This window comes from Corapipo altera, unplaced genomic scaffold, assembly GCF_003945725.1.
Source record: "Corapipo altera isolate COAL_440 unplaced genomic scaffold, ASM394572v1 1, whole genome shotgun sequence".
Classification (NCBI taxonomy): Eukaryota; Metazoa; Chordata; class Aves; order Passeriformes; family Pipridae; genus Corapipo; species Corapipo altera.
Window position 1 is genome coordinate 32,119,599 of NW_020884873.1, and position 72,089 is coordinate 32,191,687.

A 72,089-nucleotide genomic window follows, 5' to 3' on the forward strand; every position below is an offset into this window, starting at 1 on the left:
CACCAAAAAGGATTTGGAGTTTGGGAGAACAAAGAAAGGACTCAACTCCTGGTAGGACAAACATGGTACCAGAATCCAGGGCAGGATACATATGGGATTGATTATACAACAGGACAAACATCTATAATCATTGATGTCAATGAAATACTATATACACAAATACACATAAGACATCTGCACACTTCGCCGCATACTATCTTTTTTCTAAATCTAGCAAGTTTCCCTGCTCCATCATGCACATACACTTTTCCAGGCTGGCTATTACAAGGACAAAAGTCATTTATGCAAGGTAACTCTGCCAGCAAATCCCTCGGGATGGATGAAAAGCAGGAGCTCTCCAGGGCCTACTGCCTGGAGCCCTTTGATCTCAGCTGCACATCTCTGCTTGGCAGCAGGCAGGTATGGCACATGACGGCCCTGTGCCAGCCACATTGTGCATCCATGGCTCCTGGCAGAGAAAGCATGTAATTCCTGTGAAGGAAAACCTCCTCAGGATGCCAGTGGAACAAAACGAAATTACTCCTGGCAGGATGCAGAACAGGGATTTTTCATGCACAGCAGATCTAGGTATCGGTTTGCAGAATGAGAGATTGAAAAACTGACAAGGCAAACACAACTGGTAAGAGTAGGAGGGACAGACAGACACAGAGAGATCTCCCCCCCTCTGAGCCAAAGATAAAGCTTTTGGCAAAAACAAGATTAAGATTTAATTACTAGATAAGAACAATATTAGAATCCCCAAAGGAAAATCCTCTGTTGCTCACAGCAGGAATAAACCACCAAATTAATTTTTGTCAGCGCGTGCATAATCCGGGCCAAGGCAGAAATAACATTTGACTTAAAATTCCTTGTAGAGCACATCTTTGCCTTATCCTGGCAAGGATTAAATATCAATGAATATGCTCAGCTGTGGTATCACAAACCAATAGATTTTCTGGTAAAACAAACACATGGAATAGGTTTTATTGAGCTGATTTCATAAACCAGACCAGGCAGCAAACTCAGAAGAGCTGCCAGTGAACCCAACTTTGCAGCTCCACTCTAAGATGGACAGGGAGACACACTTAATTCCAACTGGGAACATCTGGCTGCCATGATGAGCAAACCCTTCTCCCCACAGCCTCAATTTCTCCTCCAGAAAGACCTAAGTTAGTATGTTTTCGCAGAAGACAAAACAATGGAGTAAGGCAAGTTTGCCAGCTGAACATCTTCTTGGATATCATCACCCAGCAATCACTTCATGCTCTATAAGCCCTGGGGTGCAATCACTGAACTTGGGTGAAGTGGTACCACGAGCTGACTTCAAGCTCTGCACTGCTTGAATCTTCAATACCAAGCTGAATGACTAGTCAGACATCTGCTATAACATGCTTGGGTGGTTTCCAAGAAGCAGATAGTCGAGCACAAACACAGTAGACTAAGCAGCAGGAAGACAATCCCATCTTCCTTTAAAATCATGGCACTTTTCTCAACCTCCACTCTTCTACTGTAAAACCAGAAATTATTGCCAGCTTACAGACTGATTTTGAGAAACACGGAGGCTTTCATACAATACTCATGACTAGTGGAGACTTTTGCTGCAGTGCAGTTAAAATATTATTATGAATATCAACCAGCCTTTTGTCAATGACAGTAAACTTTCTCAACATATGGGGTGGAGGGCTGGTTTTTAATGCCTTTCTTTCCCTTAGCAGGAGAAACTGAAGTCAGTATAAGAGCAGAAAGCTCATCACTTTGGTGAAAACCAATGTGTAAATCCAAAGAAAATAATATCTGGTTATGGGTTTGGAAATTGATTGCAGCAAATTTCCATTATTCACTTAGAGAAGAGAGTGCTTGGGAACTCTGGAAGTCTAGGAAATTAGAGATAGTCAAAGTAACTCCCCTTAAAAATTATTTCTTCAGTAACAGCACAGTAAGTTTTGGTGATCATTTTGGCAGCAAATGCCTCATGAAGTCTTACACCATTATTTATTTCTTTTATTCACAAGCAAGCCTTCAGTCCTTCCCTGCATGCAAGTTTTTAGGGCAAGCCAGCTGGTAAAGAGAATCAAGGGAAATGAAGCATTCACTGAAAGTTTGAGAACTGAGTGTTTCTTGTTGGTCTCAGGAGAGGATCATGAAAAAAACTGTAAGCAGGAGCACGAAGTGTTCAAAGATCTCAGACTTTCATTAATGAGAACTTCCAGTCAGGACCCCACAGCATGTCGAGGATGGAGTAACAAATAATAAGATAATAAGATAATAATAGGAAAGAAGATATGAAAGCTTCCTCCACCAAGATGCTGTCTTTAGCTGATTGTAATGGCAGCTGGTTCAAACCAAAAACTTCCAACACTCTTAAAAGGCAGACAAACTCTAAGTTGAGGGGCATGTGCCTCCCAAATTCAGGCAAGAGGGACACTGTTCCTGTGTTTCACCATCCCCATCATAAAACACCTCTTCATTATATCTGAACTAAAGCTCCCCTCTCTTCGTTTAAAACCATTACCTCTTGTCCCATCACAACAGGCCCTACTAAACAGTTCATCCCCATCTCCCCTATAAGCCCCCATTAAGTATTGAAGAGCCACAAGAAGGCCTCCCCGGAGCCTTCTTTTCATCCCAGTTGAACAGCCTCAACTCTCTCAGCCTTTCCTCATAGGAGAGGTGTTCCATCCCTCTAACCATTTTCATTGCTTTGCTCTGGACCTCCTCTAACAGGTCCATATCTAACAGGTCTTGTGCTGGAAGCACCAGAGTTGGATGCAGCATTTCAGGTGGGGTCTCACCAGAGCAGAGTAGAGGGGCAGAATCACCTCCCTCGACCTGCTGGCCACACTGCTTTTGATGCAGACCAAGGTACAACTGGCTTTCGGGGCTGTGAGTGCACATTGCTGACTCGTGTTCAGCCTCTCATGCACCAGCATCCCCACGTTCTTCTCCACAGGGCTGCTCTCAATCCCTTCATCACTCAGCCTGTATTGGTACCAGGGTAATCATGGCAGTCAAATAAATGCAAGCAGGAAAGAATGAAGAAATTTTACAACACTCTGCACACAGATGTAAGCAGGAAGGGACCAAGAAACTTGAGACACCTCATAGTACAAATCTATAAGTATTTCACCAGCTGATGCAAGTGAAGCTGCACAATTTTGGCTTGTTTAAGAGTAAAACTGGCTGCCACTGCTTCTAGCCTGGGAATACAAATCCACACCTGTTCGATCAGTTGATACAACTGGAAAATACAGATAATACCTGCTCCAGGCTCCAAGCCTCACCTTGCTCACATTCACCATGACCAAGCACAACACAGCTCCAAGAACTGGGCACATAGTCTGGCCAGCACTTGCAGAGGAGCCATGGGACCTGGGCAATCCTCACGGTCCACAGTCCTGTGTCTCAGATACCCCACTCCAGAGACAAAATAGCCATGCTAGACTGAGGGTAGCTCTGGAGCAAAGCACCGTAGCCATTTCCGAGGACCAGGCTCAAAGGACGTGTGTTGGCACACCCCCCCCCCAGGACCACACCAGCTTGCTCAGCAGCAGCTTGTTTAGCTCAAGCCTGCTATCTGCACCCTGTGCATGCAAATATGCCCTTTGCAGCTGTGCAACCCCTCTGGATGTTTCACTGACCTATATTGCCACGTGCACACATCACAGAGCAGCAATGGCGAGTGCAATTTCTTCTGCACATCTCAGCAGTTTTCCGCTGTGCCCACCAATCACCTTGTGCACTGCAGAAAGGACCACTTCCAGCACAACCTCAAGCCTCAGACGAAAACACAGACCTTTGGCTGAGTATTTAGGCATCACCACAGCTCTGACACGCTCACCAATGGGGTGCAAGAGATTGAGCAGTGCAGCTCGAATCACCAGAGGTACAACTATGTCTGAACAGCAGCAGGGCCAGTATGTCAGACACAGCAGGAGTTCACTAAACAGGCCTATTAGCCAGAAAAATAGGGCACACTGCCAATTAAATTATTAACCTCCAGGCACATTTACATGCACCGGACATATTCGGCTTTTCCAGTTTTACTTCTTTTGCTCCACTCAGTGACCCATACATGTCACAGCGCTATACATAGCTAGGAAAACATCTTTATATCATTTTGTAAGTGAAGAATAGCAGACACTAAGTCCTGCAGAAAATCATGACAGAAGTCAAGGGGAGAGCCAGAAGATACATCTCCTGACTCACCATACAATGTTCCATTCATCACATCACGTTTCAGTGTACGAACACATTGCAGACATTGTTGTGCCTGCAACATGTTGATTAAGTTGCGCAAGCGGAAACAAAGGTGGTAAGTATGCAAATTTAAAGCATGTGGGATTTTTACCTAAGTGAACAGTCTCTTTGTTTTCAGTTCAACTTCTTACACAGATGAAGTTATATGCACCTTAAAGTCTTTGTCAGCTGCGCTATAAAAAGTGCCAAGATCTTGCATTTTGAAATCAGTAAGTATAAAAATAAAAAAGAAGAATCATTCAATTTGCATGGTACTATTTCTCTTTCCTCTCTGCTCTGAACTAAATGCATGCTTCCAATCAATGGCACTCTGAGGTCTGTTGCATGGGGTACATTGCCCTGAAGTCCTATCAAAACGCACAGCAGCAGCAGTAGGATCTGCAGCTGGCTGGGTCCCAAAGGCATTGGATCCTCTGACTACATTTACAGTCACAAATTTTTGACGAATTAAAGCTGAAGGAGTGACATTCTTTCATTCCTCAGGTTCAAATAATTCATTTTTTAAGCATGTCAAAACTTCTAAAAATCACTTAAATCATAGTCATGGGTGCTTTTTTCTGAGTCTGAACAGGGAAAGTACTGACATAAGCATGCTGGGGGAAGCTCTGCAGCATAGGAAACTCCTAAGTATAGCTCCCATTGGTTTTCAATGGGAATTATGCTCTTCAGTCTCACAAATGCTTTTGAACATTTACTCTACAACGCACATCTTTCTTTGTAAGCTCCATGCTGAGCAGCTCTGCCTTTTGGCAATGGGAAATGCCTGACTGCTCTCCTGATGCAACGCAAACAGAGAAGTGAAAGAAAGAGACAAAACTGACCTTACTTCAAATCACAGAGCAGGGTTGTCTATAATAATCAGTTCACAATAAGAATACCAAAGAAAGGTTTCCATAAGTTAATATATTTGACAGGGCATTTTGAGAGGCTCAGGGAAGTAGAAACCACTTTTACATAGTCAGAACAAAAGCAGCAGGCAAAACCAGGTGTTAAAAAGCCTCTAACACTGTGGAGTTTCCCTCAGTAGTCTGTTTTGAGTCATATTTTAATTTCACACAGCTGTAAGGTGAACATCATCTTACTCGTAGGCTCTAGCACCATCTAGCTTGCACCTAAGGTAACTAACTAAGGTCCATTACTTCTCAAGTAGGGAAATCCTTAATTGTGTCATTTCCTCTGAGTGTCAGCGTTTTGGTTATTTTAGTTACTTTGACATAATAATCCAAATGAAAATAAAAACAGTGAGAACAAAGCAGCCTTACTTGTTAAAGAGGCCCCTTTATGGAGCAATTCCTGCAGCTGTATCTTTTTCCATCTGTTGGTTTCTCTGTTCCCTCTTTTCCATGCTTGAATCCTACCAAAAATATGTTACGCGCGTTAAACATTTCTGAAGTTTACATTTCAAATTTTGTTTGCTTAAATAAGGTTCCTTAGAGGAACTCATTAAGTAAAACAACAAAGAATGGGTCAAAATAATACACCACTGATTCTTATTCTAAAAGAAAAATCACCAAACAGTGTGGAAAATAGAGTTGCTGCTCCTCACAGTCAAGGCTGATGGTCAGTATTGGGAATGACTTTGCTCACGGGAGATTGAGGTGGCTCCTGGTGTCCCTCATGCCCACAGAAGCCATCTTGATGCACCCTCTGGCTCATAGCTCAGATGCAGGCAAAGCAAGTGAGAAAAAAATCTTCAGCAAAACACTCAGCAATGTGAGAACTCAGTTTAACCTGAGTCACCCAGCAAAGTATACAACATGATTCCATTCAATACCTGAGCTGACAAACTCTCCCGCCCAGATTCCCTAAAGCAAAATTCATAGTTACAGAAACTGTGATAAGAACCTGTGGCAGATGTCAGAAGACCCCTCCTGAGGAGTCAAGAGGGCTGTTCCTCTTCCCCTAATCTTTGGCAGAAATGCCAGGAGAGCTTTTACAAGTTGTGAGGGCTTTCTAGTTATGCCACTGCAGGGCTCATCAGCAATACTGGTAGAGACCTTACCTACATTTTTGGGGTGAGCTTCCAGCTGGCTTGCCCATTTCTCTCTGAAAAGCACCACAGAGCTGAACACTCACTCATATGGCACAGGTCTACACTGCAGCAGAGTGTAACAGAGGATGAAGCTTGCAAACCAACTGTGTGCAATGCCACTGGGGGAGGTCACACTGAACTAGTACTCATGTTGTCCCCATCCTGAAGGAGAGCAGACAGGTCCGAAGGCCATGGTGTCTGCAGTGCTGGCAGCCCTGGGGTACAGCCTTCGCTCCTCCACTGCAAAGGAGTTTGGCGAAAAGGAGCTGGGGCAGGCACTGATCTAGGGATTGTTCCCATTTTTGCTGAGCTGAAGCTCTAGGGAGGAACTCAACTGGTTTGTTTTCCTGACAGCAGCTTCCTGACTAAATCAGCCAGTGACTTACAAAGTGGTGCTGCCAAAAGCACAGTAATACAGGGAGCCTGTCACGATCAGGTGTATCTAGGCACAAAGCAAAACCTATCCTTCTGCCTAAGCTGCAGTATAGCTTTATGTGTTTATGGGAAAAGCCCTTAAGGCTGTCAGTCAGAAGCTTTCAACTTAATTTTGCAAACATGGTAAGTCTTCACGATTTGAGTCTTTTTTATACAAGGTGATGAAAAACACAGGAGCCAGGCTCAGCAGGGACAGTGCCCTTTAGAGCAATTTAGAGATCCTCAGCTCAGCACTAAGCCAGGGCAAACCATTTTCAAAAACCGCATTTTCCTGCCTGCAGGTTACAATATGCTCACAGAGGCAGAAAGCTCATTACTGGCCCTAATCTAAAGGCTGTCCTCCCTGACTTGGTGTCCGCTCGACATGCCCGTGCCACCGTATCCTGCACAGGGGGCTGGGCCCCTCGGAGCGCTCCCACCCCCGGGAGCTCATGGGGCGGGCAGCCAGAGCACGAGCACGGTGACAGACTGGAGGCGTTTGGCAGCACAGAGGGATTTCACAGAGGACGCTCCATCTGTCACTGTGTTCTGCAGCAGAGCTTGACCTCGCTAGCACTAAGGAAGCCCTAGCAGATTAACATTTAATGATGCTTTCAGTTTCAGCCCTTGTAGTTTTTCAGCTCTCAGAGGGCAGACACGAAAAAGAAAAAAAAAATTCATATATTATGTACAGCATAAGGGTCTTCTTGCAACTGTGTCCTTTACTATGTTTGATTCAGATCTTTTTAATTCTTTATGCATTGAAAAAAAAAAAATCTATGTATATTTTAGTCCAGAAACAGAACATCAGTTGCCTCTTCTATACAAAGACCATTTTTGTTTTGATTTGTGTAACCATCATACCTAATTCAGTTTAAGTAAATAAACACAAGGGGATATGGGTTTTGGTAGTTGTCTGAACAGAAGCAAGGAAACTAAACCTTGCCAAGACAGATGGATTAAGCAAGATCCTTCGTGTCACTCTTTGTTGCCTTGAAAAACACATCTAACCACATAACTTAATGCAAAAACAAATCCTTAAGGGACAATAAAGTGAAGCAGAAACACAGAGTTTCCATTCTATTTGTTAAGCACTTCTATCCATCTTTTTTCATGTTCTGCTTGTGAAGCATTCAGCTTGTGCTCCACGCTGAGGAGCATATGTGGACAAAGCACCTGGAGGTCTACTGTACGTTCCCAGAGGAACATCGGTGCTACCTGGAGCACCAGCTGACGTCAGTAAGATTATCTACAAGCACAGAAGACATTGAAGAAACAACATTATGGTATGAACATTCATGAAATATATATATGGTGTCAAGGCTGAGCCTCTGATGATTTAGATCAGTATTTGTAGGAAATAATGACCTGGAAGACAGATTTACATGAGAAAGTAAAGGGACAAATGTGATGGCCCAGGAGGGAGAAACACAAAAGCCAGCAGAGAGATCCCAAGCTGTTGAACATTCCTGGAAGATAAGGATAAGAATTTTAATTTGGGGATAATATTTACCAAAAGACAAGGCAATAGTCAGATCCTTAAAGCAAGTAGATCACAAAGTGATAAGACAACTGCCAAGAGGATAATTTGTGCTGCTTCAGCAATGGTGCTGTTGGGGGAAGCTAGATGGGAATGCATGGGGGAAAGCATCAACTCAATACCAGTACTGGTCATTTCAGCAGCCAGAGCCCAGCTGCTATGTACACAATATTAAGGAAAATACCTGAGATGGTAAAAGTCCAATGAAAGTAAGAGCTGTGCAGTCATGAGGGAAAAAACAAGGCAATTAACCTGCCCCACTCAGTAGCCTTTTGGAGTTTGTTTTTTTAAGTAGTGCCCATGAGCCTTCAGCTGCCAGCCACGCAATGCTCACTAGTACCCTACCAGCAATGAGGTTACCACAGCAAGGTGCTAGTACAGGCTTCTTTGCCTGAAGAAATCAGAGCTTCAAAAACTATTATCATTGCCTAAAAAACTGACAAAAGTAAATTGGGAAGAGGGTAAGTCAGAACTTTTTTTTTGCAGCCAAGATCCTCCAAAGTAAGAAAAAGAAATTGCTTTTTAAGGATTAAAATTGCAAAATCTTAAGGTTGCAGCAAATTCCAAACCAGCCTAGAAACTGAGAATCATGACTTTTGAGGAAAGGGTGTAAGACCCAGCACTTGAGCTACGAGCCCACCAAAGGGGTTCTACTTTAAAATATACAAGGCTCCAAAAATACGCCCACTGAATTTATTAGAAGAACCTTCAGTTCTTCTAAAACCTTAAGAGAGATCACAAAAGAGAAGACGCTGCACACATTTTCTCAGGAGGTACTTTTACTGGTAAACTTTAGAAAATAAGGGAACTTGGTAAAAGTTTAAAGGGTAACATTCAACCAAAATAAAGAATTCCACAAAGCATTGACTTAGCACATGGTAACCCATGCAACTTAGCATAATCCAACCCATCCAGTCTCAAGCTACCCAAAATATTAAGAAAGAAGATTAGGAGAAGAAGTAAAGAAAGAGAGAGAAAAAGAGGAAAATTATAGCTACCACCCCTAGATCCACCGCAGATCCAGCTACTGGAGTCCAGGAAGGCAGCAGGGTTCAAACAGCATGGACACCACATGTTGCTGCTTTTACTTGCTTTGTCCCCCTGTGGCCATCTGCCCTGTTGCCCCCAGGTAGGACTTTTGAATCACTGGCCACTCTGGAACTCTGGGGTGGGGTGAGGGGCAGTGCTCCCAGTGTGCCAGCCATTCTGGAGTTGGGTTAGGGAGAAAAGGGGGTGCGGTATAGGGGAGTGCTCCCTCAGCTGCTTTTGATTGACAGCTGCCCTGGGGTTGCCCATGGAGGCTCCAACAGGCTGGGGTATGGGACAGGGCATTACCTCACCTTCATGAAATTCAACCTGTCTATTCCCCACACACACATACACACTTGAGTTGGTCTGAGTCAGTAATTAATAGAATACTTTAGTGTCTCATAAACGGCCCCCTATAAAGGCTTACAACACCCACAATAAGATAGAGAACAACTCCATTCACAGATAGTCAGGGCTTGTGCTCAACAGCTCAAGTCAGAGCAGATCTGGCTTATAGGAAACTTTCTTCATCTTAGTGTTGTACAAGGCCATGGGTTTAATGCTGCAGGTATTTCACATCTTCGTGGCCATCTCTGTTCTAATGTGCTGTAGTTACTGCTTCATTTTGTTAACAAGAGAGAACTGAAAAAATACATGCTAAAGTGATTGCCTAATCATCACATCAAATTAATTTAAAATAAAATTCACTGTGATCAAATAGTTATTTACAAAAAAGCAACACACAGGGCACATTACTTGTTTGGGGTGAATCTCACCCAGTCTGAACAGATAGCCTTTGTGCAAGGAAGGTTTACAGAGGAAGAAAGATCAAGGCTGTGTCCCAGCAGCCTTTGGACTAATTTTAGGAATCAGAGCATCCTTCCTGCTGCTCCATCACATTCCATTTGAGAATTATTCTTGTCCTATTGCTGTGCATCCTGAGGAACCTCTGACGCCTGAGTCAGTGCTTTCCCTTGCAGAAATATCCTGACCCACTCCATTCTCCCTCTACCATCAAGGTAAAGGCCATGAGAGTCCACATGAAGAGCTTGCACACTTTATGCCTCCAAAACACAGGATTGACAACAGAAGTCCTCTGTCACTCCCATCCCCTAATGACATCTCTTAATCTAGGTTTTCAGTGAGGAAATGTGCCAGCCAAATGCATAATGCATTATTTGTAAGTAATTTAACCCAAAGAGCTTTGTTCCAAACTCATGTAAAGCTCTGCAGATATAACAAAGCACTCAGGACACAACTGATTTTAGGAATCAGCAATATGCTTTAAGCAGAAATCTCAACTTGTAAATACTGCATTCTGGCCCAGCAGATTTCCCTCCTGATAGACCATGACCACTTCATAATTCTAAGGCAAAACCATGAAGATTAATAAAAAGCAGAAAAAGGATTTTAATCAACACAGCCAGCTGGCCTGTGTTTTGGATTATGTTGTGGAAGGCAAAGTGTAACATTGAAATTGAATGAAAAATGCAAAGCACTGATTACCCTGCAGACTATCTACCAGCTAAATTAACATTAAACTCAAATTTGCAAATCCCATGTTTGTATTACTGTGTTAGGCAATTGTGATATATTTAACATCAACTAGAAATTAAAACATCTGCTTTTAAAATAATTAGTTGTGTTTCAAATCCTGTTCATAAAAGTCATTTTCTGTCTGTTACTAAGAAGATGACCTATTTTAGATCTCATCCTTTAAAAGTAAAGTATTGTGATGAGTTCCTTTTCTGGAGGGAGTAAAGCAGGACACAGGACATCTGGAAAGCAGCTAATGAGGGATGAGGAGAGGGAGCCTTCTCAAAACCTGGGAGCAGGAAGATGAAGGCTTTTCCTATATAGGGGCATACAGTCAAAGGATGCACGCAGCCAAAGGATGGGAGTTATGGTCCACAGAGGAACAGCTCTGGGTGCCTGGAAGAAGGTGTCTCCTCCGAGACACAGACCCAGAGAGGTGTTGGAGGCTGCAGCCTGGCTGCTGCTCCTGGTCAGCAGATGTAAGCTGCTGCCAGCTGCTGTGGGGTGAAGGGAGAAGGAGGGAAACAAGCTGGCTGGACCCAGGCCAAGAAGCAACAAAAGGCTTGTGTGCCATTGCCACATCACCCTGCCCCGCCAGCCGCCCAGCCTGCAGAGCACCATAGCAACCAGGGTTAAAATTGGGTCAGGATTGCCAGTGCAAAACTTGTTAGGGTTTGCACTGAAAATGTTCATTCATGTGCTGTTTTGACAGAAAACATGCTATTTGGTGAAGCTGAAGAGGGGAGAGGAGACTGTGTTTATGTAGAAATCAGTGAGTGAAGTGCTGTGAGTGCATTAATTTTTCTTTTTTTAACCTACACTGTACCTGGACAAGATGCACTAGTACTAACTAAAGTGCCATAGCATGTCTTGAACCTTACTGAGGTTCCAGGCAGCACCCACAGTGCCCTGGGAGCATCAGCCAGGCTGCTGATACCTGCTACTGACCACCTGCTGGCACTCCCCAAGGCTTGACAGGAGAGGAAGCAAGTCAGTGGACAAATATATGTAATCTAGGACTGGGACATGCTTATGCCTTGGTCTTTCCTTGGAAAGCACTGTCCTTTCAGCTAAAGAATTTTAAGAGCGGGGGTTATAGCCAGCAACTGCTGCTCCAGGTATTATGTGATGGTTTGCAGATGTTATTTCAGTTCATATTAGAAGAATTTAACAAATACTATGCGTGTATAAGAGCAGGGGAGGGAGCATGGAATGTAACAGTGAAAACCGTTTCTTCCAATTACTTGATTACCACTGTCCAGAAAAAGAAATCATTCACATTTTTTCTGAAGAAATATTTCTGTAGCCTAACAAGGATTTTGAGTTAATACGCCAAGATAAAAGCATTCTAACTGAAAAGCTAAATCTAGACTTATACTGTATACTCCTCACTGGGCCAGCCACCCTGCTCAGTGGGACCCAGCGGCATCGCCCACGCATTTTCAAAGCTGTTTGCCTCGACTTCTCTGTGAGGTCCCTGCTAGTCGCAGTGTGCTGAGGGGTTCAAGAAGGCCAATGGTGTTCTGGCTTGTATCAGAAATAGTGTGGCCAACAGGACCAGGGAAGTGATTGTCCCTCTGGATTTGGCACTGGTGAGGCTGCACCTCGAGTCCTGTGTTCAGTTTTTGGGCCCCTCACCACAAGAAAGACATTGAGGTGCTGGAGCATGTCCACAGAAGGGTAACAGAGCTGGGAAAGGGTCTGGAGCACAGGTCATATGAGGAGTGGCTGAGGGAGCTGGGGGTGTTTAGCCTGGAGAAAAGAAGCTCAGGGGGGACCTTATCACTCTTTACAAGTACCTGAAAGGAGGTTGTAGCCAGGTGGGGATCGTGCTCTTCTCCCAGACAACTACAGCAGGGCAAGAGTTGTACCAGGGAAGGTTCAGGTTGGACACCAGGAAGAATTTCTTCATGGAAAAGATGGGTAAGCATTGGAATGGGCTGCCCAGGGAGGTGGTGGAGTCACCAACCCTGGAAGTATCCAAGACAAGGTGGTGTTCAGTCAAAGGTTGGACTCTATGATCTCAGAGGTCTTTTCCAACCTAAACGATTCTGTGTTTCTGATTTTTCAAAAGTGCTGAGCACACTGTTTTACTAAAACAGGACCTGTTTGATTGGTCCCAAACATATATAATCCTGAAATATCTGAGTATCTCAGTGTGTCTAATACATTTACCCTTATAACACTGACCCATTTCCAGATCCTCTTCTCCTTCATGAAGTATAACAATTAGTGAAGTTTTATTAGTGAGCAATGGAAGCATGAAGGCTTCATCAGTGGCCCCAGGTCTACAGAGGATCAAGAGTGCATGCCAGCCTCCTTGTGTCACAGGTGTTACCCAAAGCTCTGGATCTACAAATTAAAACTTCCCAAACATCCTGTTTCAAAAAGCACCATCTCCCCTAAGAAATCTGAGAGACATTCTTTTGTCTGGAATGAACTAAATCCTGGCTTTAAACAGAACAGAAAATTTACAAGGTGATATGATCAGCCTCCCTGTTCTGCTTATTAATATTTTTTAAGGTGTTGGCCAATTAGAATCAAATTTGATAGAGGCCCAGTCTTATTATGTTTTTACAAGATTCAAGAAAATCTGAAGCCAAGAAGTGGAAAAGTTCCAAAACTGGTGCCCACAGAAAGAAACAGACAGGAACAATATAATATTTCCAAAGGCAGGTAGGAAATCCCTGTGTGAGAGAGCAGCCAGCTATTCCCCATCAGTATGAGAACAGCTCAAATTAGAGCCAGTCCTGCCTTTTGCCTTGTCCAACAGGTAGGGAACATAGGAGGAAGTAAACATCTTTGGAGGAGCAATCCACAAAAGCCAGCAGAGCAGCTGGGACTTTTGTAGTGGCAGACTGTTAGGACACAAATCTGAAGAAAGTTTTTTCTTTGTAGCACAGTTTAGCTGCGACATTAACAGAATTATTCCAGGATGAAGGTAAGATCAGTAAATGATTCCTATAATGAGTTTCCATCAGTTGTGTTCAATGCTTCCAAGTGTACTATAAAAGCATGTCTTCATATAAAGCAACATATCATATAAAGATTTTACAGCACTGCAATTTATAAATTATGATTAATTTTGTGTATCTTGAAACTAATTTCTATACCTACAATGAACTGGCTTATTTTAAACACACTGCAGCACTCAGATCATCAGAAAGAGTAAACCTGACATAAATCAGGTTTTCATTTTGCAGCTGAATTGACTTAGGTTCTATGCAACGGGTTTGTAATTTAAGAAGTCAGTGACTACTGACTGAGCAAATTCTTGGCCTGTGAGCAGAACAGCAACAGCAAATCTTAATGGAAGTCTTTTTCTGATTCTATAAAGCAAGCCAAAATCCTAGAAAAACATAGATAAGCAGGACTTAATCAAAAGCTCACCTCCAGATCTCACTTTAGACCTGTGCTGTGCAGGACTCCAAATTCAGCTTTGGGACTGCTAACTTCTCAGGGTGGGCTCACATCATCTCACCAGACAGCCTCCTCACTACCTACCAGGCTTCTGAACTAGAGTCATTTGAACTGAGCTGCAGTCAGAGACCAAAATGCCTATTTGCTCACAGCTGTCTACAGCTTCAGCTGGGGCTTTGCCTGAAGGCTATCAGCAATTCCAGATGCAGATTCACACCTCAGAACCACTTGTTCTGCTCTTCTGCCTTGTCCTTGGTTTTCATGAGGTGACCATGCAAGATTTTCAGCCTTTAGAGCCTCCTTGCTTAGTGCACTAGCCTTTGAAATGATCTCAGGCTCTTACTTAAAATGGCGCTGCCACCTCTAGATCAAACTTAGTGAAAGCAAGGTGAGATAATTTGTGTTACAGTCAAGTAAAAATATGAATTGCCACATCATGTTCTTGTTATGTGCAGCATGGTTGAGACCCAGATCACATGGTACTAAATTGCCCTGTTCTATCCCTTCCTTTGCCTCTTTAACAAAGAAAATAGTTGCTATCCCACACGCATCTCATCCAAACTCTTAACTGCAGAAAGCTTTCTGATGACAGGAAGCACTTGGAGCTTATATTCTCCTGCTGCAGTGCTCTGTGCCACTGGAAAGAGTATTACAATCCAGAACAGTGATGAAAACGAGGTGGATCTACAAAGGTACAATTTTTGTTAAAAATGCACACACATTTTCGTCTGTAACTGACTCTTCCCACAAGTATGGACCACAAAAAACTAAAGGCACAAACTTCTGATGATTTTGGATCCAGATTTCCAAGTCCAGTTAGTCTCTGGGACATTACAGAACACGTGGTTTACCCCATAAACACCTCCCAGGAAAAAAATAAAACCAAAACACACACACACACACACAAAAATCTCATGCGTTTAAGATCAAACTAGTGAGTCGTTTAAGGAAAAAAAAGCCAGACATTGCAATTAACCCCAACTGAAGCACATACATCTAAAAAAAAATCAGTGAGAAGGATATCCTTAAAGGAAATCCCAAAATAGTGACAAAAGAAATGCCAAATGAAGGCACAGAAACAAATTAAACTCTCTCATCACACTGTCAGACAATAAATATACAAATAAGACACACTGGTGTTTACAAAGACTTTTTTAGACAAGAATTTTTCTTCCTAATGTTTCCCTTTCACTGCTAAATAATTTCATTCAGAAAACAGTTGTTCAAATGTAACTTTTACATTAAAGATCTTTAAAAGCCTATAGTCTCCCTATTACGTTTACTTTCTCTAATCTAAACAAAATGAAGGATTGATCTAAACATACCCCACAACACTATTTATACTGTACTTAATTATTACATCTGATTTCCTTTTGAGCAATGTGAAATTTCATTCAAATAGCTTTTCCTTACAAATGTGTTTCCTAAATATAAACAGAAAGGCTTTTCCCATGCAAACATGTATCCATATGCAACTTAGAAAGCTATGCAAGCCATTATTCTTCTCAAAATTTCTATTGAAATTCACACTAACACAAATCACAAGCACCAAGAAAAAAAATAACCTGAATTTAAGAGTAAATAGTTCATTCCTGCTGTACAGTTTCAGGGGAAAAAAATGTAGCTGAAACAGCTGAAACATACCTTATTCAAACAGCAGTAGCATCATTAAATCACACAACTGTGACAGTAATGATGGGTCTGCTTTCTGAAATGGAAACACAGACCACGGAATTGACCTGTTGTTCCCTAACTTACAACACTTATTTCGAGGGCATTTGCACAGTGCTACATTTCTTTTTCAGAGTTTTGTTTGGTTTTGGTTTTGTTAGTGAAAAAGAAATAGATTTATATACATACAAAAGGGCAGCTACTAAAAGAAGGCATATGCCTGTAGGACAGAAGCAGTCTCCTGACTGCAACCAACATTTTATCATCTTCCCATCTTGTGACAACTGGAGTGTATTCTAGCTGAGCAGAGCTCCTACCCATTTGTTCTTGTGTCTATATGTGTGCTATATGTACAATATCATATAACTTCACTATGATCAATAGGATTATTTTATTTACACATCATGTACTCCATTGCCTCATATCCTTTTAGACACTGTTTCTGGAAATGCAGAGCTGTGGTTGTTGCCAAACGCTTTATTTTTCTACTTTTTTTTTATTATTTAAAAGTGAAACAAACAAGAAAATGCCATACAACTCAGCAAGAGGTTTAAAAAAATATCCAGGGTCATTCACAAGTCTCTTTTTCATATCAAGAATTTCCTCATCTTTTCCCCAAAGAACAGAATGTTTGGAAACATTTTAGTTACACTGCCGATAAAAGTAGAAGTAGTAATCAGTAAAAAACGTTCCAGCAAAATAAGGGTCTGTCGAGCAGCCAGCAAAACCCTGCAGAAGAAAAATGAAGGAGATTCATATAAGATATTCTTTCAGTTGAAATGCTATTTGTCTTTTGCTGTGTTGCCATTTGAAAAGGCTTACCGGTACAGCTACACGGAAATAGTATGCGCTGTCATACAACTTAGCTACAGGGAGAGTCCAAATATGGTGACGCCCCTAGAAGATAAATGAGAGATTAGATAACCTTATTTCCTGAGAAACTGGAGAGAAGGTTAGGCTCTGGAAACATTTAATTGACAAATGCAGTGCCAAGTAATTACGATAACAAGCCTTGGTAGCTATAGTCAAAGTATTTAAAGAGCAAGTGCTGACTTCAAACCCTGCAAATGTGGGTTTGCTCTGATCACCTCTGCACAGGAACTGACAGGCATCTAACTCCCACTGGCACTCAGCTGGCTCTGAATAACTGAACTCCCTAATTTCTTTTCTAAGCAAATCCCAAAATAAATAGGGATTGTTCCTGATTTGCCAGGTGGCCTGAGAGCTTCAAGTTGTAACAGCGACAAATGGCAGTTCTGCTGATTTTGGAATAGCAACTTCAGTAGTCCTCAGAAACAAGAAAGTTCCTCTATAAATTCTAAAGCTATAGGTAGTGTCTTCACTCAGTATTTCAAAAACAAATACAGGCAAGGTTTCATGCTGTCTTTCATTACAGGGTTCTGCCATGTACAAATTAAACAATATATTTTGTATCTGAAATGTTTATGATACACTGAATTAAAAAAAAAATCAATCCTCAGCTCTCCTTAACCTAATGATCCATAGTAACTTCTATTTCGTCAGTTTCTAGTGTCTCAACTCCTTCGTCTTTCTCTCCTCCCTTCACTTTCTGACACATCCTCTCTGCTGGAGATGATATGTTCATATGATAAAACTTACATGAGACTGCTGAGTCCAAATGACTGCTGTCCTGCCTTTTGGTAGGGAATAAGCCTTCCAATCCCTACGAAAATCCTCTTGAAAGAAACCTCTTCAACTAGGCAGCATTTCTAGTCTGAGTCACGTCAAATCTGAATGCTCACTGCTGGAGATTTGTTAGCTTCAGTCTTTTGAAGTGGATTTCAGCTTGACACAGGAAATCTCTTTGACCAGTTTTGTCACTAAGCTTCAAGGACATTTATGCATGGCGAAAATCTCTATGTCTGACTTAATTTCAGTTCTGTTGGAATTACAGCAAACTTGGTCAAAACAGAAAATTTTGGCTTTCTTGGTCAAAACAGAAAAGTTACAAGAGAAGCTTGTAACTTTTTGCAAGGGTATATGAAAAGTTGATCGGAACGTCAGCTGAAGACTGGAGGTATCTCAACTGCTCTAATTTGACAAAGCACCAAAAAAATATTTTAAATCAATTAAGAGTATATTATATATGGCACCATAGATCAGAAAGCTAAAGAAGACCCAGAAATTACTTCCAAATTCAGGGATGTTTCTCTTACAATGTGTTCAGAAATGCTATTAGCCTTGCTTATGCCTTTCCTAGTGTTTTAGCCAGAATAAACATTCCCAAGCAAACATTGACAAATGGAGACCTTGAAAGAGTCTTATATTTCCAGGGAATTGAAGAGAGTTTAAAGCCTTCATTAATTTACTGGAGATGCTCAAAAGTTTGTAAGAGCTGGTCACTAAATATTTTTTTTTTACTGGTAAAAGCTAACATGTTTTAACGGACTTTATTCCCATTGAAGCAATCCAGAGAATGACAAGTAAACTCTTGCTTTTAAAATGAAGAGTTTTCCCTAGAGGGATTTATTAGTAAACTCATGTTCACACAGAAATAGAGGGGAATACTACCATTGTTTCCAGTAAATTGAAGACTTTAAAAGTGGAATTCATTACCCATAAGATAATAACAGAAATCTAAATTAGATGAGAGTTTGGAGGACTCTGTCTCCTAAAGTCCTGAGTGATAAGTTATTCCCATTTTTTAAGTACCTCTGGAGTTATAATGAGTTATAGTGGTGACTTAGGCTGAAGGAGACTCAAAACTCTCCTTCCAGAGAAACGCTGGATAGATTTTAATAAAAGTCAGCAGAAAAGTGACTCCAACAAAAAGATTTCATGTCATTATGGCCATGCCAAAGCCAGCTATGACTGACAGACTCAAAGCACCACTGGATATCTACTACCTTAACCAAGACCAGAATTCTGCAGCCATTAATTTTATAAAAATGATCCCCACGAGCCAGAGTATTGCTGCAGAAATCTTACCTGTGTGGTTTCTAGGAAATCTTTCCTACTGTTTCGGTTTGAAGAATAATAGGAGCAATAATTTCCAAATGTGACTTTGCAGAGAAATATAATTAATGGCTCTGTGGTGCTTCAAGAAACAGAGAAAAATAAGGATTAAAATTATTTTATTAAAAATAAAATCAGTTCCCCCAAACCACAAACCAATATTCAAAATAAATTTATACTCAGTGAAACTCTGATTATGATGTATTAATCCCTACATGGCAGGGCTGTACCATTAGTTTATAATGGCATACATTTAAAAGGCAAATCTTCAGCAGCTGTAGAAAACACGTAGACGCTTCAGGAGTGCTGTTATATTTCCTCTTATCTGAAAAAGGCAGACGTTTGCAAGGATAACATTCAAGATCAAAAGACTGGACAAGCCATTCCTTGGAAAGACAGAAGTCATGAAGTGTCATCAAGGAGATTGTTTGGCGGCTGTTCTGGCTATCACTATTTTCTCAGAGAACTCCAAAAGAAAGGACTTGTTACTTTTGGGAGAACCCAGTGGAGTTGGGCTTTTGAGGAGAAAATGCCTGCTGAGAGGATTAAGTCTGCTCCTTATTCCTGCTGTAAGTCACAATTTTATGTGTTACCACAAGTTCCTGCACAAGAATCCCCTTTTACAGGGCTTGGCACAACAGGCCCAAAAAAGGTACCCTCTGGAGGTAATGACGTATGTGCCTAATAATATTTCTCTACACCAAAAAAAAATCAAATCCCTAGGCCAAAGGCCACAATCCTGCCACTATATGCATACACGTCTGCTCAAATGATTATTAGGAAAAAACTTTAAGACTTCTGGATTTTAATATTTGTAACAATGGGTGAAATTGTCATTGGGCTGAGAATGGTATTGGGCCTATGCTACAGCAAGGGATCTACTCAGACATCTACATTAAGAACTTAGTTGTGCATAGATTTATCCCACTCCTCTGAAAAGGACAAATTTGTGTCACAATAACCATCAGACAAGAATTTCTATCAAATAAGGAACTACTGTTGCTTTTTGTATGTGTTGTCTTTAATTGTACTTACTTTATTTCCAGTGAGATTTCTACATCCATGGGTGTGTATTTGTTAACAGGAATAACAAAGCTGTAATTTCCAGAGCTAGAAAAGGTTGCATTAATACACTTAGGATTTGCATTTAAATTTAAACAGAAAAAAACCCACAAAAAGGTAGCAAAGACTCCTGCATGCTAGAGTAAGCAACTGTGAGCAGGAGCCAGCAAAGTAACCATGCCACATTAATGGTATTTTATTCCACCACAGCATAATAAAACAATTTACTTACCTACACTGCAGATTTTTACTGCAATAGCGATTGTCAATGCTTTGTTGAGTTTCCAAAATCTGTATGGAACTGATTGTTGTATCAATCCCTAAAAATATTAACAATAATGGTTTATTCTTGATTATTTCAAGAAATAATTTCAAGAAATCTTAGATAAGAGCATAATAAAACTGCAGTTAATACGGTAGCATCTACCCTCTTGATTGCCACTACAGGACTTGCTGCAGGTCTAAATTAGTGCTCATTTAAAAGCCTCTGATTGATTACCGTCATTCTGCCATTATAGGGGAGATATGATTCTTGTTCAGTTTGCAAGGACAAATATCCTGGGAACCTAAGATTGTACCATTTTCTTTTGGGCAGACACTGAAGGCAATTTTGATGGCAGCCCAGGTAGAACATAAATGTGTCGATATTCATTTTAATGTACTAGAAACCATGCTCATGCAACTAATCATTACTTTGAAAAACATTATCTTTGTTGAGAGAAACAATATGGAATGGAAAAAAACTTGTTTCTACTCCTATGTGCAAGAAGACTACCCAACTTTAATGAATATTATAATTCCTTCATAAAATGTTGCCTTGAACTTGCAAGAACTTTTGCTTTTTCAAGAACTTTGTAATATGCTACATATAGGTGAAGAGTATAGCCACAATGATACTGTTTTTTGCCAAGGCAGATTAGCCCTGCAGAGAGTTAGGCAGCAAGTACCAATGTTCTTGCTAACACAGGAGCACAGCTTCTGCTTTCACATCTGGCCCAGGAATCGCTGCAGTGAGTTGCATCCTGAAGGGCTTATTTCTTCTGAATACATCTATGGCATCCAATCGGTGAATGTCCACAGTTAAACCTGCAGCATCTCAGATTCCTAAGCCAGCTCATTTCAGTTTGAACTTTGGAGGGTCCTCTGAGTGGAACTAGGCTGACATGCCAGTGGTTTGGGGAAGGCCCAGGTGTGGAGGGAGAGCAGGAGTCATCAGCAGATCACTGCACTCCAGCTATTGCCTATGGCATCAAGCTGCTGGTATTTTAAATCCTAGAATCATAGAAAATCCTGAGCAGGAAGGGACCCACAAGAATCACAGAGTCCAACTCTAAGCCATGTGTCTGAGAGTGCTGTCCAAATTCTTCTTGAACTCTGTTAGCCTTGGTGTCATGACCACTTCTCTGGGGAGCCTGTTCCACTGCCTGACCATCCTCTGGGTGAAGAACCTTTTCCTAGTATCCAGCATAAACCTCTCCTGACACAGCTTCATGCTATTCCCTCAAGTCCTATCTCTGGTCACCAGAGCAAAGAGATCAGTGCCTGCCCCTCCACTTCCCATCGTGAGGAAGCTGTAGACCACTAGGAGGTCTCCCCTCAGTATCCTCTTCTCTAGGCTAAACAAAGTGACCTTGGCCACTCCTTGTAAGGCTTCCCCTCCAGACCCTTCACCAAGTCTTGCAATAGGGTGCAGAAAGCACAAGGAAGACCAGGTTTAGCAGGGCCAAGCCTGTTCTTCACGTCGCACTGCGCACAATAGTTTTGTGTTTCTGTTCCTCTGTTCAACAGCAATCATTCCCTACTTTGCAGGCAAACTTGATGATTATAGGCTGACCTATTCTCTGATTATAAAACATTTGTGTGGTAGTATATACTTAACTTGCAGCATGCAAAAATCCACACATATGCTTAAGTGACAAAGGGAAATTGAACATATTCATCTCAAAGAACTAGCACAGAAGAACATTCCCCTATGACACAACATCTTATTACAACACTTATCATAGTGATGCCTCAGAGGACTTTTTCTGAAGTGTGTACCCATGTAAAAAAAATTAGAAGGGGAATGATTTTTCCCAGATCATCCCACTGGGGCACACCTTTCTTCTGTTCCTCATATGGCCCTGGGTAGCAACCTGCTTTAAGTGCATGCTAGTGTATAGATGTTTTCTCATTCAAATATTGCCTAATCTTTAATCAAATATTTATTAAAAAACCCAATCCTTAAAATGGAGGATACAGATAAAGAGAAAAGACATAAGGCATAATCCTGCTCATACTGAATGAATGCCAGAGCATGCTGTTATAACATGTAATTAGCAGATACTCATTTTTACATAAAAGAATCAATATTTTCAGCCCAGACTGGCACTGACAGCAGTGCAGAGTCACTAAAAGAGGAGCCTGAAATCAAGCCGAAAGTCTTGCGTCTAGGAACTCCATTTCATCTCCTCTGAGGAAGGCAGTGTCAGAATCCTAAGGCAGAGATGGCCCCTTTCAGCAGCTGACACTTTAATCCGTTAAGTGAGATGAGCCAAACTCCAAACACTTCCTTTACACTCTATCATGCATTTCATGCACACAAATATCACACTCATATCCTTAAGCATTTTGCTGTTAAAGGGTTAGCACAGCTGAGCACCTTGTAATTTTTTAGCCCCTGTCAATGTCACTTATCATTTTATTGTGTCTGAAGCCAAGCCAACCCTCTAGAGAGGGCAGTCAGAATGTCTATAAAAACCAAATGAAGACGTAAGAATAAACTGAAAATTACAGTGAATCACAGGTTTCCTGTGGTTCACAGGGAATAGCTTCCCAAGTGCTAATTCTCTATAATGATCAGTTATAAATAAAACTCCTCTAAATTCCAGAAGCAGAATTTCAAGCCTAAAAGTAGCTCTTGAAAGTTATACAAGTAAACATTTTTACTGCATTTACTTTAAATATAAGACTTACAGTCATTTCCAAGATCAGGTCTTCCGTTATGTTTTTTGACTGGATCTCGTTCAGGTAGTATGCCACTTTTGTTTCCTGTGAAAGGATGTATGTACAAACATCTCCAAATTAGCCTTGCACAGTTGTAACAGCAAAGTATGAATACAACACCAGAAGATGTTTTGTTAATTATCTCTTAGATAAAGGTATGCATAACCACAAGAGAAATCTTTAAAATACCAAGCCCCTCTATTCAGAAGATATACACGGTCAAAATAAGTTTGCAGATAACAAGATACAAGCTTTCAAAATCTACGAGATATCTAAAACATTTCCAAAAAATAGCCGAATAGAAAATATTTCATTACACACACAGAACATCACCAAATTTTATAATAGAGCGATAAAGTGAAATTCAATATGCAGTCAGGTACTTCAGCACAAATCTGATCATAAAGCCACATCTTTTTTATTAGTGAGAAAATTGCATTAGTAATAACAGGCATCTGGCACACAAACACAAACTGATACAACAACTGGTAGAACAACTAAGGTTTTTGAATGAAATGTTAAGATACGGAGGACTGTCCCAGTACTTTGGAGAGAGATACCTAAACAAATTAAATAAACTGATAAACAGCTCTAACAACACAATCACCATGTTCATTGATGTCACCTCTGTAACTTCAAACATTGAACTAGTCTGGGTAATATAAGCTGATGATTTTTTTTTTAAATGTTATTCTGTTAATTTTCTCAAAACTTCTCTAGAAAAGTGAACTTTAAAGGTTTTTTTGAATAATCACCACAAAGTACAACCTGGGGAAGGCAAAAAGCCCTTCAAGTGCATGAAAATGGTTTAATGCCATTCCTATGCTTTTACACTAACTGCCAGTCAAGAATCTGTTCAGAGACACGTAGCCAATAAGATGGCACTTGGAAATGTTGATCTTGCCTAAACTAACATGTTTCATCAAATACCATTTCTCAAATACCAAAATACTCCATCCTCATCTTTTCCAAAGGAAACATTCGGATTTCACAATGGTTGTTTAGAACAAAAATTTCTGTTTCATTATATAAAAATTTATTTTATAGAAATAAATTTAAGGATCAGAATGCATTATTACTGAGACTGAAACAAGATAGCTGAATTCACCTCACTGTTTTCTTATTCATGCCAGATTTGGTTTCCATTTCAGTATTGGGAAATAAGAAAATCCAGACTTTTCTCATGTTGTAGGTGACCAAAAGCATGGAAAAATATTAACAACTGGAATCCAAGGGCCCAGAAACAATGTAACACAAAATCATCTTTGGGATTTTAATCTGTTTTGTGTCTTGTTATGAATCTGTCACACTGCTGCCAGTTATTCCTTGAACCCATTTTCTATTTACCAGCTCATCATACAGATCCACTGGTTCTGCAAGTTTTGGTGGTTACTGCTGCATTTAGTAGTTGTCTGCTGTCCCATTTCATTATACTGTTCCACACACTTGGAAAAATAGCTACTGAACAATCACTTTTACATGTACAGTCAGTCTTGAGGCAGATACAGAATAAGCCTGTTCATTCTCTCATTCCTCCTCCATTTTCTTCTGATTTCTCTTAATAGTCTAGATATGCTAGCAATGCATTAAACGCTGTCATTTTTCATTTTCATTAGCAGAGAACTACTCTGTAGGAAAACCTATATCCCCTTGTAAAGGAAAAAGATTGCTCCCTCTAGATAAAATATTTCAGCCGTGCAAGTGTTGGCAGGAATATTTATTAAATACTCTGAATTACTAAACACTTAAAACTGTCATTCTTTTGCAGATGATGGAAGAAAGCATTAAGCGGGCAGCAGAATTTTGTACAAAACCCAGGATAAAGATGGATTTACTTCACTAAAATTTCAACTATTATACTGAGTCAGTAACCAGTATAGAACTTTATTTTTACTTGAGTTTTTACTCGTCATAAAATTACCATTTCATTGCTTCCTTTAAGCTGAAGCAATCTAAATCTGGAGTGCAAGGTGCCAACTGAGATCACCAAGAACCACCAAAATGCACCACAGCAGCCTTCAATAAATTGTGGTAAACTTCCACTCTTTCACATACAGTAACTCCGAGGACTTTCTCAAAGGCCCATGTGGGATGTGAGGATGCAATTCAATAACAAATATAAAAGTAAAAGCATACAAGAATGTAATTATCTTCAAATAAGCTTGAGATAAACTCATCCATTAAACAGGATATCAATTTTTTTTCCCCTCAAACACTTTCTGGTTTTAATTCACGGGAGTCGTAATATTCTATAAGCAGTATGGAAAAAATCTGCTGATGTTTTCTTGTGGTGGTGGTACCTTACTATGAATCTGTTAACTACCATCTGAAGGCAATAAATGTGAATGCATGAGGTTGATCAAAATCCAAGAGGATTCCTTAGCAACCTTTAATTTTGACTGAAAAGACACTGGGGAGAAACAACACTGTAAGAGAAGGTAAGGACAGCCCCTGGTTATTGGTGACACTTTAAGGGGAGAGCAATGAGCACTAATGGCATGGAAGCAGAGGGCAGAAAAGGCCCAAATGCTGCAGGGTGTTCACACTCCTTAGTTCCACTGAAATCAAGGGGAGTTTGAAAGCCTAAATCTTTAAGGGAAACTAGTTACAACAAATAAAGTGTAGGGGAGAAAGGTCACATTAAGCTAGACTACATAAGGATATGCTGATTTTTTGTTTGATAAATTTTGTCTTGCTTATGAATGCTTTTGTTTCTACTTGAACTTTCCTAAACAGCCTTCTTAAGAAATCTGAGATACAAGGGATTAGGAGCTACAATGGATGCACTCACTAGCAGTCTGCAACCACAGAATTCAGCTATCACATTGTAGGAACATCAAAAGGTCTGTTAAATGTGAACGCCTAAAGTAGTATTTAATTCAACTGTAATTTCAAATAGTTTTACCTTTCCACAAATCAGACTAATCAGATGCTTCTAAAATATCCAGTGTTTATCTTGCTTATTCCCCATATTTAACTCTTGGCTTTTTGTGCTGAAAACATTTTCCTTTTCATTTATCTTGGCTGCAGCTACATTAAACAGCTTGTTGGTTTTCCTTCTGTTTGGATTTCATATTGACATTGTTACCTTCCATCTGGGGATACATTCAGCTTCGTTAAACTCATGCAGAACTGAAATCTTTCAGTTGCTTGTGTACTCTGCTGATTTTTCGCTCTTTGATCCACACTTAATGCTATTTGGAACATAAGACCTTGAGAAGGTAATGCTTTGTGTTTATTCTTATCTTCTTTTTCCACCTAATACCAAAAGCAGTCAGCTAGGGACAGAAGGTTTTCATATTTCATTTTCATCCATCTACAATTCCCTCACTTATAAATGAGATTAATGTCTTTTTGATTAATCAACACTTTCAGGCTTCAGAGCAATACAAATCACTCAGGTATGACCTCTTGAAAGCACTGTATTGAGATGTATCTGCCACAGGCTTACTGCAGCACTAATCACAAGAATCACAAGGACCACTTACATGCAGCTTGTCTGCCGTATAAAGAATGGCCAGTGGGTGAGTCCCACTGCAATAGTTCGTGCTAAGTGTCACAGCAATTGGTAATGCCAGCTCTGGCAGACATTTGAACTTCAGAAGCTGAACTGCATCCATCCCCAATTTCACCTCAGTTTGTCAACTGTGGTGCAAGAATTGTTCCCAAGGCCAAGAAAGGAAGAGTCCAATTGCTGGTCTAGTAATACTAACATACGCTTCCAGACATTGACAATGTTAAGGACTGGCATAGAGGAACACAGATTCCAACAACTTATGCATACCTTTATGCATTAACCCTTTCTTATAAATATTATAAAAGTTGAAAATGGCACCTTCTCACACATTACACATATAACATCTGGCAGACAATAGCTGAAAGAGAATTCATTTCAGTAAAAGTATTTTATTTTATAGAGCTCTGCCTTCAAACAATGCTACTCAAAAACCCTGCGTGAACAATCAGAGTTTTAATTGTAAGTTTTATGTTTTCAGGTAGTTGGAATTCTGTCTCTGCCCACAGAAAAGATATCATCATATTGTGATACGATTAAGTATTTTATTTAACATCTGTTAATTCACTCTCTACTACCCTCAATCTACTCCTGTCTAACTGTAGCCAAAGGTTAATTAAAGGGATTAGTGACTTTCCAGTTCACATGAAATCATTTACTATAAATGGCCAGGAAGAACAGTGACATCTGACAAAACATTTTAGGACCCTAAATCTTAAAGGTAACCAGGCCAGATTATTCAAAAACATATTGACTGCAGTGATGATTAGCTATATCAGGATTTTTAAAATCCTCTGGACTAGGCTCTTTTGTAGGAAGTTAACTACCTTTAAAGATTCTTGCCCCTTCCCCCACACTCTCCATACAGTTTCTACTAAAATTGTAAATAACAGAAATTAATTTTTCAACTTACGTTTCTCCTTTGCATTGTTTTTTTCATAACTTAGAGATCTGACTTTTGGTTGATGAATTGGACAACAATAGACCTTGTCACAAGGCAAAATATCACAGAAATTCACTTCAGGGATCCTGCTGATGGGCTGTGTGCTCTGAGAAATTGTGCTTTCCATCTGAAACGCTAAAGCAAAAAAAGAAAAGATTATCAAAAATGCTGTGTGTCTACTGACATTTTATAACAGCACAGGAATTGAAAGTCTGTTACGTGTATGCAGACCAGTAGAGACACAGTACCTGTTGTAGTGGTAGAGGAGAGTAAAACAGAACTTGGGGTACTGCAGATGAAGAAAAATAATTCATTAAAAAATGGACATCAGAGTTGAGGACCAAAACAAATTGGTCCACAACCTATTACTAATTCTACTAATTCAAATTCACTAATGCTAATTTAACCACTTGCCTGTAAACCGGATGCTTTTCAAAACGTCTGTCATGAATGCTAAGTAAATATAGGCTCCATATTGTCAAAGCACTGTAGAAAGAGAATTATTCTGTAGATTTACATCCATCTCTTATGTAACATAATATGAATAATACCTTGGCAGCACTTTGTCCAAATGCCCACTTTCCCTTTTGAGGCACATTCAAGGTGCACCACACAGTGTGACGTGGACAGAGATTAGTTGCATATGCAACTAATGCATATTTCACTTTTATAAAATTATTTCAACTCTCCAATATCACCAGGCATATTCACTGTTAATTTTAATACATTGTGTTCTTTGAGCAGGAAGGGTGAAAAGAAGAAAAAGAAGTGCTATCTTCTTTCTGATAAGTAGAAAGGGGAAGGGAGAAACAAGTCAACTTGTTGATAAGTAATTGTTACCATAGTGCCATAATAGCAATCAAAGCTACTATAGTCACCCGGAAAATCTTCATGGAGCAAGATTCTTTGGTCTTTGACAAACAAACCTAGAAAAAAAAAAGTTTGCTTAATTTAAGTGGCACATAACTAAGCTACTACTAGTAGATTAAGAAATACTACACTAGTCTGACTTTTAAGTCACCTTTCTTCATAGGAACATACAAGTCATCCTTATAGAGTGGTACTGGTCTAAGGAGAAAAACTTCAGTAATGAAAGGCTGCCTGAGACTGTGAGTGCACCGTGAACTGTTGATAGTCTGGGGACACAAACATTACAAAGGAAGAAAGATAGTTAAAAATTACAGCTCCTTATCCATTCTTCCTGCCATTTTTCATACTCTTGAAGAATTTCAGAATCAAATGAAGAACTCAGTAAGCAGTGTCCAAAAGTAAAAGCTCAGCAGCTTTCAGTGTGTATTCAGACCATGTTAAATACAGAAGGCACTTTACAAACAAGTAAGGTGATCTTAGATGATGAAGCATTTGACTGTCATTATGTAACAAAGAACATTTGACCTATTATTTTCTCTTGCTCTTTGGCACTGGCAAAAGCAAGGTAGGCAAATGAGCATTGGTTCATCTTAAAGAACAGGACTTGGCAGACTAGGAGGATTGTCTTTTAAAAGGTCAAGATATACTTCCTCACTCAGCCAATCCCTGTGAAAAGGAGTCTGTGCTGATATGAGCAAGAGGAAGTAATTCAGCAATAGCAATATCATCTTAGCCGGGTCTTAACCACCTGAAAGACATCGTTATTCAGTACAAAACAGGAGCTGATAACTGCAAACCACAGTGAAAAACACACTCAAGGATGAAAGCTGAGGAAGAATCAGCATCACTGTGCAGAATTCCAAATCAAACTGAGCATTTCTATGTAAGGCTGCACTACACCATATGAGCACAACTACAGGCTGAACATTCCTGTCCTGTTGGTCTCCCTCCTCCTTCACACCATTATGCACCATGGATCTACACAGACTGTGTACAGACAAGAAGTGTCTCGTACATAATATCTATCTCAATACAGTTAATTTTTAAGCTTCTACCATGACACTACATAATCCTGGATAAGGAATTTGATTATATTTACAAATATGAAAGCTTTCACCAATATTTCAGCACTTACTTTCTCATAAAGTAAGATACATATTTTGTATATTTAATTTCACTCACCTTGCTGGATTTTAGCCGGACTGATTTTTTTGATGGCAAAAAGCTAGTAGCTCGACTATACCTGCTGTAAGAGACAAGATCTGTTTAACATTCAAATCCATCAGCAACTAATAAATGAAAAAAGACATTTTCAATAGAGTGTTAATGTCACTTGCTTTTGCAATTTTAACATTTACTAAGAGAAAGGCAGAAGTGTCCTCAGACTCATTTTCAAGCACAAAGGTCAGGTTAACTCATTCAGGTGAATGCTATTAAATGCTACATTTGATTTCAAAGAAAAGTTGGGGAAATGGCTTAGAAACAGGAAATACTCATCATTTCCACTGAAGCACTAATGAAGATTCTTTCTAGCAGAAGCTCTGCAGATTTGTCTTAGAAGCAATTTCCATATCTAGACCTGTAACTGGATATAGTCTACCCTTGCTTTATGCAACTGCAGCAATTACAAAAATTACTGCAATTTAACAGCCGTTTCAAATATTAATTTTGTCACTGAGTTAAAAAAATATGAGAAATTCGGGGGGGTTGCACAACTTAAATGTTGGAAATGAGATGAACTCCACTGTCAAGCAAAATTGGGTGTCATTTCTATCAGAGATCACTTTACCAATTTGTGTGACAACTATCAGAGAACATCCTAGACAGAGGTACCTGACTTTGCTCTCTTCACTGACTGTTGATTTTAAACTGCTCATCCGTTTCAGCCTGGCCAGTTTCCTGTTCCACTGTTCCAGTTCTTCTATTCTGACTTCAAGATTGTTTGTTACTTTACAGAGTTGCTTTACAGCACCAACATTCTCCATAAAGATCTGATCCTAAGAAACAAAACAATGACAAAAGTAGATAGAGTATATTCATCAATCAGATATAACAAGTAGAAATGAGTACAGAATTCACATATGTAAGGACACACTGAATACTTAAAATGCAAACACAAGTTCTCACTGTAAATGGGATGCACTATAAAACCCTTTTTCCAGATGTTCAATTGGCAGTAAATTGAAAATAAGAACTTGCAAAAAAATTTGAAGAATATAAAGGGCTTTTTAGACTAAGAATTTAAGCTATAATATACCTTCACACTGCGTTGAATTTTAAACTTTGACACTGTCACAACAGGTATCTGCTATTTGATTTTCAGTGCTGCAGCTGAACAAAGATTTCAGAATCCCCTAGTAAAATGCACATCCAACCATCTACCTACAGGTATTAAGTAGGATCAGACAAGCCAGAGTTTCTATCTATGTTGTATGCATAATGCTAATCACAGAGGGATCAGTGAGAAGGGAAAAAACCAAAATGATGGCATAATATTTTGCTCTCCCCTTAAGCCTCTCCAGTCTCTTACAGGAGTCCTGTAAGTTTTATTATCACATTTAGCTCTGCAACACAGTTCAAACACCTTCCATTTACTCCTGAATATTTTACCAAGAAGACCCTTCTGTTCTCCTACCCCTGCTTATCATCTAGATATCAATCTGCTGCTAGAGAAGCCCTCAGTACAATCATCCACACAGTTAGTATTTTATCCATTTCTGATACAAAAATGGGTACTGATCTGCTATAAGAGCATGGTAGCAGCGTACTTTCTCTGCTGTGTTTGAAAGAATGGCTTTCTTATACAAATATACAACCAGACTGATGCCATTAAACCTTGGATGAAGCTATTAGTGGAGCTAATGTTACTAAGTGTTCCAGTCCCGTCAAGTTATGCAGAAGAATGGCAAAAGCAGTTTTGCCTTTCACGTTGTAAATGCCACACACACGTTTTTTTTAAAGGTGACTGCATTCCACAAAACCAGACAGTATTTTATACAAGTAGAATCAGAACACAGTTATAAGTGGTAAGTTGCAAACTTCCCTGCTGCCAGAAGACTAACAGCCTGTTTAACTAAAAAGTGATTTCAAAATAATCTTTTGTGCCTAGAACTGTGAAATCATTTATATGGTCACTTGTCCTCATATCAATGATATGCAGCAGCTGCCCTTTCCATTCTCTTCAAACCATGCATGAATCACTTCTAGGTGGCCTCAACTAGCTGAGAAAATAGCTCATATGGTACAATGAAGCAACACTTTCTTGGGGAGAAAAAGGACTGATTAGTTTTACTGCCTCACTGGTGACAAAGTACTGAGCACAGTGAGACTGAGAAGAAAAGAAAATATTGTCTCAAAATAGCAAATTTCACACAGTTGAGACATTTCTCTAGAAAGCAGCAGAGCCTGCTACAAATGTGCAATGCAATCAAATAATTTTACAGAGTTCAACAGCTTCAGACAGGTGACTGACAAAGAGACACAACAACAGTAGCCAATATCCCGTTTATCTGGAACTAAACCTGGAATACGAGATAATAAAGTTCAAGGCCTCATCACCTGTCAAACTGAAAGCAAAGATATGGGGCACTATCCATTTGCTACTCAAGGTGCTCAGCTATTCTGGAGTTCGGAGCTCCAGAAATTTAAATCAGATGTTCAACCTGGACAACAGATGTTCCAAATCTCTGAATTCAGTATACATCTTAAAGTGTTAGACACAGATCTCTCCTGCCCCTGTCACCCCAAAGGTCACAGAATTGACATTCACATGCTGTGCCACAGGTGTTAGGAGAATGAGGAGAAAGCACAGATCTACCAAACCATAATAAAACACTGAAGTGTTTGTCAAGTAATTCCAGCTCTGGACAAGTAGTCAAGAAAATGCTAAGCAGCAAATAAGCCATTGCTGTAACAACCCATTCCTGCTTGGGCCACATACACAGCAGAATAACACTCTGCAGGTGTGAAGTAGAAAGTAGGCTCTCTTCATTTGCTAGGTCACATCCCTGGAAGACATCCTGGCAAGCATTATCTAGAGACCCAAGGTACAGAGGAGAGAGGGAACATGATAGGCCCAAACAGCAGTGCTGTGAGGCACTGTTTGAGATGGTATTTTGTGTGATATTTCAGCAAAAAAGAGATATAAATCAAAAGCTCAATTATCCAACCTAAAATTTTGTCAGAAAAAAACCCCAAACTGACTACCCCAAAGCAATTTTGCCAGGGCTTAAAACTGCAAATGATGCTGCAGCTGTCACACAGTGTAACAGGAAGGGCTAAAGAGCAAAATTAACTTAGTGTCATGATCTGACAGCACTGCTCTTCTCTGACCATCTAGAAATTGGTTGGAACCTTGACCAAATTCAGCAATTTTCTAAGTCTCCTTTTCAACAGTATCTCCAGAAAGTGCTCTTTCCACAGCTTTATTCAAGGTTATCTTATTCATGCTTCTTTTATATGGAATACAACCTAGAAGCTTTAACCTATGAATTTAACTTATTTGTAGACTGTCAAAAGAAGACTAGTGAAATACAAAATTTTTAATAGGTATTTTCTCCAAGTTTGGTGGTGTAAACTTGTGTTTTCTAGAGAATAATGAAAGAATGCATTATGACAATTAATGCAGGATTGTGTTCATTATATCATCCAGACAAGATAAGGTTACCAATCTGTAAAACTTCCCTCTTCTCATTACCAGCTGTAAGTGGGGAAAAGCTGGGAAGTGGTCTTTGGCCTGCAGTGAACCAGCACTCAACAGAGGGGCCGCTCTGTTCTGGACAAGCACTGTCTGCAGTCCTGTGTGACTAAGGCATTGTTTCCAACCTATGAGCATGGTAATTGCTTTGTGTGCCATAAACATTTCATAGCATATGATTTTGAAGCTATAATAAGGATTTCAGATTGCCAAAAAACCGTGCACACAGAGGTAGCATTTGTATTTGCTATGTAGAGGTTATATCAGGATTAGAGTAAGGAAGTTTTTATATAACAAACAGAATGCCATCATTGCTTTGCTCACTTCTGGAACACTTTATTAACTGAAACACTTAAACACAAAAGAATATTTTGGAGTCCCATCTGTTGAACTAATGCTATGAAATCACTCTCCACTTTTATTCAGAAAACTTAGGTTTTTTCCTTTTCTCTTTTATTGTGTGTTTATATAGTATTGTAATCAAGTTTTTTTCTTCAAGACCATACCTTGTCAACCATGAGGAAGTTTTCTATTTTTTCTCCATCATCACAAGCAACATCTCCAACTTCTCTAACAGCTTCGGGTAAAAGCTCCTTCACTTCCTGGGCTATTATTCCTGTTCACGAGATAACAAAAACTTAAGTCAGGAAGCACAGTGGCCTGCCATTGAGTATGATTATATGCTTTCTGTTGACCATCCTAAAAGTTAAAGGCAGAGCTGAAGATGATCTAGAATTTCTCTCTGGTAGAAAAATCCAGGATTTCACTTTTTTTTTCTCTGTTCCACAGAAAAAAAACCAGAAACCTTTAGAATTTTTATTTCTCTGCAGTAAGAACAAAATTGTTTGTAATCACGTACTTCATTCTCATTAAACCTATGGGAAAATAACCTCCTATCTTTAAAAAGTTGAAACACAAGTTGTAAAATTACCAGAAATACTTGATTTTGGCATTTTTATATCACAAAAGATACACAGCAAAGCATGCAATTGCAGTGTCATAGGAAATGAGGATCAAATACCAGGGTGTTAAAAGGCACTATGGCACAATGGATGGATGTTAATGAAAAATGGGAACACAGCGGACTGAATACCTGTTTCATGGGTATCTTTTATTCCCATAACAGATGCAAATTCAGGCTTGTAGTCATATTCCACCAGCCTCATTTGTGTTATTCTTCTCAACTGCTCATTTGTATCGACCTAGTTGGACAAATACCAAGATTTACATATTGAAACACTAAGAATGGCATCTAGGACATCACTGAGATAGCCACTAGCCTGACACAATCATTTGGCTGATCTTCACATTAAAAAATATGGACAATCTTCCCATTCCCCATTACCAAAGTGCTGTTTGTATTTGTATTGCCAGTTACCCTTCAGTTTGACAACTCCCAACTTCCACGCACAGCCTCTTCCCAAGACCATAGGCAGTGGTTCTACAGAGCACAGTGGTACATCTGATTTCTTTAGGCCAGCATTTCAGCACACCCGGGATAAAGAATCTGCTTCACGTGTCAGAACAATGATCCACACATGTGCTGTGGTGCAAACATAAATGCCCTAAATACTCCACAGCCCTCACCTCCCGGATATTCTGTTTTGCTCGGCTGTCAGATGGATGCATGACTCTGCCCATAACTTTTGCATTTCCACAGACAACCAGTGCTTCGTCTGGTGCATCTGTGTTAATTCCTACTCGACCATGATAGACTATCGTCTCTGGAACGTGTCCTCGCTGCCACAGTACATCACTGTCATTCTCAAACTGCCCTGGATTAGATGCCTGGAAGAAAAATTTGTGTTTAAAGATATAGTATAGCATGGATGTACTATTGCTTATTTCATTAGAAATTCAGGGGAAATGAAATGCCAAATCTTTAATATTCAAATTGTATTCAAGAGCTTTTCTAACACACCAACATTAAAAAACAGAGTGAAATCACTTTCAAGTGTTTCTGCTCACACAGCATTGGCCTCATTTCTTTTTCCTTTGCATTCCTTAAGCTAAATTGTCAATATCCAAAGCTTTCCAAATTTTATCTTTGATGTTATGCCACATAATCATTCTTTATTTACCAGTAAAGTTAGCTGAGACTGGAAATCGGAAAATAGCAAACAAGGTAGATATTAATTTAGAACATTACAGGGGATTTTATAAACCACATGTATTTAACTCATATTAGAAATTTAATGTTAAGGAAATGGGGTCTTTCAAAGAACACCAATAAAACAACAGAATGCGTATAACTAGAAAGGGCATTTGATTTCCATAATTAGTTTTGGGTTGGTTTTGATTTTTTTTTAACTTTGAATTCAGGCTCTAAAATCTGAGTCTGAACAAAAGTATGATCATGATAAAAAGTTTGCAGTCATTTAAAGAAGGCAGGCTTTCATAAGGCTTTGCCATCTACAAGGCATAATATTGTGAACTCACCACTGTTTGTCACAATCAGAGCATGATCTGATATGCCTGACAACCACTACTCAGCTGATAGTTTTGTTGTGTTTTAGTGTATAAAGGGCCAGAACATGAGTTGCTTTCTTTTACAGTGCATTTGTACAGCTTTGCCACTTTAAGGCAGAGCTGACTCACTTTACCCTGCCACTGAAGCCCTGTTAGACATCTGGAAAATGACTTTTCTTTCTTTCTAGCTTTCCTGTTGATATTTTCACCACCTCAGATCACAGCCACTTGATCTTCCTGCTTTTCTGCCTTCTTTTTCCTTTGTCTGAAACAGTGGCCATGTTTGCAAAATCTCATTCCATGGATTCCTATTAAAAAACTGTCTCACACACATTGAAGGAGTCCTTTTCCTTGAAATTTCAAAAGAACCTAATATTAAAAATGACAGGAAAATGTAAATTTCTAAATCTTACTTAAAAATATATATCTTGTAAGGCAAAAAGAATGAGTCAAATGTGAAAATGGAACAGCTTTCTCAAATTAGTAAAGAGGTGATATCTGTGACACTGTAGATCCAGCAACATAAATTTGGATGAAAGCAGTATTGTGGAAATTAATGGACAAAAAAAAGGAAAAAACCTATATATGTAGGAATGATGCAAACACAGTGTTTCAGTTTCCGGAAATAAAAAGAACCCAAAGCAATGGCCAGGATGATAAAATTTCTCAGAAGGGCAGAGAACTGCTGAACTCCAGACACTGCTTTCAAAGTCCTTTCACGGCTCTGCCCAGAAAGGAGTTCTCAGCCTTATTGCCCTCCAAAAACCTAACCATAACTGCAGGAAGAGGGTTCATGGCACAAGAGGATGCTGAGGCAAAAAAGGAGCCAGGACTGAAACCATCTGAAAGCCCTCTTCTTCCTTTGGAAATCCCTGTGCAACACCCCACATGCTGGAGATTTGCCCTTTCGCTCTCTCCGAACCCAAATGCTAAACCAAGCCATAATCATAAGCCTAGGGAGATGATGGGCCAAGTAATGGTCTGCAAAAACTGATGCAAGGATTAATAGCTTTTGACAGCCCTCACCTTTCTTTAGGAGCCCCTTCCTAGCCCCACTTAATACACTAGAGCTCTTGGTCTTACTTGACTCTAGAACAAAATGCTTAACCTATTCCACTCCATAACCCAAGGACTAGAAAAAGCCAACACAAAAAGAAGCAGCTTCTCAATTGACCCACAAGAAAAAGTTCAGTGAAATGCGATCTTCCAGAGGCCCTCTCCATCCTTTGCAGCCCACCACATGGCACCTATACATTTCCCATCTTTCTAAGTACTAAGCATAATATTCACCCTAGAAATAACCAAACTCCTAGACCATGCCCAGTTCAAATGTTAACACCAGTTACTGATCACATGAAAAAGGGGCTGGGACTGAAAGCTTTCAGCAGCCCCCACCTTTCCTTGGCAGGCCCCTTGCAATCCCACTCATGCTGGGGATCTGTGCTTTCTCTCTCTCCTAACCCTGATCTTCCATTACTCCCGTTACACCCCAGCTTTGCATTTTTTCTCTTTTCCAAGTCTAACTGTAGACTAAAGCTGAGTACTAAAAGGAAAAGTTTATGTGGATCAGGGGACCGAAAAGTAATGGTTATGAGGAAAAGAGACTAATTCTTCCTGTTTCTAATCTGAAACCTATATTACTACCACCAAATTAAGAGGTGAGACTCTCTGGAAACACACTGGAAAGGGACAGCTATGCGTCTTAATCTGCCTAGAGCTACTTGGCCTTCTTTCCTTATATTTTTCTTCCTTATCCTCCTTTGAAAAAATGAAGCCTCTAGCCAATGAAAGCATTTACCAGATTCCTGGCAAGTGCAGGAAATTGTTTCACCTCAAATAAAAAAAAAATCTGGAAAAATCAACATATTTTGTATTGGAACACAAAGCAAGCTTTCTTTTTAAATTCTTCTATAGCTCTACTTTTAACATTTTTAAATTCTGATAATTAAAAAATAAAATACTCATACAACATACAATTTTATTTTTTTCCCTCGATCTTTTTGAGTCAGTGGTAATTTTATACCCAATAATCATGCCCCCTCATAATCTCCTGTGAATAGGAAAACAGTTAATACTTTTATATGAAAGCAATATAAATTTATACCTACCCTCACAATGATCTTTTCAGAGACATTTGCAGATAGTAGGTAAAGTTGGTCCTGAGAGACAGCATACAGTCCAACTACCAGCATGAAATATCTAATTTGAAATTGATTTTTTGAAGACAATAATTAAAGTAATGCCTTCTCACAGAAAAAAAATTGTTTTAAATACAGCTGTTATTATAGATACATAAAAAGAGAGCCAGAATGTTTTTTAAAGTGTGTATGTTATAATAGAAAATAAAAAGGATTTTTTTCACTCTCAAGAAATAATGCTCTTACAACCCCCAAAATCACTGAAAATTAACAAAGTTACAGTAATTTTGACAAATTTAAGTAATGAAGATTCAAGGAGGAAAACCTTTCTTTCCTCAGAAAAAAATGATCATTATATGATTTTTTGGCCTCCTGACTTTGTCCCCATTACTCTGCCTATGATTTCCTGAAACGATCTCTAACCATGAGGATGAGGTTTGGAGGTCTTTTATTCTAAATAATTCTGTAACTCTAGAGAATGAGGCCTTTAAGAAGATACCAAGTACCATAGAATTTGAAATAAAATTTTATAATACTGAGATTTTTCATAACCATTAGCTTCATTCTAAAGCAGCCCTTCTCTTTTCCACTTCCAACACACAGATCAACTAGCTACAGCAATACCTCTGATCAGGATTAGGTTTCCCCTTTTTTCTCATATTATTTGCTGTTGTTTCACTGAAGTGCAGCCTTCCTAGTGTTACTTTAGTCACCTGGTCCCCTGGCAGATCAACTCTAAAATAGAAAAGAAAACAAGATCATGGAGGTAAGCATTTGGACATCTACCTGCTCAAGCCAGATTTCCTCAAACTTATTAAAACAGGTCTAAGAAAAACTGACAAATGAAAAAAAAGAGAGGAACTCCAGCAAAAATGCAGTTTGGTTTCTAAAAACATTAAAAAGAGTGACTACATCTAGGAGATAAACAAGATAAAGTACCAGCAGTGTCAAACTGTTCTTATTACAAAGAGTTTTGTGTTTCTTGGTCTGTTTGTCTTGAATGAAATAAATGTATGTGTTCCATATGATGGCTATTTGCTGTTTGCCAAGGTTAATGGCTGCTTGCTTATTATTGGACCTGAGTTTCCTCATTAAAATTAATAGATTTTATTCCTTGTCCTTTTTCTCATCTGCACCTAATTTGTGTATCTGGAAGTATAAAATACATAGTGGTACTGCTCCTGTAAGTGATAAATAATACAAATAAAGAGTTTGCATGGATAAAACTACAGTCCACCAAACAGTCACGTATGAAACAATTTACATAAATATTTGTCAGAATGCAAAAGGAAGAAAAATGTCATGATAGTGATAATTGAGTGAAAATCAAGCTCTTCGCCCAAGCTCGAAGTTGAGCTTCGCTAATATTATAGCGCAGCCTTTATCCCAGCACTGTCCTGTCTAACTTGACACTGTCTTATCTCTTTGTGTTATAAGGCTGATTTAATTATTTATAGAGAACAGAACAGCTCCAACAGAAGATGCTTATGCCAGAAGAATAAACATTGATTTTGCCAGTGAGTAAAGATGCTGAAGAATGGTAGAATTCCAGGAAGATGCTGCATGAATGTTTCTAGCAGACGCATTCCCCCTTAAAAGCAGTGCAAATATATCTCATGCTCCTGTAGGACAGGAACATTACTGACATTTTTTAAGATTCAAAACCCATCTGCCAGATAGCTCTAAGCAGCATACAAGAGTGTGCTAGCTGAATATAAACATTTTTGATAGACATACTTAGCACATTTGGAAAGCTGCTGAAAATTTTTCTTACTGAAGGGCAACCAGGTATATGTTGCACCCTATCTCTGTACCCAGGATTGAATTTAGATAAAAATCAGAAAACTGGCTTAGAGCTACTATAAGGTTTCAAGAAACAACTACTTCACATTTCAAACCAACCACATACTGAAGTAAAATGGAATCATTTTCTCAAAATTCTTACTTAACAGGATGGAAAGTTTTTTTGCTTCGATCTGACTGAGACTGTTCAATAGTAATTGTTTGATTTGGAGCTTCCACCTATAAAGGAAAAATAATTTTCAAAAATTACAAGAATATTAAATTTTCAAACACATAAAAATGGAAATAGAAATTAATAGGAAAATTTTGTCGGAAATGGTGAAATCTCTCATTTCTAATGGAACTACATAGAAATTAATACAGGAACTGACTCAGGATTGATTGATAATTGACAGCTAGTCTGAAGATCCAAGTCTTTCTGTGTATGCAATTTGAAAGGGAAAAAAAAAGGAAAGTCATGCATTAATTTGCAAAAGAAAAATTGCTTTCTGAATCTGGGCTGTTATTGGTTCATTCTATGTCAAAGCATAAATGCAGATATTCAGCACGAGAACTAAACCTACATAAGGTAGTTCCATGTTCCATACATTATTTTAACATCTATTTCTCTACCTTTCTGGAATGGTGCCAAACAGCACTTTGCTTCAGATGGGAACAGATGACAGAAATATTCGCTAATTTCCTCTGCATTAGAATGCATTAAGCAAAACTGGTAGTAACTGCCATGTAAAACAACTACATGAATTTTTTTACTGAATGTTGGTAGTAAGTAAAAAAAAAAACTGGTAAAATCTTTCAGACAAATTACAATTTCTTACTACTTTTGTATATGGAGGTTTGTGGATCCATACTGGAAATTCTGTTCCACACAGGAGACACTAGTAGCATGAAAGAGTTCTCCTTTGTCAGATCTTGGTCAAAAATTACTCAGAAAACAGTCTTTTACCTCATTATATGGATAACTAAAAGTAATAATCTCAAAGAGGATAAACACTCACCTTAATTCCATAAGCTTTCAAGTAAAACTTTTCTATTGGTTTTCCCCCCAGCTGAGTTTTGACATATTTTGGATGTCCAGTGATTCTAATATGGACTGTGATTTGGAAATGATTCTTCTTCTGGCACACAAAGGCATCATCTGCTGTTGAAAAATTAAATCCTTTATCTGTGACAATGTGGTATCCTACAGCAGGTCTACAAAAATAAGAAGAAAGAATAGCAACTTTAAGTACTGACATATTTGAGTCACATCTCGAGTTTCTATTTTTTTTATGTGGTCTGAAAATCCATCTGATTTTTTAGAGGCAAAATGGGAGCTGAAACACATCCTTACAATTACCAGTTCTATCAGAATTTTCTTCATAGCCTTTCATAGGTGTAAAAATGAAAATGCATATAATGCGTCCTTTAATTCTAATCTGACACATGAAATGTTTACAAACCAGAGGTGGAGAGGCTTACACAATCCTCACTTACAAATCTGATATAAAGGAAGTCTGTGCATCTAAAATCACAACCAAACCTTTTAGCATATTCAATCATTCGTTATAACACTACTATAAACAACAGTCTGCAGCTAGTGCTGCAGGCAACAATGTGCTAATGAGCCAGCAAGACTCCTCATTTTGTTCACAGATTCCCACACCAAGCTCTTCTGCAGAAGCTACTGGGATTCAAATAAGGCTTTTCTCAAGCCAAAGGAAAAGTATCGGTACTGACCCTCTGGCCAGATGACTAAAAAGCTCTCCTTTATATGTTGTCCTTCCTACTCAAGCAAACCTATTTTATTTATTCAAAGGGTTAATTTGTCACTCAAAGAGCAAGAGTACTCTGTCCTTATGACTCACAGTAAACAAGGAAAGGTATCAAAAGATCCTTCTAGAAGAGACAGTGAACTCACCATCCCACAATGTTTCCGGTCCTTTGATTTAAGTGATGGATAATCCTGAAATAACAGGACTACATGGCAAGGTTACTTTATAAAGACTCTGGGTTTTCTTGCTAATGAAAGTTTGATAATGATCTTGTCTTATGCTACTGAGAACCTCTCATTAACTCAATTAGTGAAGATGGCTTTTCATAACTCTTCCTTTCATTTGCACATTATTTGTTGGAAAAAGCAAAAGGTACAGCCTTCATAAGAAACATACAGACTTTATTATCTTTTTATAAATTATGAACAAAATTCCCCTTTCAAACAATCCCTGACTATCTGGGACAAGGGAAAAAGGGAACTATTTCAAAACTACTAAGTCATATGTTACTTCATATTTAAAATTATAATGAAGTGTCCACCATCTACTCAAACCATTGTTATTAAGGAAGTAAAACTTCTCCAGTTCCTTCCTACAGTGGGTAATTTTTTTATTGATGTAGGAAATGTATGTATTTCATAGTAGGGAAAGGAGTAATTTTTCAGATTTAGGTGTGCAGCAAGTTCATTAACTCATATTCTTAAAGCAATTTCAGACTATTTGCTTGCATGCAGACAAACAGCTTGAGAAGCAAAAATTAAATATTTCCATGTCTCCAAGCTGAAGTGTTTGGAACAATGACTCCCAAAGAGCAATTCTGTGTTATAATTTTCTGAGTATGTCATTTACAGAAATTAAGAGCAAACACATAATTTGTTCTTAGTGCACAAAGAATGGTGAGTCTTACAATAAATAACTTTTAGGTAGCAAGGGATATCCCTGTCACACAAGCATCCCTTGTTGGAAATATGCTTCGAATTCCTTTTTCTATTCAGAATTTAAGTCTTCAGACAACATCTTTGGAACAGAGCCTCACCAATATGGGGCAAGGGGCCAAGACAGTGCCATCAGACAAAATGCAGGGCATAACTAATAGCAGAGTAACCTTTTCTAATGAATCCACCTTAGTTAATAGCATTTTTGTTGTGAAAATTAAATAACCAAAAGGTTAAAATATTGTATGAATAAAATGGAAAATAATGATTAACCTGAGAAATGCCCCTAAAGTAGGCACAGCAGTTTGAAGGCATAGGATCAATCCATCTACGCTGAACAATGATAAGTACATGAGTCTTTTGAGGCTAACAGAATACAGGATCACTACTCAAAAAATCTGTGCAATGTGTTGTAATTACAGTGCATCTTGGAACAATGGCACTGCTGTTGACCTCAATTAAAAGTAACACTGACTTCCTCTGCAAGTAATATCTCAATCTCCTTCCACAAGTAATGGCAACACTGTGTGTATTTGGATAATTTAATGCTCAGCATCACATTGTCTTTGTTGACCCAAGCCACAAAGAAATGCGAGTCTGGAACCTCAATTTTAAGTGTACGGCAACGAACAAGTAATTGGGTAGCAGCAGGAGAGCAATCTCCCACCATCAGCACAGAGCTGCCATTGACTGAAAGTGTAACAAGAGTTGGAAGCCACTTCCACCTAGAGTGACAATTCACATCACATACACAGCTGGAGGTTTCTGGGCCCATCCAGCTCCCAAGGAGTAGAAAAGTGTAGACACTGAGCTGTCTGCTCTCTTGTCATGTCAATACCCTAGAAGAAGGATTTGTGTGGGACACAGTAAAATGTGTTATGCTCCTATCACACAGTGTGCAAACAGGGAACATCAGTGTCCACTAATGACACTGATACAACCTCAACTCCCATGAGAGTTTTTGGCAGGCTGGGCTAGAGGAACATTAAAATTTACTATGCAATATAATTCCTGTGGAGACAGTGACAAATTTTGTGTATCAATCCTGAAAAACTAACCAGATGCTGTAGAAAAGGCTTAATTTGTTAAAAGGGTTCATTAGAATGAAGAAAATCAGGGATGTAAAGTGAACTTGGAATGACCTTTCCCAGATCATGTGGCCAAAAAAAGAAAAATATTTACAGTTTGATTTACACAGGAAAACTCTAAACCTTTAACTAAAACAGTTGCATGCCATACACAGGTGTCTATAGTTTTTAAGACTTAGGTTATATGAGCTCAGAAGCAATACAGCTATCTTCTAATTACATTTTTCTTTAATGTTTTAGGCCTTTAGAACGAAGGGTGCCAAATGCTTGGTAATTACTTGCCCCAATGAGCTTGACAAAATAAACAAAAAGTTAACTGGTATTTTAACTCACTTTTCTTTAGTCCCTAAATCCCAGAAGGGAAATCAGAAAACCTGCCATGAATTTCAACCAGTGTTTAAAGATCTACTTATCTGATACATCTGCAAGGTCATACTTCATCATGCCTGTTATATTTGCTTCTCTGATCTTATTTCCAGTAAGAACAAAGGATGCCAAATGTATTGTTTATTCCTACAAAACTATGATAACAAGGGGAAAAAAAAGAAAAAAACCCACAGGGAACCACATTTTCAGATGCAAACATCAGTGCTTACAGTTTTTCATAACTGGAGTTAAACAAGCTGTTCCACTGAGAAGTTTGATATGGTTGCCATGTTAGAGCTTGACAGCATTTTTCCAAAGCTCCATTCTGTCCATCACTGTCATATTCTTGCAGTTCAGCAGCACGGTCCTTAAGAGTTGCTGTAGAGAGATAGTGACAATTCAGTTATTACTTCTGGAACTAGCCAAAAGTCCTACATAAACATTTTTATAAATATATTTACATATATACACATACATATAAATCATAAATGCATTGCATAGATATTTAAATCTGATTGTCCTTTGCAGTCATTCCAAAAGATTGCTCTAGAAAATAAATTTTTCAGCTTTCCTGATTTGCAAAATATTACACAAGTAGCACTTCCTATTTTTTATTCTCTCCAAAAGGATGGATAGGTTCCTTTGGGGAGGGGGAAAAAGGAAAGCTAAGCATTTTACTGTACATCTGCAACACTGCAAGAAGCAATTAAGCAAAATAATTACATTTGTTTGTCATTCTCTCTACTACAGATTTACACTGAAGAACATACAGCAGGAGGCACAGTTTTCCAATAGCAAGCACATTCACCACCACCTCTGATTGATCTGGTTACTGCTTTCATACTATAAATTATAAATTTCTGAGATAGACAGGGTTAACCACAATTCTCTGATATTTACATTTTATGAAGACAGAGGAGAATGTGATAAGAGAGACAGATAAATAGAGTGCAGTAAGGATAGAAGAAAATATGTCATTGAGCATATAAACTAAGATTTACCCACAGCCAGTAACAGCATAGTAAGATAGAGCCTATAGAATCATTTCAGGCACGAGCTTCTTTTGCAAGTCCCTGCTTCTGACACACAGCCAAGTAAAGACATATATATATATATATAGATAGATATATATATATACATAAAATGCCACAGTAAAAAAATTTACACCTTATTTCTACATGATCCCCAAGCCATTTTTACCAATGTCTGTGTTCTTATTCCAATGCACATGTGAGATTGTATTAACAGTGACACCTAAAGAAAGCCTATGTCAAAGCTATGTCTTTAAGCAGTAAAAACAGCAATAGCAAGTTTAGATACAGAAGTGTCTGTTTGTCTTCTCTTTCCAGCAGTGGTTGACTGAGAGGACTAGTCACAATCAAGAAACACCGATCAAATAATAGATGCCAAAGGAAAAGTAACCTGCTAAATCATGTTGTTACTCATTAAAAGTGTTCTAAAAGATCTATTTAATGCTGAAAAATAACTTACTCTGAAGGAATAACAAGCAACTCTCAGATTTTTCACTAACAGACATGGGTGAAAATTCCTCAGATAAACTGTTTATTACAAACTGTTCATTTGTAGAGAGCTTCACACTTCACAGAAGCTGATTCATTTCTGTACATGCCTGATAAGCCTTTGTGTATCAATTGCTATAAGCTTAGCATTCTTATCTTGATAAAACAATGAACCAAATTAATTTGGGGAAGAGGTGGGAAAGAACATACAGCTTTCACCCAGTTTGCACATGGATACACTTCATGGAAAAATTATGGAGTGGAGGTGATAAAGGGAAACTGAAACCTCTTTACTCATTTACCACATTAATTCCTTGTAAAGCTGACCCAAGATGGTTTCTTTGCCCAGTCAATTTAGTGCCAAGCAAAGTCAGCAGAGTATGGTATCATCTGTGTACTTCAGGCTCACTCACGCACAGAAAAGGGCAGAATACTCTGTCCAGAGAAACCTCTGGAAATATGAACCTCTAATGCTTCTCCACCAAATATAAATAGGTCCTGGTTTGCCAAATCATTGAAAAGGTAAATTCCTCCAAACCTGGTAGTAGAGTACAGACCAGTAATACCACTACCTTTTCAGAGCCAGCAGGAGCTATGCTCTTAAAGTATTCAATTGTCTACAGCATAAAATGTTAAATTTCATCTTCACAGAGTTTCTTACCTTGTCTGGAGTCCTGAGACTGCAGTGGAGAATCAGTGACATCACCCAGTAATTGGGAAAGCTTTCTTTTTTTGCCTGATTCTGCAGAAATACTTTTTAAAAAACACATATTGCATTACTTCTTTATAAGTTTAAATACAGATATTACAGAATCATAACAAGAGAACACCCATGTATTTATGATCCTGTTTTAACTACATTGTCATCCAAATTCTGATTTGCTAAGGGGAGGAAATTATTACTGGCTTTTTAAAACTGAATTATCCCATTTTTAACTTCCAAAACACAATTAATTTATTTATTATTTCATATCAATGAAGAAATCGATCTCTTTTAAAAAATGTACACAGTGCATAAGTGGCAGGGGTTACTGTTTCCTGGCATCTGCATTAAAATCATAGCTTTTATCTTGAAAAATTGTACTGCACTCAGCATGAATGCATTTTTGTTCTTGTACAGAAAGCACCAGTAGCAGGTAACAGTCTTCCCCTTTCCCAGGGAATGAGATTTCAAAAAATGCATCCTTGTGCAAAAGGAAAAAACCTTATTCCAAAGTTTTGATACTAAAGAATGTAAACTAGAATATCCTAACAGATCATTCCTTCTGGATGGGGGATAAAAACAAGTCAAATTCCAAGTCTCAGTCAGGGCCAGTAGGAACTCAAACTAAGGTTTCTCCATGTCAATGCATTCTTACTGGGTATCATGGTTGTATGCTTGCACTAGTAAGTGTATTTTACCAGTTAATGTTAAAATGTTGGTGTATTTTAAATAATTAGGCATCCAAAACATACAGGTGAGCTAATATGGCAGATGTTATATGAATACCATTTCACTTGCTTCGATAGGTATGACTTTTTCTTTTCTCTTATGTCACTTGCTAGAATACTTACAAGATACTTATGGACAAATCCCTAAAATGGGTACTGCAAAACACATGAGTATTTCTATCATCCAGTTATAAAGCACACGTCGAACCCTCCTTAGCCTTCTAATGTTTTAAAAATTGAAATCCATTCCTTCTTCCAATTCGAACTGCAATCAAGATGTTTTAAAGAACCCTCAACCACAAGCACCTCAAAAATGTCTAAACACTGCCATCCTGTGGAAAACCCTACACCCACAGGGATTTACAACCAGACTTAAACCAGCCCTACTTTTTTTCTTATCTGTCTCATCCTTTGCATAATAGCTTTATCATTTACCCAGAAATCTGAGATCCATTAGGCTGAAAGTATGAATAATTAAAACCCAAACAGCTGGAGGATGTAGAATGATTCCAAGGAGTCACAGGATTTTCCATCTTCAGACTGCAGCCTTGGGAGATGGTGCAAGGATGCCCAGTGGCACTGGGGTCAGAGTAAGCCTCCATGAACCTGCAGGGAAGCTTGCTCGGTGCCACAGCAGATGGGCATGGGAGCGGAGGCTGCAGCCCGCTGGGCCATGTAGTATCATACCATGGGGCTGCAGGAAATAAATGGACAAGAAAATAAGAACATGGGAGAGGAGCTGGAGACCTTGCTACAAGCTTGGGGGAAACTGAATTCACGTCACCTACTCTGTAGCTGTGGTGGAGAACATGGTTCCGATCCAGAGTCCGGTGGGGAGTCTGGCAACTGGTTTTGCCTAGGGATGAAAAAGAGATTTTAATTTCTACTGGAGCGAGACATGGAGGATGACAACAGCCAATGCTGAAAGCAGATGGGTGACCGCCAGGCTTCTGACAAGAGTCTTCAGAAAGCATTGCCCACCATCTTTGCTGTCCCTTCTCAGAGGAACAACATCACTTATGCTTCATCAGACCATCTCCTATGGCCCTCCCACCTCCCTGCCATGCCAGGAGGCCCCATCCTTACCTGTTCTTCCCCAAACCCCACCTTCACAGCCTGCTGACTTCAATCCTCCTTCCTCCCCATGAGCAGTTCTTTAGCTAACTCTGGGTTACCAGTAACTCTGAATATCCCTCACAAGGGATTTAAGGCCCATTCTCCTAGACTAAAGGTGAGAGATCTGTAGCATCTTCATCACGAGTTAATTTCCTAAGACCTTTGTTTGGCCAAAGTGCACTCAGACTCTCTCTGTCAGACAGTAGCAGGTCCCATTTTAGCACCTTACTCACCATGCGGGACAGCCCAAGTCTGGAGGGAAGTGGGGGCTGACACACAGGTGGGAAACACATGTGCCCACTTTGAAATACAAGCTGTTACAAGCTCATCAAAAAAGTCCAGAAGCTTATGATGGGGGTTCCATGGGCAAGTGCCTTCCTTCTCATCAGTTCTACATAATCTTTCAGTTCTGTTTCACTTACAAGAAGCATAGTAAGGGACCAATAACTAAGAGCTTCTATCCCTAAATCATAAAAGCATTAAAAATAAGGAGTAGTAAAAGGTCCATCGCAACAGACTCCTCCAAAAAAGCTTCAAAATCCAAACAAACCCTAAAAAAAGCCCCTCATTCCTCACAGAAGACAAGTCATTAATTCACATTTTAACCCAAACACCATTGCTGACCAATAAGTTTATCAACGGGCAGTAGGAGGGGCTGACTGTGAGGAGTGGAAGGTACCTGGGGATCATGAAGGAGGGAGAAACAGTCAGCTTAAACTGAGCCTCAAAAAGGAGGGATGAAGGATATTTCCCAAGTGTTTTGATTGCATATATTTTCTTTTTCTCGATACATGTCAGTGATCAAAAGTTTGTTACTTCGGAATGAAGTAAAAATTTCTTGCACCTGGGCTATCTTGCCCATGACAAAGGGTGCTCCTGGCGTGCTGACTCACACAGTCCCCCACATAGTAGCATCCTCCCAATGCTTCCACAAAAACGCCGGCTGACTAACACTGCACTGTGCCAGATTTGGGCAGAGCAGGGCTGTTGTCTTCTGTGCAGTTACAGAAGCAGGAGATTCATCTCCCAGTCCACTTCCTGTGGACTGGAAAGCAGGACCACCTCCACAGAAACTCGGGGTCGTTGGCAATCAGCACTGCACAGGAGAAACACCCTTGGCACCTTGCGTGAGGAAAGGTCCCTGCATGGCACAGCACCTGCAAACCCCTGGTAGGAGCATTACAGGGAACAGGTGCAGAGGCACAGGATGGGAAGGCAGTAATGCTCTGACAGTCATTACAAGAGCTGTGGTCTGGAGGCATGACAGAGGAATCCCAGCTGGGAACTAAGAAATTCCATGTGATCCACAGCTCCCTCCTTGCCAAATCCCATAGACAAGCAGGGGAGATTTATTTTGTAACATTCCTGCTTAGAGGAAAGTTGTTTGGAAAGCCAAACAACTTAAGTGTGGTCTGTGACTTTTAGTGTTAGCTGGTTTTTATTCTTTCTTTATTCTTTTATTCAGGTAAATTTCTGAAAACACAACCTCTCCTGATTCCTTTCTAAAGAACTTCAAGCACACTGCTTTGTACTAGGATGTTCCAGGCATATTACTGTGCAGCTTTCCCCTGATTTTCAGGCAGGAAGCGAGTATGCAGCTAACAGAAACAGTTTTGATCTCAATTTGTCTCTAACAGTCCACTCACATGCCTGAGATTTGAAAGGTTCTCGATTATTTACTCTCTGGTATATATGCTTGATTATAATGTATCATATGTCCTTGTGATACTTTATTTTGCTTTTACAATGTTTCTCTTATTAGACATTGGTAAAGGATTTCTTTCTTAAAGAGAGACCTGGAACTACACCCTAGTTTAAACTAGACCAAGTCCACTGGTCCAGCAACAAGCAGAGGTTCCCACAGTGTGTAGCAAAACCACTTCATTCCTTCTGCAATGAAAACAGGAGCGTCCCAAGCCCAACAGCAAACCACTAGAGCGAACCAGTGGTTCTGTCTTCAGTCAGTTGAGGGCACAGGTCTGTCACACATATTTATTTCAAGTTTTTCAGTCAACAGTGGTGCCTTCATAGCAGCTTAAGGTAGAGAAAATCCTATGCCATCTTGCTGACATTTAAAAAACTACAGAGGATTCCTGTGTTACATTAGAAATAGATGGAGGTTCAAGAAATGGACTGGGTTCTCAACCCTTTCAGGTATTTCTATGAAATGTCAGCTCAAACACTGCTTTGAAGTGCCTGAAAGGCAAGTGCTCAAGATGCATGTTAGGCTAAAAATGCTAGAGCAAAGGAAGGGTGACAGAAATTGATTGAGACACACCTCCTTGGCTAAGGTCCAGTGTTCTGGCAAAAGCTGAAAAAAATAAAATTCCTTAAAAATAACACTCATATTCATAAAACACATGTTCCCACATACATAGCAAATATTTTCAAGCATCAGTGAAAAACCTGCATCACCTGATTTTTGTCCTACTGTTTCTACTTCAGGTTTTGTATTCCTGAGTTTGGATGACATCAGAGAGAGGCAGTTGCATTTTTGGTTACAGTCTATTACTTTTGACACATGCTTGCATATTTCATAATGGTATTGCTAGTGGTTTTCTAACACGTCACACCCACAACCCTACATTTTGGGTTAGCTTCAACTACATGATTCCTCTTTAAAAATTAATTTTAAAATTCCTTGTTAGAATATTCTTTTATTTCCTTCAAAATAGATTTTCTGGTGCTTTTAGATACCATGACTACCCTCTAAACCTTGTTTTCAACTTTGAATAGAGTTTGTAAACATGTAATTTTTTTTTCCTATGGGATACTTGATCCAGAGATACTGAATTCCAATTGTGCCTTGTAAAATTTAAAAAAGTACACTCATAAAAGTCTAAAACTTCACTTCCACACACTTCCTGTTCTGTTTTCAAATGCTGTCTTAGGTGCTTGATTTCTGCTCTAAGTTAATGTTTCAGTAAAATACAAAGATAGACACTTTCTAGGAGAAAGAAAGTATTTATGAAGTACAGCAGTAGTCGGGATATGTCTCCAAGTTAGAACCTTACTGAAACTGATACTGTGCTTTTTCGAGGAAAAAAAATAATCTGTAGTTTAAATGATTCTGTATTACAGCCATAGTCTATCAATTAAATACCTGCTTAGGAAAGGACACAGCAACCCTTTTGCTCCTTTCACTGATGAAGAGGAAGTTATTACTGTAGGAAAACATGAGGAAATCACATGGCACTTCACATGTGATGCAAGAGAACAATAAATGTAACACTGATGGTCTGTCTGATGCAAGATGACCTTTAATGGAAATTTCCAGGTGTCTCCAAGACTGTGGTGGTAACAGCACCCTTTTCATTGCACTCTCCATTCAGTATTGTACATGCCAATATGGTGATGTGCATTTTATATGTATATATGAAGGTTTTTAGTATTTTTCTCCTTTGACATATTTTGGCAAGTTCCTTTATGAGATTCTATTCTGTTTATGCACAAATAGTCTGTAATAGAGACAAATACTTAATAATTTGACTTGTAGAGATCTAACAATTCAGTAAATGTTCTTAATCCCAGAAATAACAAAGTATGACTGTACTATTAGTGTAAACTTCTGTTCAGCCTTCAAACCCATAATAGCTTTACAAATGGTTTTCTTGCATGTAAATACTTTGTAGCCCTGTAACTATAATATCTCACCCAAGCTACATAATAGCATATATATACACATTCATAGTTCTGCTATATTTTGTGTATAAAAGCCAAATAATAACATTTTAAAATTGTCAGACAGGAGTTCAATAATCTAGTTAACCTAAAACAGGTTTAGTGACTCTAAAAATAAAGGCTATGGATATTTACACATAAATTCCTCTTCATTTTTTATTTTTATAGCTTGGGCAGAGAGAATAAATTCATTATTCATGATTTAGCGCAGGCATAAGCCTATTTAGCCCACTGTAAGTAAACATGTGTACTGTTGAGTGTGTCTAGAATGAAAAATCTCATTTAATTATTTTTAAAAGATCTCCTCTTGCTCTGCTTCTTGGCAAATGCAAGTGTCAGTCTATTAATACATAACTGTTAATAGATAACAGATGACTGTTGTCTAGATGAAAGATTTGGGTTTTAAGTCTTTGATAGATCATAATCTTTCCACTCTTGACCATAAACCTCTGCACTATGCCTCTTTGAATCTCTTAAAGTTAGTCTCAAAAGAGATTAATGGACAGTTTCTGTCCTGAATTAAGTATCAGGATGAAAACAGTAGCTCTGCTTCACTCAAACTGGGAGATTTCCATTATTCTCTCAGTATATTATACACTCACTTTTATCACTTATTCTGTTCATAAACAGTAAACTGGCATTTACAGGGATGTTAAAGTAACAGCTTTGTATTTAATGCCACAATTAGCTTAACAGTTTTGAATCAACTCAGACTTTTATCATTCGTTCTGTTGAACAAGACAACCGTATTTCTATTACTGTCTGTAATTTATTTTTTCCAAATCTTCTTACACAGCTTCAAGAAACAGTATCAAGAGAGTCACAATCCTCTTGAAACTCAGATTAAATCATGGCACTAATGAAAACAATTCCAGAGATGTGGCTAAGGAGGGGAAGTATCTATTGCCATAATACTTACAAAGTACCAAACTCTATGTCACTACTAATGAATTCTTCCAACATGCTTGTATCCACCATGGGATTCTCCAAGGCTCCATGGACATCTTGCCCTAAAATTAAAGAAGACAGAAATTCAGAGGGAATCGTGTTTCATACTAATTAATGCTGCCCATGCCCCTACACAAAGGAAAATCAAATCCATCCTGCCTTATATCTAACAGGTGGGTTTCACTCCTGGTTTAGTCACTCTGGGAAAAAGGATGATGGGAAATGCAAGGGCAGATGCAGATGACCAGGCAAACAGCAGTGCATTAAGGCTTCAGTGAACTACTACAGCAGGAGGATGAAAGACCCCAGTCTGGGGAAAGAGGTTTAGAAGATAATTTCCAACTCCTTTACACTGGGGTCAAAACAGTTTGTTGCATTGAAGCTCAGACATTGTCTCACACAGATCCACTTTCTGGATTAGTACTGGAAGTGAATTTTTGAAACACTCAATTTAAATATCCACCATCTGAGTTTAAAGAAAGCACAAATAAAGCTTTAGAAATGTTTGATTGGTGGCTTCCTTTTCTCCTACTAAAAAAAAAACCCAGCCCACTACCATGTTAAATGTATTAACAAATAGAAAGGTTTAGTACTTTGCCCTTTGTTGCTTGGTAACTGAAGGCTATAAACAGATTTTATGATTATAAAGTTTCCGCACTTCATGACAACTTTCATAGAAAGTCAACCAGAGATCTCTAAAAACCCAGCCAAGCAGTCCTCCTCTGCAGGTTCCACACCTCTCCAGCAAGCCTTCCACAAATACAGGTGTGCCCAGTCACAGAGGAAACAAGATAAGGACCTTGACATTCCTGCTTACGCTACATGTGGCTCTGTTACACTTCTGTGCAAGATAAAATGGACCAGCCCACACACTCAAAGCCGTGTAGCTCAGCCCCCAGTGTCTGACACCAACCCTGTCCCTTCAGCTCTGTGGCAGCATGGGAGAAAAAAGGTTAATCGCTGCCATTGAGCAGAGAAGCAGTGACTGCCTTTGGTGTGTTTGCTGTCTTCTCACTGTACTAGCTTGTACAGTAAGAAGTCATACCATAATGTATCTTCAGTTGTTTTCTGATGTCTCTGACTGATACAGTTCCTTCAGTGTTTAGAAAAGGACTAACAAGAAGCAGCACCTAAATATTCACCACCTTGCACAGGAATTTCCTCATGTGTCTGTCAATACATAAATTTACATTGCTAATAAACATTTCCTGAATTGCTTTGTGATCACTGATTAATCTAGGTACTGTTTAGTTATTGCTGCTACAGGCTTAATTTTTACTGCCTTTCACGGAGGGATAGCAACTTGCAGGTGTGCTACTGATAGATCTCAATACATTGACATTGTATATAAACCTGTCTGCCACACACTAGAGAAGAACAGATTCAATAGGTGCAGCACACCAACTTGCCTCAGAAAAATTGTTAATATGGTAAGTTGTGAAGCAGCAGCAGAGCACTTTGCAAAACCAGCTTGAGTATAAAAGAGCCTGGTTTTCCTTAGCAGCCTTCCTCAAAGTTGTTGGAGACTCATCTTTTCATTCTTTGTGTCTGAATGCAGGACACTCCTACCCTGAACCACAAACACCTCTCCTTTTACTAATATAGTCCTTGGGAAAATGATTCCATCATCATCTCCTTATTTTACCCACTTGTTTTCCTGTTCAAATTGTCTAGCCTTCGTGCCTTTATTACTAACATGAGGCCAGAGGTCATATACAAAGTGTCTTTCCTGTACCACAAAACCCAGAATCTTTTATTTTGACCAAGGTCAGAGACAGGCTCTTTTGAATCAAGGAATATAGCTATGAATCAAACAAGGATAAGGCCTTTCTGTTGCAAAGTGATGACAACAGCAATATACATTAGTTCTTCTTAATCTCTCCACTTTGCATGAACAGTTAAATAAGGAAGAGAAGAAGGAAAGAACAAGTAATTCAGTGCTGGGAGAAAAAGGAAGCACACCAGGAAGATGATAGTAATGAATGTTCGTGATCCAGGTGCATGGAAGAGCTAGTACATTTTGCTGCCCTGTACAACTTTATTCTTTCTTTCCGAATGTACTTTCCAGGTCACTGGCATCATGTGCTTGCACTGGGATCTGTTTCAGCAGAGGAGGAGTTGTTGGATCATATGCAAATTTATTTCAAATGTTGGTAACCATTTCAAAGGCATTTGATCACAGTTAGTACTTAACAGACATGGGCAGTATGCAAGCCAGTCACTCATCTGGATGTTAGGTGCTTGCAAGAGCAGAGACCTGTGTGTAGGTGGCGAGGTAAGCCCTGTTGAGAGGCCTTTTTTAACACACAGCTTCCTGCACAGAACTGTGTGCCTAAGAGCTGCTGGAGGATATGTGGAGTCAGCAGCCTCAATTATCAGCTTGTGTTCAGGGGTCTCTGCTCCCAGTGCACACTTCACACCACAGTGTGCCCAGACAGCTCTGGGAAGAGTCTGCACTGAGTGACACATTCAACTTTAGTGTCACTGTGCAGAGGACTGCCAGCTACCCAACAAGCAGACGAATGTGAAAGGCCATGGCTAGAGTTTCAGAGAGATGTTTGCAGAACAAAGACCGCAGTCATGGGCTGCATACGATTATATATTTTTCCCATTTCTTCATAAGCTTGATATTCTGTTGCTCTGTCCCCAAGTCTAAAACTTGTCAGCTCTTCCACTGACTTCTGTTTCTCTGTCCGTTCTGGCCTAGCCTGCCCCTAATGCTCAGCTGCAGGCCCCAAAGGAGTAATATGAACGCCAGCCTCCTAATCTGGCAGTTGCTCTTTGGCAGCCATTCCTTCCTTTACTCCAGCCATGAGCCTCTGATCACCTGGCTCCTGAGCTTCACTCTATGGTCCTGTAACCAACAGTCACAATCCCCAAAAAACCTGCCATGATTAATTCTCCCAACACTTCTGTGTAGTGCCCTATGTATATCTGCATTTAAATCCACTGCCTCCTTTTCAGTGGTATCTAAATGCAAAGTGAAGGATGGGAGACAGAGAAATAGTATTGACTAAAAACCAATGCTACAATGCTAAACTGATCATTTCCCAACATTAAAAGAGGATGCCAGGAAGTTTCCAGCCATCTGTAGTTAGATTTGTGTAGTAGCATCAGCTACTCTACACAGGGAAGAATCATTAAATACAGCTCAAGGTGTAAAAATGGCACACAGAACATGGTCAGTGTTCAGTAATACCTGCTTGCTGAATTATGCTCCTGTATGGGTAACATGGAATATAAGTATACAGAGAGGCAGTGATCCACCAAGAGATTTCTTTAGATTGTGAAAAGCACATGCATTTCAGACACCTCAGTGTACCTCACAACAAGAAAAAAGATTGAGTTTAACACTGTAACTAGGTTGACCTTCCATCAGGTTTCTCAACCCATTGATAACATCAGCAAGGACTACTCTACCACACACAGGCAGAAGAGGTAATCAGGAGCTCTGACCTTCCCTTGACAAATAGGAATTTATTGATTCTAAAATGCAAAATGTTTTAAATACTCATTTCAACAGAAATAATAGAAAAAACCTGCATCAAAGATGAAATCTCTAGTGTGCAAGTGAAACGAAACAGAAAAAAAGAAGAGAACTTCCCAAAACAGCCACATGGCAAGAGAAAAGCCATTTACTTGAATGAGAAAAGGCCAAGGTCAAATCCCAAAGTCATATCTAATCTAAGAGGTCTATGAACTACTGAAAGAAGTAATCATCAGGAAAACAATTATCTCACTTTCCTTGAAAAAAAAAATCTTGCTTCAGACTGTCCCCTCTTAATATTGCAGATGCAAATTTACATTACTAACGAGTGTCAAAACAAACATGCCCTGTAAGGAATTAAAGCAACAGGGTAAACGGGATCCTTTTTGCTCATGAATTTCAAATCATCTTACAAAGCAGATCTATAAATGAGTTTAGCTGCCAGCTAAGTTTGTAAGTCAAAACAACCACCGATCACCATTCCCCACTTGATACTGCAGGATTCAGCTTTTTCATAGCCTGGAAAGACAATATTCTAACACTGTTATGCCTACTCACAGAGGTCACCAAATTAGCACTAGCAGTCTGACTCTTGCATCCTGAGGTGGTGTTATAAAGCCAGCCCACAAACTGTAGTGCTAAGCTGGAGAGAGGCCATAAGTTAGAGCTGGCTTTGTATTTAGTAAATGTTACCCCTGCTTGAGGAGAGCCAACACCACTTTCAGTTTTCTCCCTTTTCAGACTTACTTATGGTTTAACAGCAAGAGAAGCCTATCCCATACTGAATGAATGATTACCTCTTGTAGCCTTGACACATATCTGCGTTCAGAAAACGAACTTCAGCCATCTAATAGCATCCCTGCACACCGTATGGCATTAGCAGGCCTTTGCCACTTGTTCTAGTGTGACACAGCAGAACCACACGACATCACCAAAGGAACATGACATCCCAAGATGTTTCATTTTTCCTGCAATTAATTGGAATCAACAGGGCTTCTTCCTTTCACACTGGCAAAGACTACCAAGCTATCTTCTAAAAAGAGTTAAACTATCAATTATAGAATTAAAAGTAGTAATTCTAGTTAAAGAGCTCATACAGCTAAAATTTCTGCAATACTACCATCACAGTATCAGTGTCATAAAAGGCAACAGAACCTAGACTACTCCCTAGAAGATCATGTTTTCCAACCGGGTTCCTTAAAAAACAAATTCTGAGATTTTTTTATATAATTCATGTCCAACACTATTTTGAGCATTTATCAGCTTTGCAATGCAGTAGTGGAACAAACAGCCTGTTAAAAAGTATCTTGCTGAAAGCAAACCCAAGAAAGTTTCTTAGTTTTTAACCTCCACAACTTAAACTGAACTTAAGGAACATGGTATGAATTTCCAAACATCTATAAACAACACATTTCCTAGCTAGCAGCCCTAGACTGTTCACTGATTCAAATTTCTTCTCTTAAATACATTTTCTTGATCAATGTTGGAAAAATCTGCAATTTCTTAGTTTGAAAATAAAACTTAGAAGTCACGATTGCCATCTCTCACCAAGGCCAACAGAAGGGCAGGGGAAAAAAAAAAACAAAATCACAACAGAAAGGTAAAGTTTGCCAAGTTACTTTGAGATCAGGATCACATGAATACCCGTACAGGTAACAGAAGAACAAATACGGAAAAAGTTTAGTATAGAAAGGTTAATAAAAAACAAAGGCAAAGCGCAAATGGGAGAAAGGAAAAGAAAATTCTTGATAAAAAATAAAAAGTAAAAAGCCCTTGACAGCCATTTTGGATCACATTATTGCAGAGCCTAAGAAATGCAGTTTTATCATGGAATCCATTAGAAAGTAAATTGTGTAGTAACAGAAAGTCAGGAAATTAATGTGACCTGCTTGAATAGAAAATGTCTTTGGGAAAGAGTCAGAATGACAGATGATCCCAGGAAAAAGACAAAAATATCCAAGTTTACCTTCTCAGAAGGATCCCGATACTGCCACAATTACCATTTTACCAATTACAATCAGGCCATTTCAGAAGAATATCATGGAAAGAAAACCCTCTTTAACCTGACAAGACTGAGCAGGGAGCAAGATCTCTAACCTCATGAAAATCACAAAGATTTCAGAAGTGATAAATTGCAAGGGGACCTCATTCACTTCCCAGTTTTTCTTCAAGGCAATTACCATGGCAGTACTGCAGGCTCTGCTGAGTCCACCTGTCTTTTGGTTTCCTGGCCAGAGTACAAAGAAAAAGGCACTGCTGCACATCTGTACCACTTGTACTATTTCATTGCCTTACACAATAGCTTTGTGTAAACAGAGTTTTGGGTTTCAGGGCTCTTCTTCCTCCTTCCTTCCTCAGTTACCCCCAAACAATTACTGTGTTTTTGCTGCCACCAAAAATTTTTAAGACTTCCACTTGAAACTAGACTCTTACCTTCAAAGAACTGCTGTAAGGCCTCATTTTCTCCCACCACATCCATGAAAATCCAGCAGAACTGTTCTGCTTTCCTACTGCTTGAAGAGTTCCCACTGAGAAAAATGCACTGTTTCTTCTCCAGATGATTACCAACATGCCAAGGAACACTTCATGTTTTTTTCAGAGGTTTCAATGAATTTGTCCCAGCTGATTTCATTCCTCCATAACTAGAGCAACAGTTATACTTAGGCTTTATGTAAAGGACTTAAACTACACATAAAGGAAAATCTGACAAGCCTTTTGAGGCAAGGTGAAGGTGATGTGTATTCTACCCAGTAAGTAAGTCTAATGTTCTTGCTTCAAGGACCTTTGGTCGCAGTACTAACTATAATTACACATGCGCAAAAAACGCAGCAATAAAAATTACTTATCTTGTCTTTGTACTTTCACACAGGTCGTATAATTAATACTACTGACGAAATCAATAGTAATCAAAAATGCAAGAGCAAAGCCATCATTAGTAGGGAAGTAAAATTTCTAATTGTTACTAACAAAATTAAATTACAGAATTACCTGTTTATCTGAGGTAGCATTGAAAAACATATGGGAAAGCTGAACATGGAACAAAGCTCTTTACTCCTGCTAAGCAGTAAATCCTATTTTCTATTTTCTATTTCATTTTCTCTGATTTCATCTTTAAACACTAAAAATGGCCCATTTTGCCACCCCTAAGCAAACAGGACAAAAATATTCAGATGTTTTGAGTAGGCAACTGAAAGAGGCATTTTTTTATGAACAAAAATTTCAATGAAGTCAACTCTGGAATTAGGCTATTTTCTGAAGTAATTATATTCACCACATAAGTAACTGTTGTGCAGTTTTTACAAGTCCTGAGCACTCACAGTGACACAGGCTTCTCAGGATAAACAGCTCATATTAAAAATATAGAAAAGAATTTCAGAGTAGGGTCTTGAAGACAGAAGCAAGCCAGTCAGCATTTACAAGATGTTGATGTAAATGAGCCAAACAGTCATTACCAGAGATACATAGGGTACATCTTTGCTATCTCTAATACAAGAAAATCACCTCAGCATAATACATTTTAGATACTACCATGTATAGAAAGGACCCTTCTCTCTGCTTGAATGAGCAACAGGACTTTGTTGTTGAAAAGGATATTAAGTCAGAATAGCAACAGCTACTGGCTACCATTTGCCTACTGTTAGCTAATCATGAACACAGTTGTACCTCATTATGTAAACTCAGGATTAACAATCATTTAGGAAGCATTTATGAGTCTAGCATAAAACATAATGCCAACAAACACAGCTTGTTTTCTAAGAGCCAGTAAAACCAGACTTCCTTAGCATTATTGAAAGAATAAACAACCCTTTAACAATTTATGGTAGAATTTTTCCAGGTGTCTCCAACAGCAAGTAGTACCCAGGGAGAGGAGATAGATAAAAATATTTCTTCGGTACTGAAACATCCCAAGTTGGACATACATACTCCATTACTTGTAAAATGTTTAGGTTCAGCTGTTTGTTTTAATTTTAACATTAAAATGCCTGGTTGAAGCCAACACTTGCAAAGTGTTTTCAGGCACATACAAGCAACACAAATATGGTATTAAATTTCACTGCTCATTCTATTTACTTTTGGGAAAACGGAGAACATTCCAGTAAGAAAGTAATGAATAGCACTGGTTTTGTTCAGCATCAAAGAGATCTATATCCACTGACATGCTTCTTGTTAAAAAAACAACTATATAAACTCCCCTTTTAATGTTTGTCTGTTTACTTGCCAGTGCTTTAATCTTAAGTGCAATTGATAAATGGCTGTCAGGATCAAGATCTAACGTTTTTCCAAAAGGGCAAGTCTAGTACATATCCACAGCTATGTGCCTGTAACCTCATTAGCTGTCTGCTTTCAGCTTAGACAATGTCCAGGAAAAAAAGGACCACTTGAACTTTAAGTGCTAAAGTAACACTTTAAAATGCGTATTTAAGAGGCCATGATCCTTTTTAGGGTTGTCTGACACAATCTGTACATGTGAAAAAACTGATAACATTATATGGAAATTATCATCAACATGTTAAAGAAATCACATCATAAAAATTTCCCACTTTCAAGGGCAGCTGTGGGCAAAATGATGTATAAAGCACTGAAACCCAAAAAAAAAAGGCAGGATTAAAAAAAAAAAAATTTAAAGGAATGAAAACATTTTAATGACAGAAAATCAGAGGGAAAGAGAAAGTTTTTAGCAGTCAGATAGGGGTCAGGACAGATTTCTAACCAAAGTGTCAACAAGATAATTTTATTGTTCCTTGATATTCAAAAAGCACCCTACTTTAAAGAGAAGATACTCAGGTTTATTATGCTGTATATGTTTCTCTTCTTGCATGTTTTTAAAAATTAAAAGTATAGGAAAGCAGCACTTCAAAGAATTCCAAGTTCTCTAATTGTCTGTTAACCGTATTGGCATGTATGCAGAGAGAGTTACATATATCTATCTGAACACTACAATGAATAACATGTCAGGCATTTATTCTGTCTTCACAAAATCATCTCATTTTTACATTTTAGAATGTCTTCTCGGGGAGATTCATATTATTCTGCATCACAAACAACAGAAGACAGAGGCTGTTTCAGATTAACACTTTAATCAGAATTTCTGTTTTTAAATGTAAATTACAATCACTAATACACCTGCAAGTGTTTACCACATTTGTTCAACTAAATATTATATGTACGCATATACAGCATAGGTCAGTTTAAAACAATCACAGTACTTCTTAGTGCCATCTGCAAAAGGAGAAAGATCTTGGACCCACTTTGTGGAAATAAATATCAAGTGACAAAAAAAAGATTCAGCCATTTTAGTTATGTATATTCAATGAAGTTCATGCGCGCACACGAGTAATAAGACTTAGAGCTCTTCCTTGTAATAGCCAAGTTTTGCTAGTGACATCTCTCGTCTCAGCTGCATAACTTCCCAGAACATCTGATCCACTAAAAAAAGACAGAAATATCATTAAACATACCAAGTTCATATTTTATTTCAAGTGATGTATTCAGGCTGCTTCACTCTACATGAGTTATGGGGAACTTTGTAACAAACATCTGGTAAAACCAATATTAATGTGTAAGGGCTAATTGTGCTTGGTTATGATAAAATCTATTCAAGTATATATTCTAAAAATTCTAAGTGACAGTCCTATAAAAAAATTCCTCAAATTTTAGATTTCTTTTTAAAATTGAGAACAACAATACATCAGTACTTCTTATCAGTTTCAATTAATTGCAGTGCCTCATTTTAATTGCCCTGCCCCCTGACTCACCTTCTGTAAAACTAAATAACTACAAAAAAGAAAAATTAGAACTTGTTGAATAAGAATTGCTTAATCAAATAATCCGTAATTTTGTTATATTTTTTCCATTTATTATCTTCCTTCCTCCCTCTTTTTTTCTACAGGAATCTGCAGCAACAATAAGTTGGGTAGGAAAGGCCTTTTTTTCTTATTTCATCTGTATTTTCCTAAACTTGATGACTCTAGTGCATACTGTAAACTTCTGGATGCCACAAATCAAAATTGAGTATATAATTACAAGACAAAAATAATTTCCATGTAGTCAAGATCCTAACATAGAATGTCTACTAATATAATTAACCTGAACAAAAAGTACAAGGTCTTCCTTAACATATTTCAGAAACCACTTTTGTAAAAGTGAGCTCTGTCTCAAAAATTTCATGGTGCATTAATAGAAATGCACATTATGTAGACAATTATTATGAGCGCCTACATTCTTGTAATGTTATTGTTGAAATACTTACATAAAGCTACAAATGCAAATTTCATATTTTAGTAGTAAAGATGATAATGGAGCTGAAACACCGAACTCAATTTTTGTCTGAACTTCTTGTGAAGAATAAATAAATTTGATAATGCTGAAAATATTTCATTATTTGATATAAAAAAATATTAACTTAGCTTTTCTATCTCAATAGTAAATAAACAATTTTTAGTTGAAACTTCATAGGTTCTTTTGGTCAAAGTAAAAGCCCTTTAATTATACATCATATTAAATTTTAAATAACACATTTTCAAGATCTTTAGCGATGCTGGTACATCAGTAAAAATTACCACCATCTGAAGGTATTATTAAACATAATTTAGTTTATGAAATAGGTGAATTTCTGGTAAATTCCATGGCCCTTTGACAGTGAAAATAAATAGCATTATTTTTGTAAGGAACACTCTAGCACCTCAGAAGTACTCAAAGTTAGAGACGGAAACAAAATATTTCGATGTAGCTAAAATCCTGAGCTCCAGAAATTTAGAAACATCAGAAGAGATGACTAGAGGTCAGACAGGAAAAGTGGGGCTAATTCCAGCCAAATTCTTGATGAAGCAAATCCACAGACACTCGAAAACTGGAACAATGAAATGCACAGACATCCATAAACATTGCAATGCTGTTTTATTCTACTTTCAAAACTGCAACTGAGCTAAAAAAATTATATTTTCACAGTGAAAGCAAAATTTTTAATTAACTATTGACACAAGGCTAATGACACTTTTTCCGCTATCTGTGCTCAGCATGTTTGGGAGCCTAAGTGATATGACCTGTTTCAAAAAAACCTTGGACTGAAGGCTGTTTGGTAATATTCTTTGACCTGGACAGGAAAGACAATTAAATCAACTGTGTGCAGTCTAAACACAATCAAATTATCTTCATTTTCTAGTGATAAACAGGTAAAAGGGTCTTGAAAACGAAGACTAGTAACTACAACTCCAACACATAATATATGTTTAAATTCCAGAATTAAGTAACTAAGTGTACAATCCATACATTTTCACAAACATCCTTTATATGGACATACTGAAACCAGATAGCACAGTTAGGCAAATTTCTGCATTGCTCTGCAGACATGGTTTAAACAGAGTTGTTGGGTATGCTATTCTGACAAGAACAAAGAAGCTGGGTAACAATGGTAGAGAAAACTCAAACCCACGGCCTGGAGCAACAGCAGTAAAAAACACATTTCTCTTTTGGAGTGGACAGTAATCAAGCCTTACATTTATAACCAGAGCCCTAATCAAGAGATTTTGCCATGCTACTGCAATGACCTTTCAGCTGCACTCAGATGAATCATTACATTATACAGGTTTTCTGTATACATATAACAGGCTTCCTGTTTACTTTTTACAATTGAACCCAAAATATTGTCACTCTTGCCAGCTCCCCCTGAAAAAAAAGTATGGCAAGAATGGCTCTCTCAATTCTCAATGTACCAAATGAAAAGACACGTAAAAACACCAAGCAAAAGGAAAAATGGCTCAGATCAAACCAAACTGAAGGTATTTTGGTCTAAAATATCTCCATATTCTGTGAAAGACTTGATTTTTGACTACTGTGTGGAAAAACTGTGACTCACACCTCTTGTTACAGACTTTTTCATAGCATTTCCTACTGAATAATATATAAGGGTTTTTTAAATTGACTAAAAATCAATGAGTTTTAATTTGTTGTTGTTGAAAAAAATAACTTTACTGGAGAGTGAAATATCACCACATTCTCAAAATTACGACTACAAACTGATAGCTTTCCAGTAACGTCAGGTCACAGTTATTGTGCATAGATAAGCAACTTTTAGGCACAGGCACTATTTAAATTTCTGTTCGTATACACCAAACACAATTTCCTACTCACCATCTTGCTGCTTCAACAGTCCTTGCTGGATGTATCGAATATATGTAAAGAAGTTACACACAGAAGTGATCTGAACTCATAAAAAAATAATGGTAGTTAATATAATTTTGCATAATGGTATGGAAAAAAAATAAGTAAATAACTATGCAAAATGAAATCACAGTAAATCTACTTACCCTGTAACGACAGAAAGGAGAAATGTAGTAATAACTGCTTGAATCTCCTAATTTGATTCTATGCTTGCATGACTTACTTTGTCCACTGAGAGCACATTTCCTACAAATATAAAGGTCATGTGATTTAATAAACAAATCTGACATTAATGTCAAACACCTGCATGTGTTTACAGTATTAATGTAACTGCTTCACACTGGTGCAGATACATGAGTCTATCTTCATTTTACATTACATTGGCAATTATTTTAGTTCCAAAAGGACTAATTTCATTCCAATACTGGTGCATTTTGATGCTTTTTTGAATTTTAAAACTTTCTTCAGCTCTGGGCATGTACTTCATATTCACTAATTAAAGTTTGGCTTGACAACTCTGGAGCAGTGGATTTCTTTAATTAACTCTTGATATGTGAAATAAGCATTATTTAAATTATCAGTTGATGTCAACATTTAAACAGATATTTTAAAAATTCCACTCAATATTGTATTTCATCATAAAAAATATCAGCCCTACAGAAGAGCATTCAATTCTCTGAAGCCTCTCTTAAATGCATTCTAAGGCCAGCTTTGCATTTATGGCCAAATTGAAATCATATTTTATATTCAGAGTGTCAAATAATTTGGAACAAAGGAAAATAAGCTGTCTAGCAGTAATTCTTTATGTTACCGCTACAAAAAGCAATGGTAAAATAATTTACATATTTCCATGCAGTATTCTGGAAAGGTCAGTAGTCACCACAAAATCTTCCCCCCCCCTCCCCCAAAAAAAAAAAAATTAAGAAAAGATAATGGATTTTTAAAAATTAGGAGAATGTGATTTATTCAGAATGTCTGTAACACAGCATCTCAGATTAACTAGCCTGTCACGGCAACCACTGTTTCATTAATTTTAAAAGCTGCTGACTCTTCTCCCTCCCATTTCTACCTCATGAAATTAGGGAGTCTAAGAACAAACAGCCTCTCAAAAGTGAAACAAAAATTACTAAGCTTTTGTGGTTCTAAACACTGGCTCACAAGCCTTTTAAATAGCTGCAGCAGGTCCACAGAACCATGTAAGACAGGAGAAAACTGAAGTGTGCATATGACTTTCCATAACAGTTTATGAGGACTGACAGCAGTGCATTGATATAAGAAATCCTAGGGCAGCTGAAGCAAGCTGATCACAATTTCAGTCCGGCTGTTGCCAGAAGACAGACAAACTTTCAGTGCTAGGAAAATAAAACCTTTTCTTCCTTTTGGCTACATAATTACCTTCTATATGTTGTCTTCCATCACACAGGGTTAAATGCTGGCACAGTGGTTACTACTGATGACTCAGTTCTGTGCTGTATGGCCCACACGCAGCTTAGTGCTTTTTTACCCACAGGGACAATTATTTGAGTCTTGTGGAGAAACTCAGCTGTGTCTTTTGTTAAGGCAGCACTTACTGCACACCATCACAGGCACCATTCAGTACCTCCTGTATAGCAAGAACCTTTCTTTACTACTATCATGGCTCTTCACCCTCTACTCCTTACTTTGCTATTGGGCTATTGCCCACTATGTTATGCATCTGTTTCCCCATGCAACTGTACAACAAAATAACCTTTAAAAACATTACTCTAGTTTTTGTTATTATTTGTCTATATTATGTATTTAAGATGTTTCAATAAAAATAGTGCTATGCACTGTATAATAATAAAAACCTGAAACTGCTACTCTGATTCAATGAAAATTGGAACACCTGTTTCCCATACAGTGCCAGTGATCATATACAAGGCAAAGCCCATTTGCTGTCAAACTACACTTAAATACTGCACATTCCTCACCTATTACTTATTTACAAGCAACATCACAAAAGTTTTTGTCGATACACAGCAGCTGGAAAACTGAGAAAGGAATATGGCCAACCTTTTGATACAGCTAAAATAACTACATTACAATTTGTGCACTGTCCTATCAAAATGTTAATCTATATATCTAGCCAACTATTTAAGGATTTCATAAATTCTAATTAAAAAACTATATTACACTGGAGAAAACAGATTAAAAATATGAAGAAATTTCTGAATGATGCAACTGAGTCTCCTGAGTAAGTATTTCATCATGTCAAGATACAGGGAAGTTGCCTGAACCACAGTGACTTTAAATCAATTTGCCAATTGGATTCTGACACATGACTTGTTTCAGTAGTTTCTGGCTGTCCAGATTCTCTGCTGCACTCATGGAACACAGCTCACCATGGTAGCTCTTGGACATGAGTTCACTACCCCTTGAGTAGCTCCGTTATTGGTGCGGGCCCTTCTAACGAAGAGCTGTTACAGCTCAAAAAGTGTGTTTTCTAGTGACAGGAATAAGTTGAGGAGTATATATGAATGCTTTTATTTTGTAGGCTAGAAAGGATCAAAGACTGTCATAAAACACAATTTTCATTTTATACAGCTTCTTTAAAGAGAAAGAATTTTGAGATATGTTAATTGTAGTTTCTCTTCCACTCAAAAACAGAGGAAAAACAAGGACTAAAAAGCAACAGCAATGACAAAGAAAATTAAAGAGTCAGATGAAACATTTTCATGCAAGACTTCTATCATAAAATTGAATTCTCTCAAATCAAGTATTAGAGAAAAGTCATGTCCTTCTCAAGATCTGGAAGGCTCCAAATTAACACTGACCTTGTTTGCTTACTCTGACATATGCTGAAGCACACTACAAATCCCTTCCTTCACATCCATCAATGTCTCAGTGTCTCAGGGCAAGTCCCTCCCACCTAACTTCAACAGCTGTATCAGTACCTGACAACAAGTCTTGCTTCAGATTCCTCTAGGACCACTCTAGAATTTCTAAAACAACCTTCCTGTCATTCAAGCATACTTCCTAATTTAGGTTCAAACTCCCACTCACCTTCAATCCTACTTCATTACATTCCTCCTGCTCAAACTCGAAGGATTTACTCTATATATCCTGTCTTCAAATCCTTCAGTTACCTTTGCCAGTGTCTTACATATATCTTAAATTTCTTATGCCACAAATCCTCCAGATATCAGATATTCAGCCTGTACTACTCCAATGCCTATTTCTTTCATGATGCTTTCCAGCTGAGAGCCCCTAGGCCAAAAGCATCTGTTTTAAGTATCAGGATGGTCTTCTGCAAAGAGGTGAATGTTACTTTTGGGGTCAATGCATCGTAAGTGAAGCACACAGCTCTCCCCAAAAGGCAAGGTTTGTTTTATGTTAGTCTCTTTTAAAGTTCCATTTATTAGTTGCTTACTTTCCCATAAAATTTTGTAACAACCATCTCGAAGTCTTAGATTTTAGGAAATTAAATTTAAGATACACAAATTTGACTGAGGTCATCAGTTGATAGCAGTTTTCTCAAGCCAAGGGATATCTCAAATGAGTCAAGATTACCCTTCTTGTTAGTTTACATACTTTGGTCCCCCACATTCAACTGCAGAAGCTTTCACAAATCGAACAGGTTGCAAGCCAACAGGTTCAATGCTCAGAGTGTTGTTTTCAACAGCTTCCAGGACAGCTGAGGCCAACTGCAAGAGAAATTGAGAAACCGGTTTAAAACAGCTCTTCTTTATCCATTGCCTAAAAGCAGTGACATAGTTCTTCTTCTGAAAAGTCGACATAGAAAAAAAAAATCAACTCACCAAACAGAAATTCAATTACAAATGAGATTTCACTTTCATCATTGAACAGGAGGTCCCATTTCCAAGCTCCTGCTTAAATTCTGCCCTCCAAATAACCCTGCCTTCCCTGAGGCAAGGTAACTTCTTTACAGCCAGGAATGTAGTCAAGCATGATTAAAAAGCTAACAGTATCTTCAGCCATTCTTCATATGCCCAAATAGCACATACATTTGTACATGCTGTGTTCTTGTCAGAGACTGAATATGGTACAAACCTTATTTTAAAAATTGGTCTAATTTTATTGTGTTATATGAAAAATACAAAATTATGCAGCATGCTTCTTTATCTTGAATAAAACAAGTAAATATGTAACTTTTTCAGCTTTTAGAAAGGTGTACAAACAAGTAAGACTGAAAAATATACAGAAAAGCCAACAAAATATATACAGAAGCCAGTTGCAACTTTCAAACACTAGTCTAGTTAAAACAAAGTGCAACTTTGCTCATGTTTTTTTATGTTAATTCTTTATAAACACAAAATCACAAGACACTAGAAATGTGATCATTTTGCTTGATTGGACTAAACACTTGCCCAAGACCAGTGTTTTAACTAAAAGCCATTACCTGATTTTAAAAAAGGTGCAATTTATCTTATTAATGAAATGATTTTGTACTAAGGCTTCTTCCTACTCAATAATAAAGATGTTTTTTCTATTGTACTTTAAATATTTTTTAAAACAGAATGTTAGTATTAAAGTAGTTCATATGAAATGCTCCTTTTCTGTCATCTCCCCAAAGAAAAACACTAAACATATACACAGAAGGCTACTAACAATTGATGTAATACTTCAACCATTCAGATAACTGCATTTCCAATTATTCAGAAACACAATACATGTATAATTTATTGTTTGGTTAACTGCACATTAGCCTATCAATAGCCAAGTGAAAACAGAAGTCGGTCACTACATACAGCATCTGAAAACAATAAATGCTGTAACTGACAAGTGAGAGAAGCCTCATGCTTCCCTTAAGAGGCAATATATATCTACAGTAATTATATTACCACTGAAGCACAAAACCAAAATTAAGCTGCTGGGAAGGACAACAGAATGGCCTACTTACATATACTAAAGAAGTAATTTAATTCCTATAGTAACCAAGTAAACTTCTTAGTGGGAGAGGTTCATATGATAGTGTACACCAACAATAACAAACCGATATACAATTAACTAAAAGACTGTACATGCTTATGGCCAGAAAGTAACCACAGATGAAAAACATGGGAGAAGACCATAACACCTCCTGAAAATAACAGATAAAAATTATGAAGAAAATGCAGGATTTTCTATGAAAAGGGTTTAATTTTACTGAGAAAAAATATCAATAGTTACGGCTTTAAAATTTCTTATTTTAATAAAGATCTAAGAATACGCTGCCTTTCCTTACTGATACCCCAACTACAGCCTGTAAATGCCGCTTAAGAACAAAAACAAAGTAAAGCAGTTGGAACTGCAACCCCAAGATAGGTAAAATTCCAGTCTTTCCTCTGTATGGGAGAACATGTGGGAATAGCACAAGGAAAAAAAGTCTCATAATTCAATTCCTCTAAAATCCTATTTCCAAACTGCCCCTGTTGAATCAAAAATCCCAAAGTCCAATTCTTGTAACTCAAAGCTCTCTTCAAGAAAACTCACAGACTTGCTTGCAGTCTCCTTCGACTGATGTGAGAGAAAACTAGTCTACAAAATTAAATATATGAGTCTCTACGGTTCCCTGTATTAACAAGAGACTAGGACAGGACACTGTTTTTACAGTCTTTGAAGTAGTAGGAATAAAACCTCCACCCATTCTTACAAACATCAGATTCTGACAAAGAGGAGTAACATCTACAAGAAGTAGCCCTAAAATGGCCATATCTGGAACAGTATAAACAAAAGAAAAAAAACGGTTAATACTCCAGACTAAACTTCAGCACTTCACTGGAAACTGTCATACACTAATGAAACAAAAATGGTTAAACTTCATATTAAAAACAATCCAATAGTCTACTGGGTTCTTGTAATACATTTAAAGGGAAGTGTCAGTTACCACATTTAGAATATCTCCATTCATTACCTCACTTTTTGAGAAGGTTAAACATGGAAAAATATCTTCCCGATAAATTTTGTCCAAGAAAGGACACGTTCTGTCCATAGTAGGTTCATCCTTCCAAGATCTAAATTCATTGTACAAAGACAGGTCAGCCTAGAACACACAAAGATTCGCATATTTTAGTACTGCAATTATCACACCATTGTCTATCATTTGCAAATATCCACAGGTAAATAACGAGTATTAAAATGCTTTCCATTGCCCTGTGAAAGAATGTTATCATGGTCCAGCTATGAACACCTTCTTAAATCCACTCTCCTGAGACTGTAAATATAAGCAAATTAAAATATATAATTTTCAAGACAGAGATAATTCATTTACTGGTCACTGTTACACCAGGGACAAGCTAATTACTTCTCCCCCATTTCCTAAGCTTTCAGGATAGCTTTGAAAAACTTAACTGAATGTTTAAAAAAAAAGCCAAAAATTAGTTTCCTTCTTGATGCATCTTCATTACAGTATTTTAGTCCACCTCCACTTCTGTGAGTTACAGAAAAGCAAAGAAATTCAAAGAAAACAACTTCAACTGACTGTAACATGCTGCTGTCCAAACATTTAAAGAAAACAGACTAAACACACTAAATATACCAAAAGAAGTAAACAGGAAGTCAATGTACAAATCAATTAAAAGTATACTTCATTTTTCATCTTTATGCCCAAACTCTCTCCTTTACCACCCAACAGAAAGGCAAGGATATTCACTGGGAATGATTTATGAGCCTGTTCCCCCACAGCTCCTCTAGTCCAAGAGGAAATGCTAAAACAACCCATTAAATCATGCTGGGAGTAACTATGCTCTGCAATAGGAAAAGATAATTTTACCTGCTTTGAAAACATTTTGTTTTGTCATCTCCACACCAAGATCACTTAGCAGTAGGATGGCAGCTATCCAGTCTGGTGTTCCAGAGATCGGTACTAGACTGCTATTAAATATCTACATTTACATTATGAGACAGTCTGTCCAATGGGCTGGCTACCCACTAACAGCTGGAGTACACTGAGGTGCTCCCAAAACACATCATCTGGTTTAGGGTTACTTGAGAAGAATCTTGTTCATGGGCTCCAGGACACGAACCAAGCAGAACGGGGATGAGTGTTTGTGACACATGCTCCTATTCCAACATAAAAGACTATTGCCAGATCCCACTGGGATATGAAACACCATCCTGCTCCCCAGATGCAACACCATCCTCAGATTGGTTCTAACATTCTGCTTCAGCATCTTTTCCCCTCCAACTGGTTAAATCCCTTTCTTGTACTACAGCAGACCTATACTCCTAAAACTATGAGAATGATGCACACTGCAGGCAAAAGGCAAGCCAGGATGTGAATTTAAAGTTTTGTATTATTAAAAACAAATAATACAGGTAAAATAATGAAAGAGGAAAATATATAACGTATGTTAAAAATTGATTTTTAATCCTATTAAAAAGATCAGTGTGCTGCTTTGAACCAACCTCATTCAGCCTTTTTTTTTTCCCCCATGCACTACCCCTCCTCTGAGTCCCCAGCACTTTGCCATTCTTTTACATATATGTTTGGGGGATTTCTTCTGTCACTTTCAGAGTTTTTTGGTTTAACTTTATTTTTTTCTTTTCTTTTTTTTTTCCTTGAAAAATTAGGCTGGAAAATCTGTTTTCCATTAGAGCTACTTGCTTTTATACTCATGTACAATCAGGAACAACCATCTTAATTAAGCTAGTCCATAAATGTCCTGGTTGGTAAGCCACCAACTTCATTGTACAAGTGAAATTCAATAGGTGTAACTTGCTCCCTCAAGGAACATTTCCCATACCTTAAAATCCATCTCAGGTCTGGCTTTAAAACTAATGTAATCAAGAGATACCAGCAGAAAAACACTTCTTTTTCATTTGTACTATAGGATTCTAAAAATTGAGACGCATTTCTTATTAACTTTGTTATTTTCTAGATTTAACTCAATTTTACCCAAACCTGCAAGTTTATAAAGAAGCTGCCTTGAAAAAACTGTTCAGTGAACATAGCTTGATGCTCTTCCTTTCCATTCTACAATGTGATACATTTATATCTCCTCCCTGTCTTTACTTATATTTCCATTAGGTCAGTTTTGATTACTACAAATTAAATATACAACCAAATGCAATAATAATTCTAGTTAAATTTTTTTATGTATTCATTTAAAGTAAAATACAACATCAGTGAAACATTTTAGCTCTCTGAATGACACTGAAGTATTTATCAGCATTTACAGTGAGTGGATGCTACCTGTTTGCTTAAGATCCAGGTAGCTATTCAGCTTATCTCAATCTTTTTAATATGTAAAATCATTAGACATGTCAATTTATCCTAGGAGGTTACTACCACATGCTAGGATGTATT

General features: G+C 38.3%; 2 protein-coding genes across 4 annotated transcripts in view; both read right to left on the reverse strand.

Moving 5' to 3' along the window:
- Positions 1-16,410: 16,410 nt before the first annotated feature.
- MYRFL (myelin regulatory factor like) lies at positions 16,411-45,779 on the reverse strand. The gene is made up of 21 exons (XM_027668634.1): positions 45,659-45,779; positions 43,708-43,855; positions 40,333-40,528; positions 39,477-39,553; positions 38,156-38,266; positions 37,502-37,592; positions 34,512-34,712; positions 34,018-34,126; positions 33,431-33,540; positions 30,062-30,225; positions 29,411-29,474; positions 28,199-28,284; positions 27,773-27,844; positions 27,607-27,647; positions 27,329-27,493; positions 22,872-22,946; positions 20,149-20,236; positions 19,890-19,964; positions 18,828-18,936; positions 16,701-16,775; positions 16,411-16,607 (listed from the first exon to the last, which is right to left on the reverse strand). Exons 1-21 carry the CDS (start codon positions 45,765-45,767, stop codon positions 16,521-16,523), a joined length of 2,253 nt encoding a protein of 750 aa, XP_027524435.1. The 5' UTR covers positions 45,768-45,779; the 3' UTR covers positions 16,411-16,520.
- A 14,938-nt stretch (positions 45,780-60,717) lies between these two features.
- Positions 60,718-72,089, reverse strand: part of RAB3IP (RAB3A interacting protein) — a 33,157-nt gene continuing 21,785 nt past the window's right edge. For 2 of the 3 annotated variants that reach the window (XM_027658135.1, XM_027658126.1), the window contains 5 exons: positions 69,696-69,824; positions 67,373-67,485; positions 63,967-64,066; positions 63,791-63,860; positions 60,736-61,087 (listed from right to left, as the gene is read on the reverse strand). In XM_027658135.1, coding sequence (XP_027513936.1) covers positions 61,005-61,087; positions 63,791-63,860; positions 63,967-64,066; positions 67,373-67,485; positions 69,696-69,824 — 495 coding nt within the window. In that variant the 3' untranslated portion in view covers positions 60,736-61,004. Of the gene's footprint in view, positions 61,088-63,790; positions 63,861-63,966; positions 64,067-67,372; positions 67,486-69,695; positions 69,825-72,089 lie in introns of all 3 variants that reach the window. The other variant, XM_027658119.1, reaches the window with a different exon arrangement.

Excerpts from the sequence above, each read along its gene's own strand:
- MYRFL (XM_027668634.1), bottom strand. The coding sequence starts at position 45,767 with ATGTGTTTTTTAAAAAGTATTTCTGCAGAATCAGGCAAAAAAAGAAAG. Across the intron at positions 29,475-30,061 it reads AGTGAAGAGAGCAAAGTCAG|CAGGTATAGTCGAGCTACTA; the intron begins GTACCTCTGTCT and ends TGTCTCTTACAG. Across the intron at positions 19,965-20,148 it reads AGTAAAAATCTGCAGTGTAG|CTCTGGAAATTACAGCTTTG; the intron begins GTAAGTAAATTG and ends AACCTTTTCTAG.